This window comes from Salarias fasciatus, chromosome 16 (assembly GCF_902148845.1).
Source record: "Salarias fasciatus chromosome 16, fSalaFa1.1, whole genome shotgun sequence".
In the NCBI taxonomy this organism is placed as follows: Eukaryota; Metazoa; Chordata; class Actinopteri; order Blenniiformes; family Blenniidae; genus Salarias; species Salarias fasciatus.
This window is the reverse complement of record NC_043760.1, coordinates 27232849-27302727: the sequence shown is the minus strand read 5'-3', so window position 1 is coordinate 27302727 and position 69879 is coordinate 27232849. Positions and strand designations below refer to the sequence as shown.

The window sequence follows — 69879 nt, the reverse complement described above, 5'->3', positions numbered from 1 at the left end:
CACAGTTTGGAGTGTGCAGGCCCGACAAGGGTCGCATTAATAGCGCGCACGTGTGCGTTTTAATGGGGCGAGCCGCACAAACAGTGGCGCGTGTTGTTGTGGTAACGTGAGCCGTGCGCGGGGCCGCCTCGGCCTCGCCTCGCTCGCCCCGTCATTATGACCGGAGGTAGGAGTCGCAGGAGGATGAGGAGCGGCGCTGCTTTAATCGGGCGCGCCATTAAAATCTTTGACACGCCAACATGACATTTGGGAACACTTTATATGCTAACCGCCAACGCAGCACCTTCAGAAACGATCGCGCCCGGGTTCTGTGGTGGGGGCATTATGGGAAATGACATAAAAATATAGAAATGACTGATCAGTGGGCCTTTTTGTGGAGGTTTTTGGATCATTTTAGCGCAAACTCAGTGGTAAGAGAGCTGATTTCATGGAGTACAATTCAATTAAATTCAAATCAATTCATTTCAATTCTCAAGTAATCACTCCATCAAGTTGTTTTTTGTGACTGTGGCTATTTCAAATCTCTTTTTTGACTTTTTTTAAAGTAATTTGGTGTTTCTTTTATGGATGTTTTGCGTTTATCGTGCATTCTGGTTTGGTTTGTGTTCATTGTCTCTTTATAGCATCTCATGTTTCCAGGTGGCCGTTTTGAGTCCGTTTTGTTTTGTCTTGGTTTTCTTGTGGTTTTGTGTCTCTTTATTTTTATTTTGTGTCTCTTTCAGTAATTTCATTTCTTTCAGTCATTGTTTTGTGTTCATTTTGAACTATTTGTTTTTGCAGCTTGTTTATACATCTTTAATTTATTGAAATAGTTCTGTTTTTATGGCGGTGTTCTCGACTCTTGATGGATGTTTTCTGACTGGCTTTTTTGCATCTTTTTTTTTTTTTTTTACTTATCTGTTGTACTTTGAAACTCATTTGGATTGTTTTGCCTCTCTTGACTTTAGTCTGAGTGTCTCTGTGAGTCTTGCATTGATCAGTTTGTGTATTTTGCTCTGGGTCAATTTCAATTCTTCAAATAATGGATCAATTTTTTATTCTAAATTAATTATATTTTTTACGGTGCTTGAATTTGTCTCCTTTTAAGTCACTTTATTATTGTTTTTGACATTTTGAACCCTTTGTTGCTGTTGATGTGAGTCCTTTTGTGGAAGTTACACTCTATTTGTTTTAATTTTTCTTCCTCTTTCCAAGTGTTTCTGATCATAAATATCTTCCTTTGTCCTTCTGGTAGCTTTGTGTCTCTTCTCAGTCATTTTAAAGACTGTCGATGGCAGTTTGTGGTTCTTTCATGTCTCTTCTTGGCTGTTTTGTACGTCGTTCCCTGATTTACTTTGCAGTGAGAAATGTCAACAGAGGCTTCAGACTCATGAGAGCCTGCTTAGCGTCCCTCCATCAGCTGAACTCCTGGTGGGAGAATGTTTCCTAAACAAATTCGACTTGTGCAGTAGTAATCAGTCATGCATCGTGAAAACAATGGCTTCGTTGCTCACATACAGACGCGTGTGCTCAATTCTGAATCTTCTCACATCAGGTCACCAACGTCTAAATGATATAAACCATCTCACAATCAATCAAGCTGCAGGTCTGATCTGAGCAGATCTGTGGTCATGTGATGCCACCTCTCAGCGTGTTCCCTCTGACACCGGGGGGAGGGGGGGGGGGGGGGGGGTCATAGCTCGCCGTGCCCGTCGCCGACGTCGCCGCTCTCATCCGTCCGCCGTTTCATCCGCTTCCTCGCCCGGCGGCGCTGAAAGAACTCAGTGTTCGGCTTCCAGATGGAGCCGAGTCTCGCCGCGCACAGAGCGAGATCACCCAGAAACGTCGCCGTCAACCCCCCACCACCACCACCACCACCCACCCCCACCCCCCTCCTCCAGCATGAAATATGGAGGCTGACCTGAACATGTCAGATGGGAAACGGGTCATAAACCTCAGCGTTTATCTGATCCTCCTCCGGCGGGTCTTTAACGACACTGAAATCCTGCACAATTTCAACTGAGCTCCAATATTTCCTCAAGCAATAAAGGTACTAAAACCCGACTGAGGGACTGAAACATCATGTTAATGCCAGGAGGAAATGATGGAGCGTCTTTGAGTGGGATAATCAGCACACTATACATAAAACATATTATTAGCAATTATCATTCTCGCAGGGATTCACAATCTATCATTAAAACAACAAAACAACTAACAGACGAAAATTAGTTAATTGTCGGTGAAGTGAACCGATGTGTTATCAATGAAATGCAAAATGACCGTTCTCTCTATTTCTGCGCCGTTCTTTCAGTATCACAGCCGATAACAGCAAGAAACCGCCTCATACAAATTAAACGGAATGTCAGGTTTAGGAAGAAAATGAAACATATTTGAAGATGAAGCTGTTAATTTCTCCACAGTTGAAACATCAGAGAATGTTTAACCAGAAATCAGTGTTATAAGTAGTCGTTGATACAAAACTGCATTTTGACTTTGGTAAATAATAATCATGATGTTCTGAATGTAGTTGTTGGAGAGGCTCTTTAGAATCACTTTGTGGTGGTTTTGTGTCTCTTCATTGTCATTTTATGTGATTTTGTGGTTGTTTTAAGGTTGTTTCTTTCCCTTTTTGGCTGTTTTATGTCTGTTACTGTTCAGAGTTGAGAGATTTCACACATTTCCAACTTTAGACAGTTCTAGATATCGTTGCTTTTTCAAACTTGTTCCAGCCAACATCATTTTTTTTACCAGAATAGAACTTTTATATTCAAAGTTCACACCTCTGCCTTTCTTCATTCATCATGATCGTGGTATTAAGACTTGAAGTTTTTTTTCTTAAATCAGCTTCAAGTGTTTCAAGAAAAAAAAAATACAATACAAACAAACCTCCAAAGTATACATATCTACTGGCTTCTCAACAGTTTATTGGTTGATTAGAGATTTTCTTTTTCAGACAAATAGTCCCACATTGGTACATTTCTAAGGTTTGGCATTAAAGGAAAGACAGATCAGCTGATGTTCAGCATTGAAATAATATGTTCTGGCCTGGCTACATCGGATCAGGGTCTCTTTTTTTTTTTGCATTTACTTTCCTGGAATTGGTGATAATCAAAGATCAACTGACTATCCCTGCTTCCATAAGATGAGCAACATCAAGCTGAATCTCAGTCTAAGCAGATTTGCGTTGTGTGTGCGTAACTTTCACAGGTCTCAAATCCAGCAGATCGTGTGAAAGAGGCCGTAGAGGAGGTGATGAACGCTTTGGGAATAAACAACTAACGTGTGCATGGAATTCTGAAGACCGTCAAGCCATTTTACCGCTCAGCATGCCAACAAAATATAACAGATAGAAACATATTTTAGAAATTCTGTTTGGGATATTCCTCATTTGTTTGAACCCAAGTGCAAAACATGAAAGTTCTGCTCTGTGCTCAGAGCCACCGAAAATGTAGCATTTTAAAAACGGCTTTGAAAGCGGAATTTTAGGAAAAAGCTCTATCTCCGTGTAAACGGAGAAGACGTAACTTTCTAGAAACGCTGCTGCTGCACATGAGCAATCCAGTCGTATGAAACAGTTCTGCCAAAGTGCAAGATTTATTCATAACAGTGAAACTGCTGTTCATGTCTGAATTAACAGCACTTCTCCAGTTAAGTGTTCAACCACAACGCCTCATCTGGATCACATGTGGAGACACTTTTTATTTCTTAATAAACAATACTGAACGGGCCAAAACGACAAAGAAAGACATTTCTAAACTGTCTTCTGTGGGTAAATGAGGGGTTTTGCTACTTAAAAACAGCGACCTCTAGTGGAACAGCAGGAAAACAACATCGTTTCTGCCGTACTCATGTAAAGAGACGCTGTTTTCAAAATGTTCTGAAACTTTTCTGAAATGATGCACTTTTATTTATAAACTCATCATATGAACAGTGACTTTATCTTCATTTTAAATCAGGCCACTGATGCCATTTGGATGTGAATGTAACCGAAGACAAACTGTAGCCGCACTTGTGACGCATGCGGCGCGAGAAGCTCGGAGGCAGCAGATAATTAAAGGACGAGACTTAAGCTGCTCCCGGTTGACATTTCAGAGCAGGGCCTCTGCTCGCCGGATATGTTATACACGAAACGCAGCGACCCGTCAAACATGAGCCGCTCCCTCTGGACCGCTGACCTGCAACCTGAGCACAGGTGAGGCTGGAGAAATCTGACGTCCCGGCGGGGTCACGGGGTCAGAGGATCCACGGGAGGGTCAATCGTGGAGAGGACGTCCATTTCAGGGCAGATTAACCACAAACATACGGTCTTTAACTGTCAAGGCGCTTTTAAAACAGGTGTAAGTCACCTGCACTGTTTTCTTTTTCACTTTGCGCGATATCATCTGAGAAATGTGGTGTGACTGCTTTGAGGCTCGACTGGAGGGGCGTGCCATGAGATGCATGACAAAAAGTTAGATAATTTATCAAAAACTCTCCTGCAAATTTGATGGATTGACAGAGTAAAGCAGATCTCTCTGAACCCTTCATCGAACAGGAAGAAGACATATGATTGAACATCTGTGCTACATGTTGAGATGGGGCCTGTTTGTGCATGAATCTCAGCAGCTGCTGAAAATGTTGCAGTTTCTGACACGTGTGATTGACACCATTATGAAACCCCGAGCAGCATTCAGCCCCTCGGCGCACCTGAAGGATGCTCTTAACTTAATAATACAGAAAAGAGATGAAAAATGTGACATAATGATTGAGCAAATGCACGGTGCGCATAAAACACAGGTCAAGCTGCAGCACAACTGTTTTAGAAGAAGCTTTAATGCGTCCAGAAAGTCATATTTAAGACACTTGTCTGTAATTAACACTTTCTTACCTCTCTAATTTAACTCTTACTTCAGCATATTATTGTCTTTCACTCTTTAACTACAGCTGGAATGATGATATTTCAATGCATGATCCTTTTCTCTTAAAAATGCTTGAACTTGATGAAGCGTTTTACAATAAAACTGAAGCCGCTTCTACAACCCGCCGCAGCAAACGGGGACAGTGATCCAAGCCGTGCACGCTCGGCGCTCCTCACCTTGATGATGCTGCTCCGGCGCGGCGCTGCCTTCACGGTCTCCAGCAGGATGGTGTCGGAGTCCTGGCTGCCCCCGCCGGGCAGGATGACCCCGCTACGCCGGCCGCGGGACACCCTCGGCGGGATGAAGTCCGGCGCGCCGTCGTCTCCGCATCCATCGCGCTCCGACATGTCGCGAGGCGGAGAGGCTGTCCTCGATACTGAGCGAGCGCGAGCGGGGAGACGCGGAATTAATCAAGTCGTCGGATCTGACCCGAATAAAGTTTTGCGCCGCGGGTGTGCGCGGGTGCCATTTATAGGAGAAGCGACGCGCAGCTTCCCCGGAGCGTCAGCGGCAGATGTGGAAACTTGGAGCCGCGGTTCGGTTCTCAGAATCGGGGGGCAGAAGAGTGCAGAGTGCCGGCCTGAGCCTGGAGCTCGCAGCTGACCTCCACCGTCCAGCCGCGCCGCGTGAAATCAGAGCATCGCACGCAGGTACGTGGATGGAAACCGGGACCGGCGCGCAAAAAAGCCCGGAGACGCGCAACAAGTCCTGAGCGCGTGCGAGGCGGCGAGGGCGCCGACGCGCGTCCAGACGAGGAGCGAGGAGAGCCGCTGGTGGGAACAAAGTGTTTGGAAACAACCCGGCGCTGCTGAGAGACTCCTCAACGCCGCAGACGCGCGTCTTTCCCACATGAAAAAAAAAAAAAAAAAACAAAAAAACACCGATGTCAAAGTGCGCACGGGGGCGCGCCGCGTCTGCGGAGAGCGGGGATGCGCGCGGGAGGGGGGGGGAGCGCAGCCGCTGCGGCCGTCTCGGTTGTCCACTCAGGGGAACAACAGCCGACTTTTGACGAGAACAGGCAACACAATTGACAGTCGCGCCGCCTCCCGCCTCCCGCCCCGCCGCCCCCGCCCTCACCCTGTCCGCGTGCGGCTCCTCCCACACGACGCCCAGGCCGCGCGACTGACGCGCGGAGCGGCCAATGCGCGGCGCGGCGGGGGGGGGATCCGGAGGCAGCCGGGGTCCGATAGGCGGAGGGTGGGCGTCCAGGGGCCGAGGGGGGCCTCCAGGGGGGCGGGTTAGGTTAGAGGGGCGGAGACCGACTAATAGATCAGGAAATATGTTCAGTTCCATAAATGACTCAGAGTTCAGTCTCCTGAACGACTCCCTCCTCATGAAGGAAAACTCATCTTTTGTCTTCTTTCTTAAAATGTTTGCTGACCACCTTTTTAGTTTGGCTTTTTTAGGATGATATGCATATTTATCTTGTCATTTTAATATTTTTCTAATTTTTTTCTGTTAAAAACTTATATAAATTCTATTTATTTAGTTGTCTTATGCCTATTTAGAATTCTGTTTCAATCACATTTATCATTTGAATATATTTTCACTTTAATGTATCCTCAACATATGATTTCATTGAATTTCATTTCACTCCATTTTAATCACAACTATAAGGTATCAATATTATAGTATATTATATTATGGTTACCATATCCTACCATATTTAAGATGTCTTTAAAGTTTTTATTTTTACTGATTGCTATTGTTTCACACGAAAAAACAAATAAATTCCTTAAAGAATTGTGACAATTTTTAAAATGCTTCAGTCCATTTTGGAGATAAAGCCATGTTACAGATTACTGACTGATTTGCAACATTTTCAAAGGAACAAAAGGAAGCTCCAGTTGCACAAAACCACAACATTTCCTTCTCCTTACCCGTTATTATTTGATAATGTCCATGCAAAATAGTAATTCTGCACACTTTTCCTTCTTTCTTGTGGAGGTGGAGAGAAGTTTGAGAGAGTTATAGCTCTTTTTGTTAGGCTCTCCTGCTGCGTCTCCTGTGTGAGACTTGCTCATTGTGCTTTCTGTGTGTTTGATGGAGTTTTTGTGGAGGGTGGAGTTCAGTTTGCGAGGCTGCAGCCTGGCGAGCTTGGAGGCAGGTGGAGGCTTCGACCTGCTCAGGCTGACTCACAGACGATCCATCAGAGCAAATCCCTCTGTTAGATGTTCTGTAGAGGAGTGTGGTCATGCAGGAATGGACAGTTTCTCCAATAAAAATATAAATGCATGTTAATTGCAAAGACTCTATATCCTGCAAAAAAAAGAACAATAACTGTCCATGATGTTGGCAATCGGGAACACAGTCCAGTTTTTCTGCAATCTAGAACTTTTAAATTTGCTCACCTGGTAGAATTAAAAACTATTCAAATAATGTAGAAAAACAAAAACAAAACAAAAAAAAATAGGGTATTGCTGGGTAACATCCAGAAAACGTTTTATGTTAGAGAAGAAGGTTACGTTTTAAGGGAAATAGGTGAATTTCAAGTTCTCACCACTGTAAGAACATTCTGTGTCTCTATCTGGGGTTAAACTGGAACAACCTGTGTGAGGAAATTAAGAGATATCTAACAGAATGCACTTAAACAAAAAGAAATACAAAGACCCGATTAATTGGAGGTGCATTATTCAGAAATAATTATATGGGATGTTCAGTAAAAAATGTTGTGGACACAGTTGGGCTTCAATTGATTTCTGGATATGGGTGTAAATATATGCTGTAAGGATGCAGGGATGCTTGAGGGGTGGACGTAACATTTCTTTACTTCTTCCTACTTCTTTTCACTCATGTATAACCTAGATTTGTGCATTTTTGATATTTGTTTTATTCATTTAAATGTTTAACTTTTTAATTTGTAATTCCAGGTATGTTTGAAATAAATGAAGATCAATCAATAACACATAATAATGTCAAAAATAGAAGACATGTCACATCTGGAGCTGGAATTTTAATCTAAGCTCATCTTGACATGTATTGACCGCCGATGCTTGACTTTAAACAACTCCTGTGAAGAACAGCATTAAACATAGATAGATCTAAATTGAACAGAATCTGAAGGCAAACAGACTCCAGAGCAGGCCTCAGTGACCTCCTGCCTTCAGCCTGGCTTCATGTGAGTCCTGCGGCGCTGAGCGGGACGCTGCTGACCTCCCCTCATTGTCCGGTCGCCGTGCGCTGCAGCCGCCCGGCGCACCGCTGTAATAAAAGTGAGATCCATTATTCATCGGCTCAGAGGCAGAGCGGCCGCTGCTCTCCCGGGCCTCGTCCTGCGGGGTCAGGGGTCACGGTCGCGGAGGCAGCGAGAACCCCGGGGCTGGCCCGGGATTTAGTGCTCTGCTCAAGGACACATCAGCAGGTCAGGCTGATGGTTGAAAGCCTGTTCATGCCGATGATGAGACGCAGCCTCCAGTTTCACCCTGAAGGACACATGAACTGTCAAAGCATTAGAACTGAGTGTCTGTACTGATTTCTCCGATGACTGATCACAAATCTCTGTATTTTCACCTCAGAAAGAATGATTCAGAGCCTCAGTGAAAGGATGAAATGTAACATTTACCCACTCTAGAGCTGCACAATGATCAAATTATATCAATAACCATTGAATAACAAGAGTTACTCTATATATTTTTTTAAAAAACACTTCTTCCAGTATTGAATTTGATATACTTTTACAGAAATATCTGTCACTATTTCTGCTTAAATAAAGAATATGAGTATTTTGGGGTATGCTGGTGTAAAGTTTGACAAATACATTTCACAGAAACATATTTATTGGGTTTCTGAAAAAAGCCGTTAACTCCCAGCTGCTCAGACTGTGTCTCAAACTCGCAGATCACATGATCTGCAGCGGCGACCAGGGAAGGCAGCAGCTGAAGTGATCTCTGGCAATAAGAACCCACTGAAAGTCTGAGAACCATCTCAGTCACTGGGTTTTTAATCCTCTGAACATGAATCTATGAGCAAAATGTCTCCCATTAGCATCTATAAATGATGACTGTTTATTCCATAAACCACCCACAAACGTAAACTTTCTGGTTAATCTACAAAGCAGCACTACAGATCGTCAACTGCTGTTTATCCTTGAAGTCCAAACTAAATTCATGAGATTTAAGAGCAAAATCACAATCTCAAACCCTGCAGGATGATCAGATGGTGAAAGAACAGGTTTTCACATTTCTCTGTATAAAGCGAAGAGTTTGGGGGTTTGAAACCGCTTCTCCAACACCCTGCCATGCAAACTATATTGCAGAGAACATATATTTATTGAGTTCACTTGAAATAATATACTTTCATCCGTCTAAAGCCGGGATGAAAGTGTCCTAAATCCCAGCTGAACTCTTTTTCCATACAGTGGAAACACTTCGACGGGAGTCCAGATTTGGCTTAAACTCACTGAATCCCCTAAATTATTATTTTAAGGCGTTCCCGACTGCTCAGATATGACTCTCTGTGCGTGTGTGTGTGAGTGAGTGTGTGTGTGGGTGAGTATGTGTGTGTGTGTGTGTGTGGACCTTGAGCCACGCAGCTGTGGAATGTGGTCAGCCGGTGAAGCCTATTAGCACATGCAGCTCGCCAGTCACACCTCTCTGTTAGTACGAGTGGAGCCAGGGTTCATTTACAGAAAGAAGGAATTTACTCTCTTCATAGCTTCTCATGAGAGAAAAGCAAAGAAGAAAACTGTGGCTTTAGTAAGCTGAGAACCTAATTAAATAGATTAAATTATCTGTTCAATAAACTTCTCGGAGTAATAATTGATCACAAAATTTGCTGGAAACTTCACACAAAACAAGTTCAGAATGAAATATCCAGGAACATCTCAGTCCTGGTTAGACCAGAAGTCTCTTTAAATTATTTGCAACTATTTGTTATTTCGATTACTATGTAGAATTATGGAGAAATACTTCTGTAAATTCACTACAAACTTTGTTATTCTGCATAAAAAGGCAATAAGAAGGTTGGTTTCTATGAACAGAACAATCCAGTGGTCTAACATTTCAAAACTTTGACATTTATGGATCTAAGGGGAAAGTTTCAGTTTAAAACTCATTAAGTCTGCACCAGCTTGAAAGGTTTCTGTGTCACTGTATGAAATTATGGAACTAATTATGAGTGGAGATGAGACAAGTGCCAGATTTATTTCAGCTTCAAAAGAGATATAAAGAGTTGACACTGGTGAGGCTCGGGGTTTTGAGGATATATCAGGAAAATATAGCGTTTGAGTTAAAGAATGTAGATAATGACAAATATGCAAACAGGTAGGATTAAATAAGTGTTCGTTTCTTCCTACATAGTTTCGAACATTTAAAACCAGATTGGTACATATTGAGGATAAATTGTGTTTCTGTGTCTCTTCTATATTTGTTCACTCATTTGCATATTCTTTCCTTTTATTATCTGATTATTTTTGTGTTTTTACAAAAGGATTTATCAAAATGTTCTAAAATACTGTTTATAAAGTAAGAAAGTTCCTCCCAACACTGACTTTCTTTTTGTTTGCGCTCCGTCGAAATCCTTCCACCATTGCTGTTGTCATGTTTACTAGAACCACTAGAGGTCACCATAGAGACGACCTGGCTTCAGTACGAGCAGCTGGTCCCGAACACAACATTTTAATGGGACTGATCAAAAGGATCAACATAAGAAGTCAACACTCCAACACACACTGAATGATAACTTAATACCAATGGATTGCGAGACTCGTCAGATTTCTAAGTATATGAATATATGGCTTAAAACTAATATGTACAGCTTTTGAATGTAAACTCATGAACGTACCTTCGCATGTAAATCCAGACAGAAAAAAATTCCAACTGAAAAATAATGTAAAGAAGCAGATTTGTGGACATGGGTTCTAATCACCAACATGTTGATTTATGACCTGGACACGATAAAGACTGTGTGGCTTAACATTCACTCAGCTGTGCGGGCAACAAAGGGATTATGCCTGATCAGCCACCCAGGCAGTGGATTACTGCAGCTAAATGTTTTCATAGCTGTCTGTGTCAGCGACGGCGGGGTAAACAATGGTCAGACCGCCGCTCGTAATGTGTGTAACGAGCCCCATTAAGACATGAAAATAAAGTTGGGCGTCGGGGAAGCGAGTCTGAGGACGGTGTTTGGCTTGAGGAGTGGGATAAGCCGCTCATCCCGTCAGGAGTTTGTTTTTTCAAGGTCTGAAGCAGACGGCCCGAGAACGGCATGCACCCACCACCTGATATTTTACACCGGGTTTCTCACACAGTGGTGGCAGCGTAGCACGGAGGCACGAGTTTCAGCAGAGGAGTGATCGCAACTGAACTCAACTTCTGAACCAGGTCACCAATCCACCATCAGAAGACTGGAGGGTTTTTTTTTTTTTCGTTTGTTTTGTTTGTGTTTTTATCATCATGCAGCTGTCAACCCAACTTGAACTCTTTCATCATGTGGCAGCAGTGTTGAGTGAAGTGGCAATCAAATGTCAGAGATCAGTGCAGAAAACAAATCATGAAAAATTCACACAGCAGCAGAGTCAAACGCTGTAAAAACAACAGCAGTACAATCCACAGTCATTTGAAATAATAAAAAAAAATCTATTATTTATATTCCTACAGATTACTAAAAGAAAAACTGTAAAAGAACTTTTTTTTTGCAATCCATTCATCCAGACAGACAAGTTTGGCCAGAGTATGAGCGTCACAGTGACCTCTAGTGGCTGTAGTCGGTATGAAGACAGCAGCGTAGAGAAGCAAGAGGTATAGCACTTAATTCTGTTGCACACAATGTTTCTTTCACTGAAGTTTGATAAGTGTTTTGGTTAAGTAACTTAATTTTCTTTGTAAAAGAAGTTCACTGGGATGGTTTATCATCTGATGATGTCATTTCCTGTTGGCTTTCGCTTCCTTATTTGTTAGAAAGTAATGAAGTAATGTTAAATAGATGCTACTTCTATGACACAGGTGTCTCGGAGATGTTTCTGCTGTCCTCCATCATTCATATTCATCATTTAGTATCACATGTAAATGTAAACGTCTGAATTCTGCGCCCAGCTGGTTATTTACTGTTTCCCCAGCGTGCTTCGCCCTCTCAGAGTGCGTTTTCATGCGTGTGTTTGTGGGAGTGAATTAGCATTTAAAGCCCAGATGCCGCTGTGAGCTGAACTCCTGCATCTCCCTGAGAGTTTAGTGAATCTGTCTCCCGGGTCGACGAGACAGCGGCTTCACACACCTGCTCGATTTAAATTCAGCAGGGTCGCCACACACACAGCTCTCAGGAGAAAAATCCACCTGGCGTCCAGGAGAAGAGCTCAAAACGTTTTCACCAAAACTACAAGTGAACTCAGCAAAGTTGTACGAAAGTTATGTTTTAGTGAACTAAAACCACAAACAGAAATCAGACAAGGGACACAATCAGTTCCAGCCTTCCCTGAATATTCATCTAAAGCTTCATACACCTGTTTGACAGTAGCTTCTGAAACAACTGTGATGCCTTCAGGGTCCTTTAGATTTCCAGGTGTGTTTTCTGTGCAGCACATTTAATATAAGGTCAGGATGCACCGAGGAAGCTGACCAGTTTAAAACTGCACATCTTTCTCTTTTCAAAAGATGATTCGTCCTTTTCAGCTGCGTGAAAACCTTTAAAAATGTAAGCTCACTTTATCAATTCTTTTTGTGGACCAGTTTCTTGTTTTGTTTTTAGTATATACTGAAATGAAGTTATATGAAAATACATCCCGATTATACAGTGGGCTTTCTATCAACTCTGGGCATTTTCCTCAATGCTATAAAATATCAAATAAATTCATTTTTATTTGTTTGTTATGTACAAACACAACGTTTCTATTGATTTTCACCAGCACTGTGTTGATCCCACAGTTCATGAAGTCAAGTCTTCTTGTCGAAAAGATCAAACCAGCCTGCAGCATCATGAACCAGTGATGGAGAACAGCGCCCCCTGCTGGCCACAGCAGATCAGGATCAACCACTAATAGATGGGTTGACTCTTTATTAAACAAGTTAACTTATTAATTTCTTCCTTTTTCCTCTAAATTAAACAAAAGCTACACGTTACAAATGGCATCGCTGCTCTATTTTTTAAAATATTCTATGCAAATAACGCGAAAGCATGACACTTCTGCTTAACACGACTCTGTGTGTGTGTGTGTGTGTGTGTGTGTGAGTGCGTGCGTGTGTTGATATGAATGACTATAGTTTTTTGGTCTCTGTCTTTCCTTTACTATATTTCAAAAAACGCATCACTACTTCATGAAAGCGTCTCATTAATATGAAACAGAATTAAAAGCGCTCCTTTTAAAAAACACAAGATGGCGCCATCACCCCTCACAGACGCCTGAAACATGAGCCACAATAAGTTTTCATTACAAAATTAAATGTAAAATTTCCAGTTTACTTGATAATTCTAAAGTATCACACTATGTGACAACAGACTTTGTTCAGTCACTTTTGGGCCTTTAAAATGACCAAAACACAATCCTGGATTGTTTAAGAAGAGCTACTTTCACAAGGACTGTAAAATAAAATGATGAACTTTTCCTGGTAATGTTTCATCCGTCTAAATCATCTCGTTAAACACAAAAAGCTGAATTTAATATAATAAAGCAACTCATAAAGCAATCAGATCTGATATATGGGTCTAATAAAAGCCTTGTTTGTAATCTTTCAGAGGTTATAAATGTGAGTTGAGAGGCGGCTGCTGGTGGCTTCAGTGCTTTATGTACTTCTCTATAAACTCTGTTCTTCCTTCCAGCCTGTGTTTAGACCGGGAGCTGCTCGGTTTCCTTCCAGCTCCTCCAGTGGTTTCCTGATGGAAGAGACTGTTTGCTGTAGCTTTTATTCAGCAAGTCTTCAATAATAATAACTAATATACTGAAAGAGTGTCTTGTAAATATGAGAGAATTGTATAGATCTGTATATCAGGTTTCGATAAAGTTATCAAATTTGTCTATATGATAACAATATTAACTGTTGAATATCACTGATACATCATCAATGATGCAGCTTGGTTTTTCCCTCTCATCCTCTGGAAACACAGCCTCCTCCATCTCCTCCCATGGAAACTGACTTTTCAAAAAGTACCTGAAGTGTATTTTTAGAGGATAGGGACAGAGTACGGTCAAATTCAAGTTTAATCTATAATCGGATCAGAGCTGCAGGTGGAACTTCACGGGTTTTGGTCTGTATTTAGGATTTCCTGAGTGTTTTTTCCTCAGCTTTAATAATTCATCCAGCTGCTCCTTCCTCTGTGTCTTTCCTGTCATTCAATCAGACCGAACAATAGTCAACAGGACACCAAACGTCACGCAAAACAAAACTTTTATCAGCTGATTAATTCCTCCTGGAAATACACTGTACTATAATTCTCATATTCACTTCTGTCCAAAAGCTACATTTAAGTTTCAGGAGTGAATGATCTCATCGAGATATTCATATATATTTCATGGCAAAGTGAAGGTTAATATTGAGGAAATGAGCAGAACAGTGTGTAAATCAGCTGTTATTTTTGGAGAATGTGCAGCTGGTGTTTTTCACTCGGAGCCTCAGCTGCTCCGACTCTTCTGACCTAAACTCCGTGGCATCTCTTTCTGGACCCGGTTCAGATTTTTCACTATAGTTGGTGGGAATAAAACACCACACACCCCCTCACAAACAACATGACAATTTTCAATGTTTTTTTTGTTTTTGTGCATCATTTCTCTTCCACTTTACAATCAAGTGGTACGTTGTTTTTTTTCCTCTGTCACACAAAATCTCAATGAACGACAATTACTTTGTGGCTGTAATGTGATGAAATTGGAAATGTCCAAGGTGTATGAATATTTCCAAGCTCTTGCACAAACTTCCAATTAATTTGCAATGATTGGAGAGGATGTGCTGACAAAGAACATGAGAACTCCACACAGATGGGACCCAGAGTACAAACCGGACTGGAACCATCAACAATCAGCCACAAGAACAACCAGGACTGGAGTCAGCCAAAAGGTTACAGTTGTAAACACAGCAGCTGAAGAACCAACGAGGCTGCAGACGAGGTGCAGATTGTCAGGAGATGAAGATCAGTGCACAGCGTCTGTCAGTCAGCAGCTCACCTCTCTCTGTCCGGTAATACTGATGTGCCGCTGAGCCAGTCAAACTCTGCCTGCTGTTAAGTAACAGCATCCGGAGCAGAAAGGTGGAACTCCACGCCGACCTCTGACCTCTGGCTTCCACGGAGGAGAACGACGCAGCTCCAGCTCTGCAGGAAGGCTGGTTACAAATGACACATTAGACTGCTGTCTACTCGAAGCCTGATCACATTCCTGAAACACAATGGCTAATTTAAACAGAAACACAATAAAACATTCCTTAATAAATTTAAAAATACACTAAAGACTGAACATCACTCAAAATACATAAAAACTAACTTAAAAATCAATTCACATCGACAGAATGAGCACTTTAAAACAATAAACCTCTTAAACTAAGATTATCAGACACAAAGAGCATCAAATGACTCAAAACATTGTCAAGGAAAGCATAAAGAACTACAGCTTAAAAACAATCTAAATAGAAAAATAAATAAAATGCCCACATGCAACAAGACCCTTAAAATACTCACTGATAATGCTGTAATAAAGCTCAAAGATCAAACAATTAAACCATCAGTGAGACATACAATGACCAGGAAGAGCTTAAAATAGATTCCAATAGGATAAATATGAGCAAATGACTCAAAATAAGGACATGATATTCCACAAACTCAATTAAATGCCTGTTAGAAGACTTCAAGATAAAAAGAAAATAAATCATGACAGAACATTATTACAAAGTCGCTTAAAACTGTTGCAAAATAAACACAATAAGGCTCAAATCAATAACACTATACTCAAAAATGCACATAAATAAAATTTAAAGTCACACTGAAGATTGAAAAAAACACTTAAAATGAAAACAAAGAATTTAAAACCATCCCTAAAGAAGATGAGAATAGTCACTTGAAACAGCCTTAAAGCATTCATTACAACTGCCACATAGAGGCTAAATATAATGGCTAAATGTGAGCATCTAAAGGCTCAAGTCAAAACACTGAAAACACACAAATGGTCCTGAGGAGATTCAAAATACCTTTAAAAATGTTTTATGTTCTCTTAAATCAACTCAGAGGACTTGAAAACTGAAGACACAGACAAGAGGCCTAAAAACAACCACAAAAAAACTCAAATCAGAAATAAATAAAGGCAAAATAGCCACAAACACATTCATTCCATAGCCACTGATGATGTTCCCTTTTTTCAGTTTGGGTGTATTTTCCATGTAACATATTCTCTGATGAGATGTTTCCATCCATCCAGCATCACATGCATGGGGAGAACATGCAAACTCCACCCAGAAAGGCCCTGTAGTATTAAAGCCATGAGATTGTCTCTGTGAGGCGAGAGCACCAACCACTGCTCCACCAATCCAACAACCATCAAATAAAGTATTCAGTACAATTTTAGATTTGGAGCCTAAACTCTTGGGTTTGTGATCAGACAAACTGTGCTTCTACTGGGTAAAAGAACGACTGGCAGACTTTTCAGAGCTTTTGCCAGATTTTTGAAACAAAATATAAACAGCTTAAAAAAACAAATGCGGAAAATGACTCCATAAAAGGTGAAAACCAAACAGTGACGCTGTTTGAGTCAGAAACAGTCAAACACCTCCAGCAGGAGCTCTGCGGTCAGTCAACTCCAACTTCAACAGAAAGTCAGACACGTCAAGTCTGGAGATATTACCCGCCACCAGGCCGGATGTGGCAGGAATCAGACTTCAGAATAAAAGCATCAGTTTGGAAAAGGTGCAGGACTGGTGTCGTTGTGGATTTTTGTTGATTATTATGGAAAACAATGTATTGAAGTGCTGTCGTGCAAAATATATGTACCATGAAAAGTCATTTTGGCAAGGCACTGCATAATTATACAAATAGTAATCAGTGATCTCAGATTTTCTTTATATCAATAGATGCTCAAAACCTTTGTTTTAATGTTATTCCAGATCTTAACAACATGCAATTAAAATTCTTAATGGTCCTGTTTTAATGAATTTCCTTTATTTCCTTGTAAAGCACTTTGAATTGCCCTGCATTTGAATGATGCTTTAGGGAAAAATATCTTGCCTTGCTTTTGGATCAATGTGGAATTAACAAACCTGGTGACTCAGCAAAAAAGAGGGAATTATAATTTTCTGAAATTTGGATCACTAGAACTGTAAATATTTTTTGAAGACAACCCAGATGGATGGCATAACAGTGAGAATCAGCTTTTATAAGTTCTAGTGTTTTTCAAATCATTCTGATAAGACGGTTTGTGGGTGTTTAAAAGTCAGAAGGATCAAATATGAATTTTGGATTTGAAAAATTACAACTTTGAAAAGTTGTGAGTGATTTTTTGAGGAAAATAATAGTTATTGCTCAGAAGCGTCACTGCCGTAATGCAAGGCACGCAGTTGCATGGGGGGGCCCATGACGTCGAGGGGCACTCCCAGGTAGGGCCCCGAGCTGAAGGGGGCCTCGAGGGACGGCTGATATCAGTCAGTTTCAATGACAAATTAAAGGCGCTACACTAGACGCTGCAACGACAGTGTGTTGAAAATCCCCCGCATGGGGCCCTTTCCGAGTACTCCCCGGTCAGTTGCTGGTAGGGGGCCCCGATAGACGGCGGATATCAGCGACACAACTTGAAATCCCCCGTATAATTTACACTGACACGTCGGGAACCTACCTAATGGGGCCATAACTGCATTTGCACTTCATGCCACTAGGTGTGCTGTTTGCATGTTCAACCTTATTTTACACAGACACCACAGAAGAAGAAGGGCCCCTGAAGTACAGGCTGTCTCTGCATGTTGTGAGAAAAAGCAGGCAGGAAGTGGTGATAAGTTCAATAATGCGATGCAGCGTATTTTCAGTAAGAAAGAAGAACTGAACGATCGTTTCCGCACATTTTATTTACTTAGTAGCAGCTAAGCTGTATCACAAGTAGTTCCTCTACTCAGGAGACCTAGATTCTCACTGGCAGACTCTGGCTCAGCCTCATGCCGCCCGGACCCTGACAGACGAATTTGCAGAGAGAAAAGCCAGGAAGGTGCAGCTGTAAGGTCAGCAGAGCCAGGCAGAGCTGTTGTGTATTTAAATGATCAAGAGCTTTTAATCTGTTGTTATGGTGCGCCGTCACCACATTGTGTTAGGGAGCTGAGCTGGAAGGCTCATCCTCTTTCTTTTTTCTTCTCTTTTTTCCACACAAGAGCATTTCTAATGACTGACAGATATTTGACTTTTATGGGCGTTTTTTTTACCTTCATCTGAGAGTGTTTTTTTTTTTTTTTTTGTCTGAAAAATGTATAATTTCTGGCATTGGGGGCACATATAAGAATTCTGCATGAGGGCCCAATGCTAGGTAAACCCCCCCAAAACAAATAAACAAACAAAAAAAAAAAAACGTATAGGTTAATTGACTCCGGTAATTTGATCCCAGGAGAGATGTCTACTCTTTTCAGTCTTATTCTATTGTATTTCATTTTCACATTGATTTGATTTGTTTTTATTGTATTGCGATTTATCTTTGAATATCATTGTTACATTGTAAGTATACATTGTTTTTGAATGTGCTTAATCAATTAACTTGAACTTTTTTAGACTTTTTGATGAACAGTTTTATTTAGGTCAGTAGAATAACTGACAAGTTAAAAAAAAACGAGATTATGATCAAACCGTGATTGTTCTCAACCTAAATGTAAACTTTTGGGGATTATATTTTGAAGTTTGAAGCGGAAGTGGTGTGATATCCAGCTTGTCGGCGGAGGGAAACTTTCCTCCGGGGACCGCGCTCCTCCTCTCCTCTCTCCCCGGCAGCGGCTGTCTCTCTCTCGCACACTTTTGGAGCAGCGGCCGCTTCATGAGTCTCTCCCCCGCTTCTCTCATCTCCTCCTAAAGAGAGAAAAACCCCGCCGGACGTCGCCTCTCTCGGCTTCCCCAGAGCTCGGAGGAGTCCCCGGAGGCGGCATGGAGCGGTCCGGGTGAAGAAGTTGAGGAGAAAGCCTGATTGTTCCCGGAGCTCCGGAGCTCCAGAGCTCCCCCCCCCCCCCTCTCTGAGCCGCTGCCCCCCGCCTCAGAGGCCATGGGCTGCGGCTTGAGGAAGCTGGAGGACCCGGAGGACAGCAGCCCCGGGAAGATCTACTCCACCCTGAAGAGGCCGCAGGTGGAGACCAAGACCGACACCGTGTATGAGTACGTGCTGCTGGACTTCAGCCTGGAGGGTAGGCACGGTTCTTCTCCGTTAATCGATTAATCGATCAGATTAAGAATATCTTTTCTTTTTAAAAAGTCAGACGCTTGTTTAAAAATTTTCAGCCTTTTTACTCTACATCAAGACAGCATATATTGATGTATTTATCATTATTTCATCAATTATTAAGATTAATTAGATAATTAGTTTAGTGAGGAAAGATAGTTTGTTGACAAATCTGGCCAATAAAATCTTTCTGATTTCTGATTGTGATATTAATTAGTGACAACGTTCAGCTTGATTTAACCCCAATTTACATTTATGAAGGTTAAACCTTAAAATGAAGTAGATAAATTCATCCTATTCTTGTTTAATGGAGTGTTAAAGCTGTCTTTACTGAAATTTTGATAAAATATTTATGAGATAACCACACAAACATCTGAATAGTTTAAATTTAAAACAACATAATCAGGATTGAAGGAGTTCTGCTTTTAAATCAAGTAGTTAATCCTATGGAAACACTTTAAAACAAATTAATCTGGTAAAATAAAGGAGAATTAATAGGTGCAAAAAAAAATATTGACTTGTGTTTTTGTGGTTTCATGGTCAGTGGATTCAGTCACAGAGAACAGAAACTGCATTTTTAACAAAACCTGAGGATGAGCTGATTTGTTAATAGTTGTACCTTCATGGTTTATTGTACAAATTCGCACGTGCATGAATGAAAACTGTGACCTGAGTGGTTGGTGGATTGACAACAAACTGTCCATGTACTCCCATTGCTAATGTTTATAGTGTGTGTGTGCGTGTGCTTGTGTGTGTGGTATCATTACAAAAACAACCAACAGCTCCACCTGGTCTCTTTGCATGCCAGTTCCATCGTTTTTCAGCGTTTTGCAAAAAGTTCCCATGTAAACTTTTCTGAAACAAAAAATGCAAAAACACCTGGAACGTTGTCGTGTAAACGGAGTCCTGGGATGCCTCTCACACACAACCAGCAGCTGGAAACAGCATCGTTTTCGCATATGCTTTTAATAAAAAAACGTTTCAAGTTTAGATGGCAACATCTTGGTCTGATCCCCAGAAAACAAACTAACAACCGAGCACGCCTGCTGGTGGAAGCATTTAAGATGTTTTCGGTTGTCCTTTTTTGTCGTATAAGCCAGATGATGGTGTAGCGAATGAATGTTAAATTTATGAGTGAGCAGCACAAACACTGTGAAATCCTCCATGGTTGTTGTTGATCTACTCACACGTGCAGAACAACTATTGACTGTGCTGTTATTGTGCAGTCCTGTGGGTTTCAGGAATGTTATTTTCCCGCTTGATTAAAAAAAAGTGTATTTTTCAGTGAAAATATTAATTATAAGGGAACATACAGCTACATAATGTTATTGTTAACAAATAAATACCAAATCTGAAAAGTTACTGTTGATAGTGTGAAGTGTGGTTGTCAGCAGAGTAAATTATTGTTTAAACAAAATGAGACTTGAAAAGTGTCTTGGTTCCACCTTCTTTATGTCACATTCCTTTCTTTTAGAAGCTTTAAAATGCTCCTAAATTCCAGTCACCCTTGTAAAATGCTATAAAAGTCCTTGTGTGGCCAGTGTGGGCCTAAATCATAGTTTCAAAATAAAGGAGTCACTTGTTAAAATGGCGTTTAAAGCCGTTTTCTCCTGTCATATAATTTTGCTTCATGGACCTCCAGACTCTTCCTGGTGACGGAGCTCGCTTCATTCAAGAGAAATAGGTCATCCAAGGTTGTTTTTTTTCTTCTTCTTCTTCTTTCATCCTGCCATCGCTGGTAGATCGTTCCCTCGTCACACTCCGTCGCTCGCCTTACAGCGCCACACTTCCAGGAAAAAAAAAAAAATCAGAGAATGAAACACCTGCTGCGACACGGAGTCTAATTTGAACATGTGCGATTGTTTTTTTCGAGGATAATCGCTTCATCTGGTCCCACTGACCGGCTGCTTTCACTCTGACCTATTTGGAAGGAAACGCTGATTAAGTTCTGAATGGGAGCCGAGGATGTGAACAGCAGGCCGAGCCGGGGAGGAAGGAGCTGCTTTCCAGGCCTCACAGCGTACCGGCAAGGCTTCATGATACCAGACTGGAGGCAGTTAAAATAATCCACTCTGGAAGTACTACTCTGACTAATATGTTCAGATAAAGCTGGAGTGTTCTGTCCATCTTAGGTGTTTGTTATGTGTGTAATTGGTGCGTTTAGAGAACTTCTGGATGTGGAACAAGTGGAGTAATACCACTGTTGACCTGTGGGGGCAGTGTTTTGCAGTACAGTTCATGTTTGACCAGTCAAAAGAACAAAGAAGAGAACAGAAATTACCATTCTGAAGAGGAAGCTTAGATGACTTATATGAACCGATTATAATAAAAAAAAAAAAAACAGATTTTCTAGAAAAGTTAAGAACATTCCTGAATGAATTCTCCTCCGATCCAGATGTAAATACTGCTGTGGACTCATATTCTCATTGTAGCAGTTTGGAACCTGTTTGATATTTGGATTAGAAACATTGTCCCATTAAAGCCAGTCACTGAGAGTTAATTTTTCTGTGAGGAGATGTTTCATTTTTAAACACCAGATCAGTGGCTGTAGACATTTTCCCTGAAGTGCTCTGGATCTCTGACAGCAGAACCCATGACTCCCTGCTGAGGACAGGCTCACACACACTTAAATACAGAATATTAGAGTGTGTGTGTGTGTGTGTGAGTCATGTGTCTACTTCCACTTGGAGCTTCTCGTGCCTTCATGTCTCAGATGTGGTGGCAGTGCGCTTCTTAAAGGCAGTGCCTTTTGCAGCTTTTAACATTGTTGGTGTGCAAAAACTTCATGTCAGTCATTATTTTTCTTCATTCATGCATATTGGAGTAATCTCTATGAATATTTAGGAGCCACGATGCAGACATTAATGATCACAGCATGCATTAGTAGCTGAAATACATCGAACGTGTGAGTCTTGAATGGGGGGAGGGTTTGATCGCAGCATCACACTGGAAGTGCAGTTTTACACTCCGAGTGTGAAACTGGCTGTCAGGCTGCCTGTCGTCTTGGATTCATGTCTCTGTCGCTTCCCCGGAAATGTGCAAACATCTGACACAGTGTGAAGCTCCAGAATTGGCTCAGCTGAAGATGCCTGGGAGTGATTCCAGTCCATAGTAGCCTGATGGCTGGATCCTCTCTAATGGAGGGAGGAGTACAAAAAACTATCTTGGTTTCCTTCTGCCAAATGAAATTATGAGATATTTATTACAAGAGTTAAAGGTACAGGGCAGTATTAAATGAGTTGTTCCTAAAAAGCAGCTTCAAACGGTTATTCAGCCTTGTTTTAAAACAGGAGTTGGGTTCTAGAAGCTTCTTCCAAATCTTTTATCTGAAAACCTCAGTCATCTTCTGTAAATTTGCTTTGCTGCCAAATTTAAATCGAACACGAAACTCCTGAAGGTCTTCAAGAACGCTGGACTCAGGCTTTGTTTTCCAAACGTACAGACTGATTTACCTTCAACGCACAGCTGATGTCTGTCATAGAAAAAGACTCGAAAAGGTGTGAAGCATGGAGGATTTATGTCTTTGAACATTCCTGATCAGCACCTGGGCTGCAGATGTCCAACCGTCTGCACACGTCTGTTTATCTCCTGGATGCATATCTGAGGGCTGTTAATTTACTGTATCCTGCTCATCATCCACTAAGGTATTTACATCTGTTGTTGCACAGCGAGACACCCGGTTACAAAGTAGAAGTGAAATAATCTGAAAGAGCCGGGGTCTTCCCAGAGTGGACACCTGAACTCGTCTCTAACGGTCTGGTCTCAGGCTGTCTAGATTTGCTCAGAAAACCAGAATAGAGACAAGAGAAATAATTCCCTGTCATTTAAGTCCAACTGAGATCTGACGCTTCTGGTTCAGCTCTGCCGTCGCTCCTTTGACTTGATCCGATCTGATTTATTATCGATTAGATTGGAGGGGAGAAAAGAAAACAGGCCAAGAAGTGGTGCCACATCTAATAGATGAAATGTGGTTCCTGGTTGAAGGACTGCCTCTCCTTGAAACGACGGAGCGTTTCTGGGACACTCGCTCACGTCGATCTCCCAGCGCTCAGCCAGTCGGCCTGGCCTCGTTTCAGTCCTACTGAGGGGAGGTTGGACCTGGAGCCCGAGGCTCCACACCAGAATGTCTAATGGCCGAGACAGTTCCTGAGCTGAGCGCTATACATACATATATACACACAGTGTGCTCCTGAGCGTTGGGATGGACCGATTAAACTGCTGCCCAGTCGCTCGCGAGGTGCTCTGACCCGTCCCAGTTGTGAAAGAGGAGAATCCGCCTGCCACTGGTGCTTATTATCTCCAGAGCCTGGAAGCTTTGTCGCTAATCTCTGATGGTTCTGCAGGATTATTTCAGATTAAACTGAGTGTTTTAGGCATTAGCTTTAAAGGAGATTTCAAGGGCAGTGAAAGTCAGAGAAAGCCTGATGATTTAAGAATCGATTACCTGGCTTCAGAAGGCATCTCGTCTCCAGACGAGGGTGGAACGGCGTGCGCCTCTGCAGTACGGTGGTTGAGTGGGCAGTATCCCAATCCCACTTCTGGCTCTTCGATTGGTCGTCTCGCCCTGTCCATGTGTCAATGTTTCCCTTCAGCTGAACACCAAACTCCAAATTACTCCCGATGAAGATTAAAGGAATATTTCACCGAAACAACGATTTAGCCTCATTTTCTACTCGCCCTCATGCTGAGCAACACTCTGGAGCACTTTTTTGATGTCTCAAATGCAGCCGCAGATCCAGGGGGATTTTTGTCGTCAACAAACTTCCATATAACAGGGACTGACAGAGCCCGAAAGAAAAAGGTCCATAAAGTCCACAAAACGTGCCTATTTTCCTTCATACTGCTCGTTCGCTGTAATCCAAGTGTCCTGTGCGGGTAACGTCCATAATTAATTCGAAACGAGGTCATTTAGTACATTTTTGGAGCCTAAACAGTGCTCTCTCGTACTTCCGCTGCGCACGTCTGCGTGCGCTCCCTGAACTACGGAAGACGCGGCAGACCAAGCCAGACGCTTGCGCGCTTTCAGCAGGACACCGAAGTCAAAGCTTTAAAACAGTAGCCAATCACTTTTGTGATTGTCCACAGCTCGGTCACTCACAGCAGAATATAAACAGCGGAACTTCTTATTCTACGCTTGCAATTTATCAGAGTAGTCGCTGAAAGCGCGCAAGCGTCTGGCTTGGTGTGCCGCGGCTTCCGTAGTGCAGGGAGTGCGCGTTGATGTGCACTGGTGAAGTACAATATAGCACTGTTTAGGCTCCAAAAATGTACTAAATGACCTCGTTCCGAATTAATTGTGGACGTTACCCGCTCAGGACACTTGGATTACAGCGGACGAGCAGTATGAAGGAAAATAGGCTCGTTTATGTGGACTTTTATGGACCTTTTCCTTCCGGGCGCCATTACCCCCTGTTAGATGGAAGTTTGTTGACAACGAAAATCCCCCTGGATCTCCGACTGCATTTGAGACATCAAAAAAGTGCTCCAGAGTGTTGCTCATTATGAGGGTGAGTAGAAAATGAGGCCAAATCGTTGTTTGGGTGAAATATTCTTTTAAGCACCTTGCTTGGCTTCCATTGGTGTGAGAATCAGGGAATCCAACTAATATTAATAAAGTTTGATGTTGAAACTGAGAAAATGTCAAACCTGCCTGACAGATGGCGTGATCCATCATGAAGCCACAGGGACAGCTTATTGGAAGTTATTAATACCACTGTTTAGGCTGATACAGCAGATAAAGCAATGTGTGTAGGTGGACAGAGCAGTTTGTCTTATTGTGATTTGTCTCGGGATTTGGCTTCAGGTGCAGTTGTCTCTAGATCAGCCATGTAGATCACTTTATTTTGTTTTGGCTTGGCGCTGTTGGCTGGTTCTAGGAATGAAACCACACACACACACACACACACACACACATACGCAAGCAGAGAACAGTGTGCTATAAACATTCACAATGACAAGCACACAGATTATTACGGTTGATACTCAACTCTAAAGCTACCAAGTCCCAGGAGAATATGGACTGTGAGTCGAGACACTCTGCAGGAAAACATTGTAATTGTCCATCTACTTGGAGCAGAACAGCTATTTTCATTGGCTCTGTACACTGTCGTGTAAACAGACACCCAAAAGTTTTCCGTGTTCTCTTGAAAACGGCGTCTTACATTTGAACCTGTGTCTACTTGCGAGGTAGAGGTGAAAAATTAATGCTTCTTTTATTGCTAGAGTCCCAGATGTCCATGCGACTTAGATCAGAGTATGTCCATTGAAATGTCAGGACTGTTTCTCCTCCTCCTTGTTGCCGGGCAGTTTTCTCCTTTTCACACCTTCACACATGGGCTCATAAAATCCATCTTGTTGGGCTGTTCCGTCCTTTTCACCCCCCCCCGTTCTCAGCTCTGTCACCCCTCGGGTCCCTCCTGTGCCAGTCCTTCCTCCTCCTCCTCCTCCTCCTCCTCTCTTTGGTTTTTCTCCCACAGGCCTGAACAGAGGCCTCAGTGTGGGTCGGTGGGGTGATGTCGGGGGCGCCGCTGCTACAGAAGCTTGTTTTAGAGGTGTGTTTGTCCTCGTGCCAGCGTTTAGCCTCGGACTCAGATTCATGTTGGACTGGATTGACTCCAACCTGTTCCCTGACGGTTTGATTGTACTCAAACAATGCCTGTTCCTGACATTAGAAGGCTTTTAAACGCTCTTACTGCGTCTCCATGTAAACGCAGGAAAATGAAGCTTTTACTTTGAGAGTCACTCATAATAGCAACGCAAGTTTGTCATCTATCCATAAAGTTTTATTTATATTAGAAAACTCAGTTCTGTTAACTCATAATAAGCAAACATCCTGTGTGGAAACTGCCGACCGTACGTCCCGTCTCGTCTCTAAGCTGCTCAGATCAGTCCGAGATGTTTGACACGCCCTGCGCTACTGTTTGCGGCGGTCTGCGACCGCCACTCATCATCTCGGACTCTAAATCCAAAGCGGCGGTTCCGTGTTCCTCTTGGCCGCGGTGTCTGTGCAGCTGCAGCGTGTGTTAAATTTAAATTCACCTCCAACGTTTTGGTGTTTAAGCCCGCAGGAATGCTGCTGAGCGGCGCCACTGTTGGCTTCATTCAGGCTCCTCGCTCTCAGCCGGTCCATTCAGAGGCTGCAGGGACCCTCAGCTGAGTGCGTCCCCGCCCCCCAGTGATCTCTGGGGTGTTTGTTCGTGAGAATGTGGGGGGTTGTAACTGAGGAATGCTCTTTAACACACACACTCTCACAGGGAATGTGTGTGGCTCAGAGGACCCTCTATTGACTCAGTGTTTTAGTCTGGTCTGCTCCAACTGTCTCACATCAGATGTTATTAATGTAATGTTTACATTTTGAAAAACACATGTAAGTGCCTCATGTATGAACAGGGAAATCACAACAAACTCCATGCTGACTGCCGGCATGCATGAGGGACAGTGTGTAGAAGCAGAACAAGAAGGGGCCCAGCACCGAACCCTGAGGAACCCCACAGGAGGAAAAAACTCACAGGTGGACTGTAGATGGAAACATGTTCTGCTCTGTTCACAGGTGGTAATTCAACCAATTAGTGTGTGAATGATGGGTGAAAGTTGTCATGTAACCTGTAGAGGAGGATCTTGAGTTTTGTTAGTCGTGATGGGAATCGTGGGTCGGTTCCTCTGTCTCGGCACACTGAAAAACAAACTTACGTTTCTTCAGATGTTTCTGTTGTTTAAAGGGATACTTCAATATTTTGGCAAATTGGCCCATTTAGCACAATTCCTTAGTCATTTCGAACAGCATACTTATTTTTTTGTGAGGACGAGCTGTTGTTTATCCAGAGAGGTGAGTCGGGGAAGGTTTTCGGGACGGGCACAATGGAAGTGAATGGTATTTTTGGTTCCCCTCGTCAAACTCATCAAATACACAATCCAACAACCCCAAAACACTTTGGTGGACACGTTATAATCCGCACATTCACTACGCTGTGAAATATTAATGCAAAATTACGAGATCGAGTTGTTTATGCAAAGATTGCTAAGACGGAACTACTTACTAAACATGGCGTCTGGGCGTAGTGATTTCAAAAGAAAAAGTAGTTCCCAGTATTTGCTTCAGTGTCGTAACGCTACAATATTATTTGTTGGTGTTTCACAGTGTAGTGAATGTGTGGATTATAACGTGTCCACCAAAGTGTTTTGGGGTTGTTGGATTTTGTATTTGATGAGTTTGACAAGGGAAGCAAAAATACCATCCACTTCCATTGTGTCCGTCCCGAAAACCTTCCCCGACTCGCCTCTGAATAAACAACAGCTCGTCCTCACAAAAAAAGTAAGTATGCTGTTTGAAATGACTAAGGAATTGCGCTAAATGGGCCAATTTGCCAAAATGTTGAAGTATCCCTTTATGTAGTGATGTATATACAAAACATGCATTTGTTACATGGCTGTATGTATTCACCATGGAGCAGAATGCTACTGTGAAAGTGCATTTTCAGCTTTAAAGCTCGTGTCCGGAGTTTCCGTTCGTTTCCAACGTATGTATCATTTTTCAACAGAGCTTAAATGTGTCAGTCTGGTTCGATACTACAGTATAATATTAGCAGAAAGCAATATAAACATTTATTTATGAGCCCCGCCTTCGTCTCATAGACCCCCATGTTATCCGAAAAAGCGCCGGTCAGCTTCAGCCAATAGATTTCGAGTTTCCGCATTCTCGTGTTGTCAAAGTGTGCACGCAGCCAGAGAGCACGGCCGCTCGCCCAGGCAGAGGAGAATTAGCAACACAGCAGCCGCCCCGCTTACCTCGGATATATCCACTGTCTGCTGAACATCCACCGTAAACAGCTAAACATGGAGGATGCTGTAGGACTCGGAGGCTCTCATTTTCACCCGACAAATAATTCGCGTGCACAATTAAAGGGGCGTGGCTTGGTCGCTCATGAAAGCAGAGTGAGGGCGGAACCTCGAGACATTGGATTAAAAAAAAACCTCTCTCTTTCAAAACTCCGGACACGAGCTTTAACTTCCCTATTTTTTTGTTTTTTTCAATGATAAACTTTCATGATCTCAATTTTAATTATCTAATAATTTTTAATGTGAAGAAACTGCAAATAACTGGATTAGTTTTGAGTTTTACTCCAAAGAAAACCAAAAAATTCAAAAAACTGGATTAGAGCTGTTTGGTATTGAGTAAAGATTTGAACAGCAGTCGTGTTACTTCTAGTTTTATTCATATCTGGATTTTTGTTCATCAGTGTTCTTTCATATTGATAAAACTGTTCAATTTGCAGAACTTAAGTGTACAGAGCTTGGAGACCTTTATCACCCTTCATTCAGTCTTCTGCTATGTGTGTATGTGTGTGGTGTGTGTGTATTGTGATGAAGTGTGCAGCCAGAGTGAGTGTAAACACATGAATGTCCTCAGTACAAGAGCAACACACTGCTGCACACACTCTCCTCTGCTTCATGCCCAGTTTTTTTTATTAAATTGTAATCTTGCTTCATCCAAACTGTTCCGTTTGGCACGCTGCCGTCTTAAAATGCGTGACAGCGATTAGTGTGTGTGTGTGTGTGTGTGTGTGTGTGTGTGTGTGTGTGTGTGTGTGTGTGTGTGTGTGTGTGTGTGTGTGTGTGTGTGTGTGTGTGTGTGTGTGTGTGTGTGTGTGTGTGTGTGTGTGTGTGTGTGTGTGTGTGTGTGTGTGTGTGTGTGTGTGTGTGTGTGTGTGTGTGTGTGTGTGGTCAGCCTCTAACAGCGGCTCTTTGTGGATACAGGAAGTCCGCTGACGGTGGCGGCGTTTTCCAGCCAGCAGCCCACAGACACACTGCTCCGCTCGGCCTCCCGACTCACAGCTCATCAAATTTATAACATTGAACAAAGAATTTAAACACAGAAAGACCAGACGGCAGAATTTAACAAGCGCCAGAGCCGTTTTCACGATGCTTTACGACCTGCACGTTGTTTTCTGGAAAGGAAATCTGTTTGTGGTCTGAAACAGGTTGAACAATTTAACCGACAGAAGATACTCGGGAGTGTTTGTAAAGTGTGTGTGTGTGTGTGTGTGTGTGTGTGTGTGTGTGTGTGTGTGTGTGTGTGTGTGTGTGTGTGTGTGTGTGTCCGTCCGTGCAGGAAGCCGTCCCACCGTCCAGTTCGTGTCCTCCCTGTCCGAGCTGCCCCAGGCCCTGCAGCCGTACTACACCCAGGGCTACGTCCTGGCCGCCCTGCACCCCATCATCCTGTCGGTGGGCCGCAGCCGCTCGCTGCCCTTCAGCCTGCTGTACCGCGCCGTCCTGGCCCGGCCCAGACCCAGGTACGACCCCGGACCGCCGCCGCCGGCGCGCGCGGGAGGGGAAACCCCCCTTCTGCTGTCGAGGAGCGTGACGATGAAAGATACATGAAGCCAGCTGCATATTTAATACTGACTGGAGGTCAGAGTGTGGAGCGTCTGCGGCAGACGCCGCGCCGCATTTCGGTTCCTGCGCCGTGATTTCTATTGGCTGGAAATCCACCCGACAACAAGGGTCCCTCGGCAGCCAATAGGGACGCAGAGTGTGGGGTCTCATACACGTGAAGGGCTGCGTTCTGGACCACCACTGTGGAATATCTGAGCAGAAGTGTGTGTGTGTGTGTGTGTGTGTGTGTGTGTTTGCAGCAAGCAGACGGCCTCCATGTGTCACAGCGTTCCTCTGCTGAGGGTGGAGGAGTGGCCGCTACCCGGAGACTCGCTGACCGGCGACACCGTCAGGGCGCTCATCGACAGGGTGGGACATCTTTTCAACACGAAGTCCGTCACAGACAGTCAGGGCTGTTTCAGGTTCTGGAAAAGTGGAAGTGATTTTTATATCTTATTGAAACAGTGAAAGCTGCGGCCCGTGCGTTCTCGGTTCGTCCTGAATGTCCCGACTTTGAGTGAGTCGTGTGTAATAAAGATGTGTCTGGTTCTCGCTCCTCTCACCGCTCTGTTCATGTGCTGCAGGTGAACAGCAGCGCTCGAGGGGGCGTTCGATTCGTCGGCTCCGTCCTCCAGCAGGTGGGCGGGGTCACTAACGGCAGGGTGCACAGTCCGAAGAGGGGCTGCCGGTCCCCTCCGAGGACGCCGCCCCGCACGCCGCCCGGCGACCGGGAGCCGGACGACAACACGTACAGTCCAGGTGAGTCGCCGCTCGCCGCTCGGCTCTCCCGTGAACGTTCAGGATCAGACGGACAGTCTCTGCTCCTCCTCCAGACCTCCGCCTGCTGGTCTTCTTCCACTGCTGGGCTCCGGGCTGCGCCCCGCTGGACTCCCTGGCCTGCCAGTACCACCAGGGGGCGCTGTCCATGCGCGTCTCCAGGAAGGGCCAGGTGGTCAGCGCCCTGGAGGCCGACTGGCTGGAGCTGACCGCCGCCTACTACCGCAGAGGCTGGTCCCTGGTGGACTCCTTCGTCTACTGGGACACGCCTAAAGGTGAGAGAGGAGGCGGGTCAGCACGCCGGCGTCTCCCCACCGCGTCTTTATTTGACCAGCGCCATAAACCGGCCGCTCAGGTGAAGCTCTGAACCAGAACACGAGCGCTCCGTTTCTCCAGAGTGAGACGTTGTGCAGAGAAACAGGACGCCAGGCCGCCGGGGTCGAGCCGCCCGCGCTAAATTTAGGCACGGCGATAGACCGAAGCCCAAACAGGATGTGACAGATTTTTATGTGAATCCTCACGAAGAGAGGAAGAAATCAGCAGCGGGATCTTCCACAGCCTCAGTTTGATAAAAATACACATTGTTCCTGTTTTAGTTCAGTATTCTGGATTTTCAGATGGAGACTCTTTAATCAATAAATCCTGACGAGACTGAAACTCGGACTCTGGCTTCATGTTCAGGTTCAGGCCCCGAAAAAAAAGATGATCAGATGTTTGGGACGACCTGACAGTCTGAGAAAATAACTTTTTTTCTTTAGTTTTTAAGTTTTTCCTGTTGTTTCTACTGATCAGGAGACTGACGGAGTAGAAAAGTTACTTCACACTTTCAGTTTTTCACAGGTTGCTTCTGCAACTTCTAATGTAAACTTAGTTTTTTTTTTTTAGTTAAATAGTTATTTAAAGATTATGGAATAATTATAGAAATTGAATTTAAGTGCAGAAAGTGTTTCACCTGTTCAAAATAATGCTAAAACCATAGAAACTGACAATCTATTGATTAATGGATATTTATTCTGGAACTCAAAATGTTTTCATGAATCTTTAATGAATATCTCGAATATAGCAAAGAGACTTCCTTCAATCAGACTGAAAATCAGACTCTGCCCTAAAATGGACTGTAGATCTCATACTATTGGTTTTTGAATGTGCTGATGATGGCAATTAAGAAAATTCAAATATAAAAAAGTTAAAAATTCTCAGTTTGATCAGTTACTCAGCAACATTTTGAACATCTTTTAAATAAAATTGCGCTAAAATCATCATAATGTATCCTAACGTCATAATGTGGATTTTCAGTAAAGAGGATGTTGAACGTTTGCATCAGTTTGTGACTTGAGCTCTCTGAGGCCGGCACATCAGAGGGAACAGTGTTCGAGCCCGGCAGCGTGTTGATGCAGTTTCCACCTGGAGTGACCGGAGCCCGTGTGAAGCGTCGGTTTCTTGTGTTGAAGGCGAGCCGGTGCCTCGATCGCTGGAGGGCCTGTTCGTGTACGAGGAGCGGAGCACCTCGCCGCCCGCCAACGACACCATCGTGGTGGAGCAGTGGACCGTCATCGAGGTCAGTCCGAGCCGAGGCGGCGTCGCTTCGACCGGCGACGGCGTCCGGTGAGCAGGAGTAAACCCGGTTCTCCCCGCAGGGCTCCAGCGTGAAGACGGACTACGGGCCGCTGCTCCACACTCTGGCCGAGTTCGGCTGGCTGCTCACCTGCGTGCTGCCCACGCCCATCATCAGACACGACAGGTGCGCACGGCGGCGCCGGTTCTCCATCGCTTCGCTTTACCGCTCTGTGTCTGACTGACTGCTGCTGCTTCTCCTCCAGTGACGGGAACCTGGCCACCAAGCAGGTGGTGTTTCTGCAGAGGCCGGTCCGAGGGGCCAGGAGCCAGGTGACACACAAACAGGCCTTTAACTCACTTATATCACTTTTTTATTATTATTCTGTAAGTTCAGACATTTATATAGATGCTAATTATAACCACATTACAGTAATAGTTGACATGTCGCTGCTCCTAGACATAACTTATGCTCCCAAAATATTAAATGTTTTTTTACAAAAGTAGAAAAAGTCTTTTTTTTAACTGAGTTACAATGAAATCATTTATAATTGAACATATAATCAGTAAGTTGGTATCTAATGTATAACAAGTGAATTTCATCAGTAATAACATGTTGTTTATGAGGCGATGCTGCTCCCTGGTGGACAAAGTCAGAACTGCACCTTTGCTGTAAAACTCAAAATTAACTTGAAATGAGTTTAATCTTTAAACTGAGAATCAATGAAGCAACTAAAGGGGAAAAAACAATAATACACTCCAATTTTAAATATCTAATATAATGTAATTTATGGTTTTTGCTCTGATTTTTATTTCAGAATTTTGTTAAAATATTCAAGCTTTTGTATCCAGGAAACAAACAAACAAACAAAAAAACTAAACCCAGCATGCAGTTGTTGCTTTGAGTTTATGTATTGAAAGATAAAGTATCATTTTCAGGATTATTTTCTCAATTGTAACTGTTAAATAATGGAAACTATTTACCAACAGTTCCCAGGTATTCTCCAGCTGCCTTAAAAACCAAGAAAAGTTTTTTTGAAAAATGTTCCACAGGTTTTTTAACAATGTTATCACTTTCTTATAGGCTTTCATTCAATTTTTTTGAAAATCATTCTGAAAAGCATTGATCAAGTTCTCTTAACATCCATTTGTAGTATTTATATGAGCTGTCTCGGTCTCCAGACGCCCTCCGTGCACGCCGACATGTCCTCGCGCTCCGTCAGTCGCTCCGTCAGCAGCCCCGCCCCCCCGGAGGACCTGTCGCCGGCCGCCGGGGGCATCGGGGGCTTCCCGGTGTTCGGGGGCGGCTACCCCGGCGCCCTGTCGCACCTGGAGGAGGGCGGCTTCGAGCAGGAGGAGGGGAAAGCCGAGGTCACCTGCATGTAGGCCGGACGGAGCCACACTTCCTCATATCTGCTTTTTTTCTCTCTTTTTTTTTTTTTTTTTTATCTAAACATAGAAGAACTCAGCACTTTTTGAAGGAAACATGTTTTTACTGAAGCCATAATGAGGTTTTAATGTTCTTTACACACTAAAATCCACTTTCAGTTCACTTCAGGAGCTTTGACACTTAAAAACGTGTTTGTTTTTTTTACTTGATATTTTCATACTTCTCTGACGGTTTAGCAGATTTCTGAAGCTAATATTGATATTTGTATGTTTTTTTTCCCCCCACCTGAATTAAAAAAAAAAACCTTACAGTTGTCCTTTGTGACACGTTTGGCCCTTTTTGTCAAACTTTGAGGATTCAGACTTAAATTAAAGCTTTAAATTTATCTGCTGAAGCTGAATTTCAGCCTTAATATTTAATTTTACTTTTAATGTTTTTTTTTTTTGTTAAATCAGAATGAAGCTAAGAACTTGTTTACACACAGTGAAATCCACCTCAGTTTAAACACTAAAAACAATTGTAATTGTTAAATACAAGAAAAACTCTGAGATAATTCCCTTCTGTTGCAACGTGGCTTTTAAAGGGAAAAATATTTTTTTCTCTTCTCTTACTTCAGAAGCATGTAGGTTGAAAAGTATGTTTTATTAGATCTTATCTGAGCAAGAAGGATTTCAGTTTAAGTTAAAGCTTCATTTTATCATCAATCTGACAACTTTGTGCATTCCTCGTTTTCTTTTTAAAAGATTTTCTGCGGTCTGTAATTATGTTTTAACAATTCTTGGACCACTTTTAGTTCACTTCACAGCTATGATGAAATCTTTACATTTACACCATTTATTTTCACTTTTTTGTTTTCACAGCTCTCTAAAACTTCATGCTTCTATTTTATTTAATTGGCGATCAGCTCCTTTTGTTTTCAGTGTCGACGTAAAAAGCTCCATCGCTGATATTATGTTTAATCTTTGCAGAAATTGTTCTTTTCGTCCACTTCTGGATCGTTTCAGGGAATTTATAACGCAGTTTGTACACTTTGAAGCAACTTTGTCTTTTATTTTTTGCGATGATTTTTTGTTGAGCACCAACACAGAGAAGCTCCTCGGCATGAAGAGAACCGAGCAAAACATTAAAACTTCATTAAAATTCAGTTTTACTTTCTGTTTACACTTTTCCTTTTTGTACATATTACATTTAGAAGATGTTGATTTGCTTGAAGAAATTCATATAACTTTTTTTTTAAGAATTTGTAAAATTAGACAAATTGTAAAGCCAAAGGGGGAAAAAAGGAGACTTTTCTAAAATATTGGCAAATAAAAAACAATTGAATTTATGTCAGTATTTATACTGCAGATTGTTGAAAAGGTGCAAATACTTCAGCTCTCTTCTTCTTAAATTTCATTTCTTATCCTTTTAAACGCGTCCTTCAGTGTTATTAGTGAGGTTTTCGGTGACGTTGCGGAAAATGAAGCGTTTCTTCCATTATTTCAGTGCCGAGTTTGTTTTTCCTTCATATTTGTGTTGATGATGAGGATTATTTCTGGTTGGACTTCATATCTTACTCTGATCATGAACATCAGTCACACTGGTACTGAAACGTTTTTCCAGCTCCTTTATTGTTTTCTCTCTCACATGGTACTCAAACAATAGCCGTAACCATGACAGCCCTTCCCTGACTGTCAGGGTGCACTGTGGGTAATGCAGGCGTTCAGAGGAAACAGTGTTATTGTAAATAGATGTTACTGTATCTGCTGTTTGTCATTTTCCTGGTGAATTTGCACCGTCCAGGTCTCCAGTGGCAGTTTACTAAATGTCAGTATTAATATTCCGGCTTCTTCTCCTTTTTTGGGGGAAAGTTGTACATTTTCTTTTTTTACTGTTATTCTATTAAACCCTCACAGTATTTCCCAGCTTTCTGACTCGTGTCTCATTTCATTCTGTTGAACTCAGAAGTCAGTTTGTATATGTATATATTTAAATATATATTTGCAGCACTAAACGAACAAATGTGTAGGTAATATAAATATTTAAACTTGTCTTAGCTGTAGTTTAACCATTTAAGAAGCATTTTAACACAATTTTCCTCAAATTAATTGCAAACAATCATTGAAATAATGAGATAACAATGGCATTCGTCAGTGTTTCTTTTGCGTGTAATTCAAACATCTGGTCAAGGTTATATCAAGTTGTACAAATGTGTTTTTGCTCATGTCAAAACAGCAGCCCTGAGTGCATAGCCATAGAAATCCAGCAAGAGGATAATCCAAGTTACATTTTTATGGTAAAAATGGTTAATTGCGCCACTTTCATGCTTCATTTCCTCTCACATCTGTTTATTTTTCTCATTTCTTCTGATGCAATGAGAGAAACATTATCCTGGGAACGCCAGATTCAACATAAATCCACCATGAAGGTGAAATAAAACCGTCATCAGGAGAAAGGAAATCCTTCTGCAGAGTTTATTAAATAAAGGTTTGGTGCTCCAGTCATAAATAGGGACTGTTATTGAGCACCGTTCATGACAGTTAGCTGTGGCACTTAAGCAAAGAAAATACTGTGTTTAGCAGCAGAATTTGTGCCATTAAGAGCTTTCCACTCATAAACACATAAACAGTGAAATCCCTCAGTGGTGAGGATCTCAAACGCCGAAGATGATTCTGAGGTCAGCCAGGGACAGCTTGGAGACGGTCTTTCCCGTTCCTGACAGCACGTTCTGAGCCAGCTGCTTCTTCCTGTTCTGCAGGGAGGAGATCTTCTCCTCCACCGTGCCTTCACACACAAACCTGCAAACACAAACACACACAGATCAACATGGCTGCCTTCAGTCTGTCACTCCGAATTCATCCTCTCCCGTTACCTGTGGATGGTCACGTCTTTGCTCTGTCCCACTCGATAGATGCGGTCACAGGCCTGATCCTCCAGCGCCGGATTCCTGAGGAATCGATCAGAGACGTCAGGGAGAGGACATTTTGATGATTCACTCCGTGAGAACGGGCAGGGCGTCTCACCAGTGCATGTCGATGAGGAAGAGGTGATTCCCGCCGATCAGGTTGAGTCCAACTCCTCCAGCGCAAAGAGAAACCAGCATCACCTGCAGCGCCAAGCAGAGCGTCAACAAAACAAGGCTGCTGGCGCCGTGAGGAGGAAGTCGATCCACCCGAGACACACAACGGACCTGCGGGCCTCTGGGGTTGGTGTTGAAGTCCTCCACCAGGTCCATGCGGCGTTTGGGGTTGATAGTCCCGTCAATGACGCCATACTTCAGGCCCATCTGGCCGAGGTGAACCGCGACGATCTTCAGCATGCTGGTCCACTGGGACACGATCACACTGCGCAGTGGGGGGGGGGGGGGGGGGGGGGGGGGGGGGGGGGGGGTTGTGGAGATTAAACAGACTGGAGTGAAGAAACGTTACATTTCAGTCTCCATTAACAGACACACTCGGGTGATGGTTACAGACCGACTCCAGGTCACTAAACCTGAACCTGATCTACTGACAGAATTCCTCAAAAAGCCATCCGGAAGTTTCCAGTCAAGATTCACCTTTTCTGATCGTCGCTCTTCTCTCTGATCGCCTTCAGTTCAGAGATTATAGCTGCAATCTGGAAATAAGAGAAGAAACGATCGATACTTTTTCAACTGATGGCATAATTTATGAGAAATAAAAAGTTAATGTTGGAAACTTGAGGGATGTTCTTCCCACCTTGGTGCTTTCACCGGTCTCCTCGAACAGCTTGGAGGGGAAGCGAGCGCCGTTCAGGGCCACGGTGTCTGTGGGGGCGGGGCCGGACGGCGAGGGGCTGGAGGAGAGCGACAGAGCGTTGAGCTGCTCCTCCAGAGACAAGACGATCCCGTCGGCCTGCAGCTCCGACGAGTCCAGCGTCTGAGCAGAGCGGAGACACAGAAAGCTGGAGCCGGTTTCTGAATTCACGCCTTTGCGGATGTTGTTGAAAACCCGCTGTGGACGCAGCACCTTCTTCAGCAGCGACAGGTGGCAGCAGCACTGCCGCAGGCGCAGCAGCAGCGACAGGATGTGCACGGTGCTGGACGCCTGCTGGGGCTGCTGGGAGCCGGGCGCCGCCGGGTCGGCCTGGGACATCCCGAACTCCTGCGCCACTGGACACACCGGGACGGGATCACAGTCACATGACCGGAGATCGAAAACAATCCCACGGTGCACCGGGTCGCACTGACGTCTCACCTCTCTCAAAGGGATTGCTGTCGGGTGCCTTTCCTTTACTCACATCGGTCCCTTCGTGCTTCTTCAGGTAGTTCTGCAGCGTAGATCTAAAGGAAGACATCAACAGATCTGTCCTTGACGTGTTTTGATTTTATTCTAAGCACTCAGTGTTTGAAAAGAGGCCGTTCTTATACCTGGACTGGGTGAAAACCACATCGTAAACAGCCTGTTCATCCGCAGACAGTTTGATCCGGTGCACCTCGCAGGTCCGCTCAGGAAGAGACACCTGGGATAATCAAAAACAGAAGCACAGAGTTATTTTACAAAGAACCTGCCTCCGGTTCATTTTTAAAAACCTGAAGTGGGTGTGTTTCTCTACCAGCGGTTTCCCCGTTGAGTCCTGCTGGTCTTTGGTTCTGCGGAGCAGCAGCGTCCTGGTCAGGATGTTCAGCCTCTCCCTGCCTCTGGCGGAGCCGTTGTCCACCTGAGCTTTCCACAGTTTGTACTCATCAAACGGAGCGCAACGCAGAAACCTGGGGGTCGAAGGGGGAAACACGATGAAAGATCTGCAGGCATCAAGGAAATTCCACATGAAGACGAATAATCTGGCTTACTTGAGCAGGGAGTACATGTCCAGCAGGTTGTTCTGGATGGGCGTGCCCGTCACGGCCCAGCGGGCGCCGGCCCTCAGCCGGCAGACGGCCATGGACGTCTGCACTTTGGGGTTTTTGATGTTGTGGGCTTCGTCCAGGACCAGGCGGGCCCAGGACACCCGCAGGAGGGGAGCGGAGTGGGAAGGCTGAAGGTCACGACGCCAAGAGAAGCAGGAGTTTACTTCTAAATATGTCGCAGTTTGATAAAGACGATCAGGTCAGCATGAACAGAGTATTCACCACATCATCAGGATCCTTGCTGGGTTTTTCAGCCTCCTCCTTCTCGATGGGAATCTCTTTTGAGACCAGACTGTATGTCGTCACCACCACGTCGTAATCCGCCAGCCTGAGGTTTCAGACACAAAACAGAGAGAACGAATGAAGACGTGTCTAAAGCTGAAGAATTCCTGAAGAGAGAGGTTCACTGAACTGTTGTCAGGGCTCAGGAGGAACGATAACCGCAGTCAGGCTTCCAATATCTGAATTTACTCATGTCTGCCTCTCCTGAGGATGCAGTGACATTTCAGAACATCTTTATTTTTCCATTTATTCTGTTAGAAATGTTTCATCAGTGAAAAGACCTTTAGAAAAACTGCTATTTATGCTGTTTTTTGTTGTTGTTTTTTTCTTTTAAAAACAGTCCAGCCTTTTGAAAAGAAAAATACAGAGTTCAAAGTTCATAAAACTGACTCAGATGTGCTGTTGGGGAAATGCAGACAACATAATTCAACTTTTTCACATGGTCTGCAAACTACAAATCACAAAAAACTGCAGCATTGAAGAGTCACAGAATAAATCTAAATGACACCCAAAAAAAAATCTAATCAGAATAGAAGCATATCGTCCGAACTCCCTTGTTCTATATTCGCTTCACAGATGAGCAGAGCATGGCTCCACAGACTGTAAGAGTCCTAAACTGCAGAAGCTTTATAATAAACCCATTTCTTATTCACTTCACTGGATCTCTACTAAACAATCATGTTTCAGGCACTTCATTATGTGAGCTTATTAAAAGCTTCGGGTAAAAACTCAGTAATGATCTGTTTAGTTCCAAACTGTTTTATTTCTGGGCCAAACTTCTCACCTGACACGACAAGTAAGTCATGTGGAAGCAAGTTTTGTTAGTTGTGTGTGTGTGTGTGTCCCCTCACACTCTGGCGCTTCTCTCTCGGTTGGGGCCGTGGTAGAGGTACACGGTCAGCTTCCCTCTCTTCACGTGTCGTTCAATCTCCCTCTTCCAGTGGTGAATCAGCGACGCCGGGCAGATGATCAGGGTCCCTTTAGAAACCACGACGGTGGAGTCTGGACGATAAAAACATTAAAGAATGAAAGAACATCAGTATTGATCGACTAACTATCTCTTCTTCAGAGCAGATAGATGAAGTTACCCGTTTTGGATATCCAGCCTTCTGGCTTCTTCCCCTCCTTCTTTTCATCTTCCTCTTTTGCCTTGATCTTCTGGTCCAGGATAAGAGCAATCATAGTCAGAGTTTTCCCCAGACCCATGTCATCCGCTGAAGACCAAAAGAAAGAAAGTTCAGATGTTTTATCAGCAGAGGAAAACCACATCCTGCAGGAAAACAGCACTTTGCTTTCACCAGAGGGTTGTTTTTGTAGTAATTCAGACAGTTTTATTTTGCTTCAACGATTTCTTCTGTGAAGTCAGGAGGATGAGGGGAGTGGACTGCCCTCTCCCAAACTTCACTCCAAAATACTTCACAGACATTATGGATTTACCCAGAATTCCTCCACAAGGTTTCTGTGTTTCTCTCCAGAGCAGCCAGGCCAGAGCTCTCCTCTGATGGGCCAGCAGCGACACCTGATCGACCAATCACACCAGGACAGCGTTAACACCGCAACTTCAACAACCAATTTATCGCTCAGAAGCCGATAACGCCACAAAGTCAGTCAGAGTATAAAAACACGGCCTATGTTGTTCTCTGAAGTGATTCAGACAAACCAAGCGCGTCACCTTGATGCCTCTGGGGTCGGCGGCCTCGGCCTCGGCGTCGGGACAGGACTCCAGAGACTTGTGGAGATGGTCAATGGCCTCACATGTGGCGTTTTTCACTGCCAGCAGACGGTCTTCTGTCATCCTGCCACCATAAAAGGCGTGTGCCTGTGGGTTGACTGGAAATGGGAAGGAGCAAGGATTATAATCTACAAAATGATCCGCTGAAAAACTTTTGAATGATTCTTTGAATGGTAATACATTGTTACTATAAATCACAATATGGAACTGAGTAAAACTTAAAACGGAGCTTCCTTGTCCACAAGACACGAAATTAGTCAATATAAAAAAGGTATGATGTCTTCAAACTCCCAGGTCATCCTACCTCCGTAGGTCTGGGAGTATCCCTGGCTCAGGTGGAGCCCCAGAGAGCCTCCAGAGGCCTGGTGCTGGGACGGAGCTGGACCAGGAGCTGGAGGAGCCGGGAGGAGGACGGTGCCGCCCGGCCGGCTGAACGGGTTCATCTGAGCGCCGCTGCTACGAAAATCACTGCCTTCGCATTCGCCGGGAGACTCTGGAAAAGATTGATACATGACAGAGAACGGGCACGATAACGAAAAGCCTCAGAGCGGAAGAAGTGTAAAAACACTCGCGTTCATCTTTTACCTGGCTGAGAGGCAGCGGCGAGGCTCAGAGCCTCCAGGGCGTCCTCCAGCTCTTTGACCTGCGTCTTCAGCCTCTCTCCTTTATCCGGCAAAGCCTCCACGTTCACTGAAGACAGAGTGGCCTGATCAAGAGAAGAGGAAATGTGAGACAGATGGAAAAACTGCTGATGTTCAAGTCAAAGCAATAAGGGTGAAAACTGGATGTTTTAAATGTTTTCAATATAATCCAAGCCAAAAATCAGCTTTATAGGCGTGTCTAGAGGACATACTGTACGTAGGGCTGAAAAGGCAGCATTTAAAAATGAATAAAACAGACAAAACTAAAAGGGGACTGAGGACGATCAGGCCAATCCCTCCCAGCTAGAAGGCGACTCACCTTCTTCTGTTTCAGCTGAGACGTCAGCAGGACATGCATCCCTTTGGGATCCCCCAATTGACCTTTGACCTTGGCAGCGGGCTGGAACCCGGGGAAGGTGGTCAGGGTTTTCTGGACGGCAGAAACTGGTGGAGTTTTCTGGGGGGCGGGTTTCACCGACACCAGCACCACGTCGTCGTCGTCGTCTTCATCGCTGCTGAGGTCTGCTGCTGTCTGACTAGACTCCGACGTCGGCGCGTCAGATTTGGCTTTGGAGGGAACATCAGCGTGTCGGTTTGCGTGGTTACTGCTGCCTGGCTCCAAGTTACAGGAATTCCTCTTAACAGTGTCTTCAGTTTGTTTAGTCTTACTTGGCTGCTGGGGAGATTTTTTCAGAGGATCTGGTGAAGTTTGATTTTTCTTCTTGGACTGAATCGATGTGACGGCAGCAGGAACCATCTTTTCTTCTGTTTCTGACTGTGTTACGGGATCCTCCTTCGGTTTACTTTCCATTTTACCAGCATCATTTTCCAACCTGTGGTCTTTGGAAGCGTTGCTCTCCTCATCTGAAAGTCTCTTCTTGACCTTCATCCCCGGTGGAAGCTGTTTACCTCGGTAAGTATCCGATGGCTTCGCGTCTCTCTCCACATTTTCCTTCTGATAATTTCCGACTCCTTCGGCCTTGTAGCACACGTCACCGTTCTTCTCATCGCTTCCGTTGCTCTGTATCTTCTGCCACTGGGAGGTTCTGTCCGTCTTGCTCGGAGCTTTAAAGGGGTTTCTGACCGGTGGGAGGCTGGAGGGTTGCAGCAGTGTGTCACATAAAGGGCCCTTCTTTTCTTTTACTGGCTGCAAAGATGAAACACGAATAGTTTTCATGTAACATTCATGTAGATATAACTGACAACGCATGCACACATTTCTTTAATAAATAACCAATATCGACTGTTTCCTATTGTGTACATACGAAGATGCACATATGGATAAAATGGAAAACTAGAATACATTTCATCCTTTATTACACTTTATAGTAAAGTGTTCCACTGCACTTCAATCAAGGATTCTTGTGATTATTTAATCAGTGATTTAAATCCCAAATGCTTCAACTCAACATTTCTCAAAGCAAAGTAAGACCAGACTGTCCCACAGCTCTCACATCATGAGGAGCTGAAAAAGTTATATGAGGGGAAATCTGTGACAGGTCTTACTGCACTCCACGGCACGCTTCCGCACCACCGCTGGCCTGCTTTTTTACCCACAATGCACCGGTAGAATACCCTGGAAAACAGAAAAGACTTTATGTCAGAGATGAATCTGCTCTGGGTCTAGCAACAGACTTAAACACTTACTTCAAGTAAATGTAAAGCAGTAGAGTTTTATGTAGGGGAAGGAAAACGTTCCTGTTCTGGATTGTACAAACCTGTCTGTCTGTTGTTGTTGGTTGTCGCTGATGGCTTGGAGCTCCACCACCGAATCAGCATGATGGAGGCAGTGGGAAGGCGAGATGCTAGAAGAAGATAAAAATGAACAAATGTCCTATAAACTCATTTTACTGATCATTTCGAATCGTGTCATCCCGTCTTATGCCAGGTGAATGAGCGGCTGCTCATATGAACACCACAGAAGATGAGAAATGTAAAGTAAATACAAATCAGTGAAAGGATCATCTGGAGATACTGATCCAGGATCAGCAGTTTGATGAATTTGAATTGTTTTAAAAAGCCTATGTTCACAGGACTAAAACAGAGACAAACTGTTGAAATCCCGTTTCTGACATTAACAATGCTGAAAAGTATGCCGAGATTTGAGAGCAACAGATGCTCGTAAATGTATACAATTCAGAAATCTTACTTCATGACATTGTTTGTATCACACTGTACATAAAATATGGGTGAATGAAATTTGCCAGTTAAATCATCTTTGAGTCATCACTTCAAAATGAGATTTCAATTTAGTGTCAGTCCAAGCTGATGGGTTGGCTCTTTTTAATAAATCAAAGTGGTGTTAAACTGAGATTTTTCAGATGTAAATTGCAGACGAAGAGCTACTGTGATGGGTGTGATAGTGGTTTATGAACTCGCTCTTCACTGTGCGGGAATACCTGGTGTTTTGAGAGAATGTACAGCCTTGCTTGTCAACGCAGACGTAGAAGCTCTTGCCTTTATTCGGGCCCTCGTTCACGCCGGTTTTCAGCATGCACAGGCTGCCTGTTAGAGAGCATAAACACAGAGATTTCACACATCTCACACACACATGAATACATGGAAAATGAGCCTGTGGGTAAGTCAAGTCATTCAACAGATTCAAGTTTGACACGCAAATGCACAAAAAAGTGCGTTTCTCAACGTCATCGTCCGGAGACTGTACATAACTAACACTTTACCTTATAAACAACACCGATTTAACATGATTTGATAAGAATTTACCGTGAACGTGACATGAAACTTTCTCCATGACGGTAACACACAGCTAACGTTAGTGAAGCTGGCCGGTGATGTCATATATTTGTATGAACCAATCACAGCATTCAGAAGGAACTTCCGGTTTAAAGAAGTCAGTATAAAATATGAAATTCGAGTAAGGCGATAACATTTTCCTATATTTACCACAATTTTATACTTAAAACGTATACTTTTTAAAAAAATCAAAACAAAAATTTTATGAACAGTGGCTTTATACAAATATTGGCTTTATACCAATGACTATTTATGAACTTTGAACCTTTAATTTGAATTTTCTTTTCACAGGAAACACGTTATATTATTGTTATATTAACATAAAATACATTTTTATATTACCATTGGCGTATTGATTAATAGTGTGTGCAAAATATAATATATATGTATACATTTAAATAAACTAAATATTGACGCGGTAAGTTTAAAACAAGAGTTAGCCTACATTTCCCACAATGCTTCAGTGTCGTCTCCGTTCTCTCGCGGGCTTTGTTTTGCTATGGCGGCAGGCTTCGAAACTTCTGCTTGTTATGTGTTTGTAACTCAGGTTTTCGTCACCTTAAGACTCTATTCCTCATCTGTTACAGGTAAATCCAATGTGTTTGGCACATACATTAACGTAGCTGTCGTTCCTGCCATAACATTTAAAATGTAACAACGGAAATACAACTTCATTTCTTCGCCATGTATCAACAAGAGGAGTCGGACCTTTTAAATGCAACATTAGATCAATATGCTCTATACAGATTGCTCATGTTATCATCATTTTAACAAGTTAGTTGCTTTTTAAATGTTTACATATAGTTAGAACCTGTAGTATATAGATTCCCCGCCTTCAGCTGATTACTATGTTTAGTTTACTTGCATGCCAGCGTGTTGGACTGTGAGATTAACCTGTAAACTGTCACGATAATCTGTTGTCTAAATCCTGGATTAGCGAACTCAACCTGAATGAGTGAGACACCTCGGTCAGCATGTCATCTCCAGCCGAGCTCCACCACCTTCCAGCAGACTTCTTGGCTCGCTGGATGCCCAGCAGCACCAGGGCAGGGGTGATCCTCGACCCGTCCTCGGATCTGGCCGGTACCTTGCGGCATGTTCCAGCTGTCGGATCTCCTAATCTGCAGCCAGACGACTCCTTCACGTCCGACTTCGCCCCATTGCCCCCGTCTGTGGACAGCAGCTGCCTTGGTGGGGTGCAGACTGGAACTGACAGGTCGGTGAACGGCCTGTTCGCTACCCCAACGGGATCAAATGGAGAATATGACTCGCTGGGTGTTATGGAAGATGAACAGGATCTACCTCTCATGATGAAGCTCGAACAGGTAAAGATTTCATCATCTTCGTGATCAAGACTTTTTCAATAAATGATTCTTCTTTTGACAGACGGTAGACAAAATCAAGCCCCTGTGTGTTACATCAGTTCAAAAAAATGAATCAGGCTCTGTCTAAAAAGACTTTGAAAACTGTTTTCTGTGTAGAAAAATATCTGAGAGATCACCACATCTGTTGACACTGACAGTTCTTCAACAATATAGAATCTGCTGAAATGACCACTGGTCTAACATTTTAACTGCTATATTGCAGAAGTGGGAAAGGACCCTTCAGAAATGAAGTCTCAGTTTCTTTCTATCAGTTATAGAGACAGAAGCATCCATATAAACAAATTGTTGAGGTTAAATTTATAAAATGAACTATTAATGTTCCTGTTTCACCAACCTGGAGCTGATGCTGGATCGTTTTTAGAAAAATGCTGCGATGTGCCGTTTTGGGCATTTGGTGTTGACTTCAGTGTTACATCATCACTCCTGCTCATTCACTTAATACGCCAGCAACCTCATCACACGCGCTCCTTTGACTCTCCCCGCTATTATTAGTGTTTTCCACGAAGTCTATTTGTGTTTGGAACACTTCCAATAGTCGCAGAACTGTACAGATTGCAAGTAGGAAAATACCCTAACAGAATGAGGCTATAGATACAGTGTGAGCCAGCATTGTAGCTGAGAGGTGTTTGAAGGTGTATGAAGAAAATCTTGTTGCTGCTTGTGTAGTTCTGATATCATGGTTTTTGTGTAGTTGAGGAAATGGCAGCAGCACATGCAAGAGCAGCTGAAAGCCCATCAACTGGAGGAGCTGCTCCGCCTGCAGGAAGAGCAACAGCGACTGCTTATAAATGGAAATGGGTCCCAGCATCGCAAAGAAGGTCCGACAAACATTCGATCACCACAACTGCATGTTTGATGATGTATTTCACTTTGAACAGGATGTGAAGGTGTTAATGTATTTCATAGACGCAGCAGAGAGTTCAGAGACGTCAGAACCAGAGTGGGTCGAGGACACACTCCATGGGACCCAGCAGGCAGAGGAGCTGTCATCAGCAGAGAGACAAAGGCAGCTTTCAACTGTTCAAGGTGCAGCTGAGGAAGAGGGTGAGAAAGATTTTTAATGCTTCCTTTGTATTTTTTTAAACTGCAGCTAGCACATCTCCACAATGACTTTGATATTTTTCACCTGGTTTCTTTTTAAACTTCAACCCGCCCTTTCTGTCTAGACCTGTGGAACTCCGGAGATGATCCAGAGACTGTTAAAGCCGTCTTCCATCCACTAACACAACATGACAAGAGTGTTGAAACACTGAATGAGGTCCTCCATGACAGGTACACACAGATCAAACACGTCAGTGTTTCCACAATATTTACTCTTTTTAATGAGTGTTTTTCCTCTCAGATTTGATGAGCATGTTTGATACTTCTCTGCAGGCCTATAAAGCCAGGTATTGGGGTACAGAAGCGGACATTTGAGGAACTGTTAGAGGAGCAGCTGAGACTGGAGGAGCAGAGGCTGCAGGTTTCCAAACAGCAGGTCAGATCAGTGTGCGACTGTTAGAAACAGTAGTGCTCAAACACATGGAGGACTGGTTATGCGTCATCCAATGCATTTCATTTATTTCAGTCTTCATCCAGACTGTTGTCATCCTTATATTAGAAGGTCAGAAACCAAACCTTTCTGTATTCTGTGTTTCATCCCTAACAGACCCGAGAAGGTGCCGAGGCCGTTCAAGCTGCTCCCAAGAGGACTTTCCTGAAACGAGGCGAAGGGCTGGCTCGATTCACTAAAAATACCAAGGGTTCATCACAAACAACTGAGAAAGGCCCAAAACCCCAACCTCAAGCCCGAGTGATTTCTCGCAGTAACTCTGAGCCGACATCCATCCTCACAGTTAATGCACAGAATGTCCCACGGCTTCCTGTCCAACGTAAAACTGCCATCCTGAACAAGGAGAACCGACCGAGGGGACTCAGTGTTCCACCTGCGGACAGCAGGACGGCACGGACAAAGGTCCTGGGAGGCCGTCAGCAACAGAACACATGTGGACCAGAAAGCAGCCGCACTGACTCAGAGGGGAAAACCAGAAAACCTCTTCCTGGACAGAACAGGAAGACGGTGGGTCCGGTGAGGAGCCTCGCTCAGATCACACAGCCGAACCCTGTAACCAAACAGGTGGGCGTGTTGGAGTCCCAAGGAAAGGCTGCTGGGAGCGATGCAGCCAGAAACAGAAGTTTGGGCTCGAAAGTGACAAAGAACAGAGAAAACCCAGTGGAAGAAGAGAACATGCCGTCGGATTGCTTTGAGCTTTCATTCCAGGAGCGAATCCAGCGGTGGGAGTGCGACCGGCAGCAGGAAAGCATGGACCTGGGAGAGTTTGAGCTTCTGGAGCAAGCGGCTGAGGAGCTGTCCTTCTCATCAAACTCCTCTTTTGTCGTGAAGGTGCTTTATTCTCTTTGCTAGTCAAGTCATAATGCTGAATACAAACCGTGCTTTTGTTGCTTTATAACATGTAATGCAGTGATTTCCTGTTTAAGGGTCGATCATTCATGTGTAGCAACAGATACTGACGGGTTAAAAAAGCTGCTAAAATCCTAATCCGGGACACTTTTCTGTCCCCGCAGGTCCTTCAGATGGACCAGCAGCGCTGGCTTGCTGCCAAGGGCCTCCATCAGCGCCGCCTCTCCTCCACACCTGTGAAGTTCCCCCCCAGAGCTGCACTGGAGAGGTGCAGCAGTGCAGGAGACAGTGGTGCGTCGGCATGTCTGAGCAGTTCTGCGACCCCAGAAGCCTCAGCCGAGCAGACGAGACCCGATGAACTGAAGAGGGGAATCAGCTGTGACGATAAGGACGAGCAGAACCGCGAGAAAGACGACCGACAGCAACTCTCTGACATATCGTCCTGCTGTGGCTCCGAATCCGGAGATGAGGAGGCTGCAGTCGGCTTCCCCGCTCAGGCTAATCCCCCGTATGACAAGCGGTCGTATCAAGACGAGGACGTTTTCAGGGATCCGGCACCAGACGAGGAAGAGGAGGAGAGTAACGACTCCACTCTGATGGAGGATGAAGACGGCGGGTCGGGCAGAGTCGTGTTCGACGACGACGACACTTGGAACGACCTGGAGGACACGGCCATCGGTCCAGACCAAGACGTCAGGGAAGATCCTCCGGTTTCGCCTCCAGAGAAGCTTCTGGTGAGGAAGGTGGCAGCGAGCAGGGGAGCGGAGCTCCACCAGGAGGCAGGCGGTCTGGAGCCCGATCTTCCTCCTGCCTCACAGCTCATGAGCAGGTTGTTCCCCGCGCTGAAGCCCAAACCACAGAAAGCTCCTCCTCCTCCTCCGCCTGCTGTCACTTCTGCGGACAAAACTCGAGCAGAGGACCCAGGTGAGACGAACACCTGCTGTGCTTATGTCTCTAGAAGTTATTGACAATTTTTGAATGAGTGAATTCATTTTGGAAAGTAAAAGAAAAACTTTTCTCTCATAAAAATCTTGGAAAATAAATTTGCTTTAACTGTTTGATGTGTGAACATTAAACTGATGGTAGATAAATAACATTGAGCTTTTAATGTGACTTTGATCACAGAGACAGTAAAAACTGGTAGATTTATTTTAATTTCTCGTCTCTTCTTTGAACAGGCCAGCAAGCCCAGTCTCTGCAGCTCCGGGAGAGACTGGCTGAGCTGGAAATAGAGATTGAGAGATTTAAAAAGGAAAATTCAGCCCTCACCAAACTCCGGCAGGAGAACGAGAAAATCCAAGAAAACCTCAGGTGACTTTTTTTTTTTTTTTCCTTTCTGTGCCGAAATGGTCCAGCGAGTTCAGCTCACCAGGACCGTGAGGTGGATCAAGTTTGTGTTGTTTCTTTTCTTCCATGTGTGACTTAGGAGAGAGCGTGCAGAGTTTGAGCAGACAAAAGCAGAGGAGGCGGCAAAGTTTGAAGAGTACAAAAAAGAGGAGAACAAGAAGTTGCAGAAGGAGCGTAAACTCTTTGAGACGCACGTGTTGGCCACCAGAGCTCTGCCAGACAGGAAGGAGCGAGAGGAGATGCAGGTGAGGCTCTGCGTTCAAATCAACTGGACATGAGACCGAGTTCCCCTCTGACCTGCCGTTGGCCTTCGCTCCAGGCGTTGAAGCAGCAGCTGAACTCGGCGCAGGAGGAGCTGAAGAGACGGGAGGCTCGCTGGACGTCCACACACAGCCGCCTGCGGCAGCAGATCGACTCCCTGAGCCAGGAGAACAGCGCTCTCCGGGACGAGGTGCCTGAACACAGCGTCCTGTCATTTACTGTCAAGAGCACTGTGGCTAATGTGTTGTTTTCTTCTTTGAAGGTTCGCATGTTGGAAAAGCTCCGCCTCAGCGCTTGGAAGAAAACTCCTGCGGCCACAGAGAGAGAGAGTCCCAGAGTCTTTGAGAATACTGTGTCAGCTGTGACCAAAGGAGTTACCTTTGCTGTGAGTGTTTCCTGTGTGCATCTTTACAGGATTTGTGTTCATTTAAAGGGCTTCAGAATGGCTGTTTATTTCACTATAATGATGTGTTTTCAGAGTCCTCTCGACTCCAGAGGAAGCAGCAGCAGCAGCCCTCCTCAGCCCGGCGGGGCTGCAGGGACGAGGAGACCCTCCAGGGAGACCAGTCAGGCTACTGCAGGTAGTTACACGTTCCTGTCGCTCCCATTGCAGGTCCTTCATCAAGAAATTACATTTTTTCCAGGCACACTGTTGTGGCTTTCAGAGGTTTAATGTATTTCTTTTATTTAACACTGTTAACATTTACTCTTTTTTGACGACAGGCAGGAAGAGCAGCCTGAGGAAGCCAGCAGGGCCAGGCTCCTCTTCCTCGTCTCTACCCAGCAGGAGGACAGAGGAGAAGTCAGCACAGCCCAACAAGAGCCTGGAGAAACAACCGGAGCAAGAACAGCCGCTCCAGGCTACAGTAAGAAGCACCTGCACTGCTGACTGACGCCAGAATGATTCAGCAGAGGATTCAAACTGCACAATCACAACATTACATACAGATTCGCTCCTGATAGTTTAGCTGCTGCTCACACATTGAAAACATGATCGGAACCTTTTCTCTGTGACTGAAGTTTTATTTGGTGTCTTCATATTGTAGAACAGAGACCCTCCCCCAAATGAACCAGGATGTAGAGACGTCAAAGAGCTGGAAGCAGCCAAGGAGGTGATCACACATCCCGATGGCAAGGTGAGGAAGGGAGGGGACGTACAGCAAAACAAAAGAAATCTTAGCATGTATTAAAAGTCATTTGCTTGTTGGAAAAAATTACTCAGCTCTGCAAATCCAGAGGAAACTGGCAGGGGGGTGTGCCTTGAAAGATTTACAGTTATCAACCAATTGAAACACTGAGTGTTGCATCTCTGAGATCAAGAATTGATAAATCCTCTAAAATGTCAAAATCCATTGATTTAATTTTGTAATTTAAAAAAACATGAAAATGGTGACGTGAAACGTTAAAGTCAAAGTCCAGCATGTGGCGCTGAGCGTAAAGAGACAACGTGTTGGCAATTTATTGTTTAAGGAAAAGTTTCGCTGCACATGAATCCTGAGTTGTGGTTCTTCTCCTGGCAGGTGGAGAAGGTTCTGGCCAGCGGCGATCGCGTCATCGTCTTTCCAAACGGAACCCGGAAGGAGGTGTCGGCAGACGGAGAGTCGGTGAAGGTCACCTTCTTCAACGGAGACACCAAACAGATCACGGCTGATCAGAGAGTGGTGAGACGCCTCTCCTCGTCTCACTTCCATGTCAAACCTGCACTAAACGCTGCTCGGTCCATTCGTGTTAATACCGAACCTATCGACAGTCCGAGCTGGATTAAAGACAGAGCTTTGAAGAAACAAAAGAGCTGACGTGTTCCACATTCCCCTCTGCTCAGACCTACTACTACGCTGAGGCTCAGACCACACACATCACCTACCCTGACGGCCTGGAGGTTCTTCACTTCCCCAACAACCAGACAGGTGAGGAGGCGCACTCTGCCATTAAACACTTATCACTGTTAAATTTGAAGGTGCAATGGAGATGAATTAAACCTCATATTTCAAAAGGAGTGAAAAAGAAGCATCATTGAATTGTTGTTTATTCTCCCAGCTGACTTCAAGGTTACGCAGAAAGAATACTGAGGAAAAAGTCTTTTATTTGTTCTGCCAATTCAGAGAAGCATTTTCCCGACGGCCGGAAAGAAATCACCTTCCCAGACCAGACGGTGAAGAACCTGTTTCCAGACGGCAGAGAGGAGAGCGTTCTGACGGACGGCACCATCATACAGGTCAACCCGTGAGTATCGACTGGGCGGGGGAGAACCCGAGGCTGCGGGTTGAGTCTGGTTCACATCACTGATCGATGTCCGTTGTTCTGCCAGCGACGGCACCAAAGAAATCCACTTCAACACGGGCCAGAAGGAGATCCACACAGCCGACTACAAGCGGCGCCAATACCCCGACGGCACGGTGAAGACGGTCTACACCGACGGCCGGCAGGAGACCCGCTACCCGACCGGACGGGTCCGGATCAAGGACCAGGACGGGAACGTGGTGCTGGACCAGATGGCGTAGAAACACGGCGAACGCACCGCTGGAGAGTTTTTAAACTGTGAAACATTAGCAGGAAAAAAGGACTGAAGTGTGTTTGTGTGTTTTAAGGAGGGAACGTTAAAAACATCTGATTACTGCAGTTTAACATGAACTCAGATGTGAAAAGACTCATTTTCAGCTCCTGTGTTTTTTGCAACAATTTTAATTGTGAAAATGTTTAATACGTATTTATTTTCTTGATTGGTTGTACATATTTTGTAAAATAAATGTTTTTTTAATGTAACACCAATGAACACATTCTCTGCTCTTTTCTTTTTAAATAAACCCACACACACTCGCCAGAACTAAAAGGCTTTTATTGAAAGCGACACACACTCCAGTACTGAATATGAAACAGAACAAAGTCAAACATGAATTAAACTGCTGCTCTCAATGAAGATTAAACTCAGGTCAAACGCAGCAAGTGAAAACTAAGATCAGCAAAACGCCTGAAGAAAACCAAAACATCGGCGAGTGAACCTGCAGAGACCAGAGGGCAGAATTACTGACAGCAGCAGTCAGTGGCAGATTGAATCCAGCAGAATGGACACATGAAGGGAAACGGATGAGACTGTATCATCTAATTATGTCGAGATGTAACAGACTCAACTAAAGGCGCAGTTTTCCAGAAAAACTACCTGTGGCTTTGAAACGAAGAAATCCACTTTCTGCCTCACTCCAGCTCTGCCAGGCCGCTGTGGACCAGAGGAAGGTGGATCGGCTCTCCGTCCTTATTGAACAGCAGGACTGTGAGCCGAGGCTCTCGTGCCTCAAACAGACAGAAGAAAAGAAGTTTCACTGTAAATACGTGACGATAAACGGTTCACAAGCATCTGTAGCGATGCCTCACCGTTAAATAAAAATAAGGACGCTTCTCTTACCACGACGGTGGCGGTGATGTTGTCGTGCAGCAGCTCGATCATGTCCATGGCCGCCTTCACGCTCCACTCGGGGCTGTAAGGCAGCACCTCGTCCTCCACGTTGACGTGTGGAGCCTTGAAGCCGCCGACTCTCACCTTCAGCGCCCGGGAGGGAAACCGCATCAGGTCGGCGGGCATCTGCCGCAGCCTGGAGGACCACAACCACAGCGCCGTGCTCAGCTGGGAGCGTCACACCGTTTGATACATGCTCTCACACACACACCAACATCCACATGAGAGATGATGATAAAAACCATTCATTCAAAATTCAAGATCCTCCAAAAAAAACAAACAAACTTGGGTTTCTTAAACCTGCGGTGTTCATACTTGCTGACGGGTAAATCGTCGTAAGAGCCGAAGTCCACGTGCTGGACCAGGACGGAGACCGGCTCCACGCTGGTGATCTTCATCAACCGGGCCCGGTAATACTTCCCATCGCTGTACTCTGCCAGACACGGACCTCCTGAGAGTCACACACACACACACACACACAAACACACACACACCGGTCAGCTGGGAGTTCCCATGATTCCTCCACAGCTTCGACTGAGTTTCCTCCTGTTACCAAACGGGAAGTTGGTGAGACAGGGCAGGCTGTCGATCCCTGCATTAACTCGAGTCAGAGCTTCATCCAGAGTCTCTCCATCGACGTCCACGTCCGTCGTTTCCTCCACCGGCCAAACAAACACCTGCATGATAAACACCGATATGACTTCCTGTCCTTTCAAACAGGAGCTGAGATTAAAAAGCTAATCAACAGTGCAAAATACATTTCTTCCAAAAAAAACAAAAAACTCGATCAATCCTCATCAATAATCTCTGGAGATCCGATACCTCGTTTGGAGTCTGAAGATGTTTGACTCGGATTTTGAAGAGTTCTTTCTCTGGCAGCTTTGGCTCAATAAAGGGTCCCAGCATCGGCTCCTCTGCTTCCAGCAGCCCCTGGAGACACGGCGGCGCAGTCAGTGTGTGAGCCGGCATGCAGGGAAATATCCATTTAGACGTTTCTCCAACAGGCCCCAGTCCGTGACAGTCCAGGAAGTCACCGATCGACTCCTCCGACCAAACTGGAACTAATCCTGAGATGAGCGATCGTTATCCTCATTCGAGCTGCAGTACCTCAGTGCTGAGATCCCAGTCTTGCAGGATGGGAGACGACGGCACTGCTGAGAGTCCCTGGAAGAAAAACACACACATCATGGAGTGAATGAGGGGAAAACTGCCTTCCTATGGAGGAGACAACCCCACTCGGGCCGATGCAGACCTTCTGTGCGGACACGGTGTTGTCTATGCGAGCGTATTCGTGGTGACAGAGAATCTTGCTGACGCTCATGCTGCCGAGGAAGATCTCAACCGTGAGCGGTCCGTCCGGATCAGCTGGAAGCTCCTGGCAAAACAAAGAAACTCCCATGAGGAAGCAGATCTACCAGTCAGTCGACGCGACGCCGTCATGAGGTACCGAGTATGAATTTACCACAACGTGCACGAGAACAGTGCGGTTGAGCAACACTTCCTTCAGCAAGGCCAAAGCATCCTGCTGCCATTTACCGCCGACCTGAGCAGAACCACCAGGGAAGAGATGAAAGACGACCAGAATACAGAGACTCATCCAGTTTGGTGGCACTTCAACCTCACAGATTTCACTTTCTCATAAAAATACATTCAAACTGAATGTTTCAGCCCCAAAATGTATGAATACATGCGTTTATACAAGATGAGAGTTCTGATGAATGAATGACCATCTAAAAAACTTCATATTCTCACAGGGTTGACGCCAAGCAGCTGGCAGGGCAGGCAGAGCTGAGGGACGTCTTCACACAGCAGCACAGGGTAAACATGGACGACTGGGATGTTCTCCACCAGGCCGTAGTCCACATACTGCACCTGGAAACACGAACACGTCACCGAAGGAGCACCGCCAAGCTTTTCATTTACTTCACTCCTGTCAGGTTTACATTTAAAGTGCCTCCATCTTTTTATTTAAAGCAAAAAGAAAAAAAAATGCAAACATGTAGGGTTTATTACTGAGGCTCATTAGCAGCATTCATTTTTTCCCCACTTTTGCTGCTTCTTTGGTTTTATCTGTGTTGCTGACCGTCACGTGTCCTCCCAGCACCTCCAGCAGCTTCCCGCGATACCACAGCATGTCTGGTCCAATCACAGCGCAGCCCAGCACCGACTTCCAGGTGTAATGCTTCTGCCTGGGCAAAGTCTTCATGCTCTGCTGAATCCTCTCCTTCAGCTGCTCCAGCTCAAACTCTGACACAAAACGCACAACTGGTCGGATCTTTATCGTCTCACGTTGATGGAAGAAAGTCAAATATCAATAACTAGTGAAGGACTATAAAGATTTAGGAGAAACTTCAGCTTGCCCGGTCCGTTGTTTACACACCTGCACACCGAGTTCTGGCATAAATCAGACCGTCGTCTCCAATGGCGGACACGCTCATCTGGAGGACACTGAGACGTGGCAGCGCCGGGGGATCGTACGACGAGGTCTCGATCTGTACACAAACACAAAACGTGGGCCTCGACACCTCAGACAAGACGCTCACTTCTGCACCGAGCGACGCTTTCATTTTGTTCTTCTGTGTGTGTGTGTGTGTGTGTATATCACCTTTTGAGCAGACATCATGAATCTGCGATGTGGCGTTATACAGCTGGGTGAGGCAGGAGTAGAACAACCCTTCTCCTTGTCGACATGGATCTCGTTCCCTGACGGAGCAGCATCGGGTTTTGGGAGGTTTTCAACGACGGCGTCTCTGCAGAGGGACAGAAACACACGTCTGACACACTCCTGCTGACTATTTGAATACCAGCAGCGAAACACGCACACACACTCGTGCCGACCTTGGTGTTCTTTTCCTGAGAGCGAGGCCTTCCTTGGTCAGGAAGTCAGAAATGTTTATTAACTGTCCAACTTTGTTTGAGCCGAACAGCGTGACGGACATCGGACGCTCATCTGTCACCTCCTGACCAATCGGAGAGAGACGGGAGAGAAGACGTTCAGAACAAACGTCATGACAGCACCACAGACACGACGGGCGTCAGTGAAAGCAGCAATGAGAGTATGGATAATAGAACACGGCTGGGAAAAGAAGAGCAACCTTGATGGTCAAGAGGACAAAAACCGTGGTTGCGTAGCAGGAGAATAAATCGCAGGCTGTATCCGTCCAGGTGCTGCGACCTCCTGCTGGTCTGGAAGACAGAAAGCACAGCGAGGAACCAGTCAACGTGAGCTGGAAAAAAAAAACAAAAAAACAAGAAGAGTATTCTGAAGCACTGATGTGGCGTTCACGTCACCGTATGTCATCCAGGGAGCACTCCAGTGCCAGAGAGCCCGTCAGGGAGGGGGGTAGCGGCCGCAGCTCGCTGAGGGCGACTTTCACTGTGTTTCCATAGTCACACAGTCTCACCTATTAACAGCCGGAAGAAAGACAGTCAAGAACCATGGAGAACAAAAAAATATATATCATTATGAAGAAGCTCTTCAGTCTCTTATTGACGTAAATACATGATGAAATCCTGCAAAGCGAGCGAGTGCTTTCTAAACCACCGGAGTTTAACACCAACAAACAAACCTCTGCAGTGTCGCTTGACGTCACGTCTTTGACGATCTGCCCTCTCTCCCAAACCCCGTTGATGAGCGCGGCACAATACATGTCCGTCTTCCACGCCACGTCCTGAGGCTCGGACAGCTCACACTCCTGCTTCACCTTCTCGTTCACACTGAGGAGCAGAGGAAAGGCACATTTATGTTGAAGTGATCTTCAGCTATAAAAACCAGTGTAGCTCAAAAAAAAAAAAAAAAAAAAAAAACCTGCAAGAATTCAAATCGCATGCAGAGAACTCATTCAGAGTCTAAAGTGACGCCTTGCTTTGTTCCAGCTTCAACCCTCCACTGCTCACCTCTGGAGCTGAGAGTCGTTCTGCACGAACTGGACGTAGAAGCTGCTCGGCGAGTTGATGTGAGTCACCCGGACTTCCAGGTCCTTCAGCTGTGCGGGAATCTTCAGCTGAGGACTGAACTCTTGCGGTTCCTCCTCCTGATGCCCCGGGGTTTTCGGGTTCGGGGCGTCGATCTCTCCCCCAGGGAAACACAATTCAAGTGGAGGGTCCCAGACGGCCAGATCGTCAGGCGGGGGCTTCACACTGTTAGAGTTTAATCCATAGGCCAGGAAGAGAAATTATATAGAGACTTAGTGGTTTTAACAATAAGCAATTATAACTTTTTTTTTTTTTTTTTTAAACTTTCAGATATGCCAAACCGTTCTTTGAAGCAGGCCAGCCCCTCATCGACCAGATGCTCAGAGATGTTGGTCAGTGGTTCATCCTGGCCGCCCACAAACAGCATGACAGGCAGAGGTTTTCCTTCTTGAGCTTTCGCTGCAGTAGACGACACAGAAAGTCTGACTTTGTTGCCCGTTCTCTGGATTAAAACGAGGGCCTGAAGACTGCTTCCCATCACACCTGTTGCTACAACAGTGACCGGTTTCTGGTGGGCCAGAAGGATGAAGCGGTTGTTGCTGGCGTCGCTCCAGGTGGCTCCCTGAGCAGGGACCACATCTGACAGGCTGCAGTGGACGGCCTGGCGGAGAGGAGGAGCGTTACGTTGACAAAATCACCATTATTTACAATCTGAGGCACAACAGCAAGATGAACATCGGCTTATTGCTGCTCATGGAAACAAGATTTCTCCTTTTCCATAAATCAGACGCCTTCAGTCACCTTACAGTGTACAGATCTGGATATGAAGCCACACTTCTTTAGCCAAGACACAAAAATACGGTTCTCACCATCGAAGGAAGAGCAAAAAATTCGTCTTTGATCTTCCTCAAGTCACTGACAGACACGATTTTCGTATTGCCATAATCCACAAAGAACACCTCCACTTTTATTCCATCAAGGTGACCTAAACACACACAGGCACACACACACACACACATTGTTTTCATATTATTGGCATTGACATTTTTCAGTGTTTTTTTTCTCCCGAAGATGTAAGCTTGAAATCATTCGACTGCAGTCCGAAGAAACTAACAACTTCATGAGTTAACCTTTATTAAAAGTTTCCTTTCAGGTCATCTGTCATAAACATAATATCGACTCATCTTCACTCAAACTTGTTCAGGACACATCAAACAAACGTCTTTCAGAGTTAGAGCCATCAAAGATCAGTCACCTCTTCCTTAAAAGAAAAATGTGAGCATTCAACTCTATCCATACTTGGTCTCACACCGAGTGGGAAGGTTTGATTTCATGACATAAATTCGATTTCCTGAAACTGATGTACAGGTGACTGATGGTCTTTGTTGGCAGGCGCCCGGTTGAGACGTGATCACCTAGAATCTGGGCTCTGCACCACGTCTCGTCGTCGAAGCGAGCCACGCAGGCCTGTCCGATCACAGGACAGTGGATGCTGAACTCGTCGTCCCCTGGAGGGATGGCGGCACTGTAACAGCCCTGAAGCTTGGCCGAGAGCAGCGACGACTCCGTGCTGTCAACCTGCCGGGTCGAGTACAGGCACACAAAGGGGGAAAAAAAATATAATTAAAGATAAAGAAGAAATGTCATGTCGTGCTCCATTTTGACTGATGAAAATGTAGCATTAAACACTGAAGGATTGCTTTATCATGTGTATATTTGTGAAGCACTACCTGGATGTAGAAGTCGGAGGGGCTGTTCACGTGGGACACGACAGTTCGGAGCACCGTGTTTGTTTTGGGACAGACGGGTGAGTAGAACTTCAGAGGCGTCATTTCAGGCGTCACTGGACAAAAGAACCTACGAGACATTTGGGATAGATATGTAAAGTTTAGAGCTCTTCAAAAAAAAAAAAAAAAAAATCCAAATTGATCTCCTCTGAACTCATTGAATGATGATATTCTCATTCAGTTCAACCGCAGCGCTCTCACCTGGCCACTTCGATGAAAACAAGGTGTACTTTGACAGAGAGGGGGGCGCTGCTGCACTGATGAACTGGAGTTTTCAGCAGGTCCACCAGCAGAGAGTCGCTGTCTTGACCCAGAGGACACATCTGGACTGCCGAGGTTCCAACGAACTCGCTGAACTTAACCGTCGCCTCCACGCTCCAACCCTTTGCCTGTGCGCGCACACATATACACACACACTCTTCTGAGTCAGCTAAATACAGCAAAATCACCCCTATGTGTTCTACAAATCTGGAAGTTGCAGAATTACTACATGCATTGGCAGCAGTACCCTTTATTTCTTTTTTTAGCCTCTACAAGCAGACAGGATCAAATGAGATGGATAAATGTTCTTCAGTTCGGAGACGTGAATGTTACACTAAGTCATGGTATGCACACAAACGTACAAACACTTTTTTTTTTTTTTTTTACTTTGAAAAACTCACTGAACCTCTTTACACTTTCCCTTTAGTATCAAATGAAAACTAAATATAACATTAATGAAAGCGAAGTACTGTCTGCAGCTCTGAGATAGAGGAGCTCCTCAAAACCATAGTTTTGATAGTATCTATTGTTGGTTGCTTTCTTAAATTGTGCCAATAACTCACTTCATTATCAAAAGGAAGAGGAAAAACAGAACTCATGTTCCCAGAGTGACCTTACCTGGTCGAACGGGACCAGATCCTTCAGGGAACATCTGACAGCCTGACAGGGGAAGCTTGCCAGCTCCATTGCCGCCAAGCGTCTAACCTTCCTCAGGTGTCTGTTCACAGCCATCAGTGCCGACTCGGTGGTGTCATCCTCACTGGAAACAGGGTCAAATATATAAATAAATATAAAAGTACATTAAAAAAAAAGCCTCCATGACAGGTAACCTGTCTGTTCTACATACTGCACATTTGGTTTATTTTCCCACAAAGCTGAAGTCAACGACAATGAGGAGCCGGGATGCTCCAACACTGCTGACGCTCTGGGAGAGAACAGTCACATCCAAGACCTCATTTTCCAAACCCGAGGATTGGCTCTGTGTTTGTCCTTTCATGCGAGTACCTCTGTATGGGGATGCTCTTGGTGAGTCCACAGTCGAGGAAAAAGACTCGTACAGCCGCGAGCCGGGTGACCACACAGGACTCCACGGAGTCGGCGCAGCCGCTCCTCTGCAGATCAACCACACGGGCCCGGCTCCAGCGTCCATCCTTCCACTTTGCAAAGACCAAAAAGCCTGGAGAGGACAAGAGAAGAATTCCTCTGCCAACTGAACATGCCAAGTAGGTGCCACTGCACACGATCACTGTGCAACGTGTTGTTTCTATTAAAAATGGGAATCAATTAAAACTTTGAAATAACTCATACCTCCTCAACAGAGTGGAAAAATGTAATCTCTTATAAGTCCCCCTCCCCCGAAGAAAAAGTGTTTTAATACTCAAGAAACATGAACAATTACTTTTGTTTATTCTGCTTATTCTGGTGATGAAGGTAAGACAGAATCAAAATTATTACAACTATGGCAGAAAAAAGTAAGTTAATCCACCTTGGATCCAAACAATAAATTAAACGATACACATACCGGTCTCCAGCGTATGAGTTGAAGTGAAGAAGGAAGAATCTGACTGGGCGATGCGGCCGATCTTCTCCGAAAGCGCCTCATGTTCCTTCTTCTCGGCAACATATTGGACATAGAAGTGATTTGGGTTGACAATGTGGGTCACCACAACCCACTGGGAGACTGGAAGAGAGAAGAGGGTGGATCACAGAAGGTCATCTCTCAAACTGGGCGTTCCAGTCCGCACTGCGCTATCACATAAAACCCCAACAAAATTCGCATTTCGTGATGCAAAACACTGTGGACCCTGACACCTGTGTTCCAGCAGCTTCTGATTCTTGGAAGATCTACTTTTAGGTGGTTCTCTGTTGACTTTTCACCCTCCTGACCAATTTTCTCTCAGCAAAAGGTGTTAACTTTCATTTTCTTCCTGATCGCAGCAAAACAGTGCCATGCACTTTGTACTTACTGTTTGCACTGTTGGTCTTGGGACCGGCAGAAGCTCTGAGCAGCTTTTTGTTTATCAGTTCCAATCATTCTGTCAGAGTTGTAGAAATAATTAGAAACCCAAGAAAGCCGTGACATTATGTTCTTTACAAATATATGTGAACTTTTGACCACATCTGCCCAGTCCGGTTTTCAGCCTCTTCACAGCTCTGAAACAGCTCCTGTCAGTTTTTAATGATCTTTTAAACCTCATTTCTGGTAGTGGTGCCATTTTAATTCTTCTCGACCTTACTGCAGCACTTTGACACTGTGGATCACACTATTCTCCTGCCAGGCTGGTGGTCGTCAACTGGCGGCCCATGTGGCCAGTTTTCACTATTTCTTTTTACTATCTGACCCGCTAGGTGATTTTGAACATCTGAGGATGTTGAGGATGGTGGAGGTAGCAACATCCTCCACTGACTTGTCAGTACCCAGCTCCTCCTCCAAAATTGCAACCAATTTGAAAACCTCTGAGTCATTGAATGTCTCGTGTCATACGAGCTTCTCTGCTGCTTTGGGACATTTTCAGCAAAAGCAGGGTGCTGTTAGCTTAGCCGTTAGCAACCAGCAAACCAACTCGTTCTTCAAGATTCCTTCAGACTCTCAACATCACTGAGCGGGACACGATCTCAACTGAGATGGCGAAAAAGATTAAAACGCTGATCAAGAAAAAGGCACCCATGCTTTTTCCCATTGGGCTTGGACTACTCCAACTCCCTGCATGTCGGCATTAAGACGCCAGAAATCAACAAGTCTGCAGCTTGTCCAGAATGCAGCGGCTCGTCTCCTGACCAGGACAAATGAACATGGGCTCAAAACGCCGGTGCTTTCTTCACTTCACAGGCTTACAGATAGGCACAGGACAGATTTTAAGAATATTTTGAATAAAAGTCCCAGAGCGCAGTAAAGCACTCTGGCTAACTATAGGCCTTTTTTTTTTTTTCCTTTTTAAATGCTATGCCGTCATTGTCCCCAAACACATTTTGATATACAAAAATGGACACACAGCTGCCATTTTGCTAATCGCTTATCAGTCGTATCCTGTGAAGAGCGTTGTTACTCTCAGCCACTACAAACCTATAACAATAAGACTTACAGAACCGTCTCATCGTACCCTTTTTCGTACAGCAGGACTGTTTCTTTCTCATCTTGTGAATTCTCCGTTTGTCGTTGGCCAGCTCAGGGCCAGTTGGAGGCAGAGCTGAAAGGGGAAAAAGTACAATTGAAATGCTTGCTTTTATTTTCATCGTGAGAGAAGTGGCTTGATTTAGTGAAAAACATCTAAAAGAGGAAGCTGGACAGAGAAAAAAAAACATACCGCCCTCTGGTTCATCAATTAGAACTTCCTCTATGATCACGTCTGGTTTTTCAGTGTCTGAGGCGGCGCTGTGGGGAATGACGCTGTGCTTTCGCCGAGGTTGCCAGTTTGGAAAAGACCGGCGCGGTAAGACACTGGTCTCTCTGAGGTTCTGCTGGCTTTGCGGACTGGGAAGCTCTTTTTCACTGGGTCTGATGCTGTCGCCATCTTTGCAGTGCGCAGGCTCCTCGGGAGACTTGCTGTCGAAGCGGTCTTGTTGGGAGCTTAGCGATGGTGAGACAGGCACGCTAAACCATCAAACCAAAACAGGAATTGATTAAAAAATTGCTGATTTTTTGATCCTACTTGCAAAAAAGCTATTCAAACACAGACACTGGATAATTAAGAGCCACTGTTTAAAGGTTCAGCCAAGGACCTACCGCTTTGATTGGTCAAACTGAATCTTCAGAGAAAATGTCAGATTCCCTTCTAACTCCTCCGACTGGAAAATACAGCTGGAACACAAAATGTTTGTTATACAAACTGCAGTGCATCAAAACGTGCAATTACAAGTTGTTGTGGCGGCGTCTTGGAAATGCGTCCAAGGATTCATGACATAAATCACTCAAATATTGCAGACTATAACAGATTCCTTCTAAACCTACTATCACCGCGACAGTGGCTTCCTGTGTTATACTGTACGGATAAGTCGGACTCCTGTATACGGAATATAATATATAAACTGGTTTCAATCATAATTAGACAATTTCCACTTTGTTCGCAAAAAGACTCCGGGTCTTAACCATGGAGTTCCACAGGGTATGTGTTGGGAATCACACACACGAGCCCCGCATGGAATGCTATTCGGAGACACTCCCTTAATTTCCCCATTGCTGCGACAGACATGTGACATTGAGCAGTTTGACTGTCAAATCAGAAGCTTGTCTTATAGACATAAAAGCCTGGATGGGTTATAATTTAAGTTCCTGAAGTCGGAAAACACAGATTACATTTGGCCCAACACATCTCAGAGAGAAATTTACACATTTATTAACATTAGACCTGGAAGTTCCTGGAATTTTTCCTTCCAACGTACTCAAGCTTCCTTTCACTACAGAATGACTCTCAAAATCAGAACGTGTTGGCTCAAAGCGATGCTGAGGAATTATTCCATGCATTTGCTACGTGGAAGCTAGACTGCTGTGATTCCCTTTTCCCACAGTGTCCATTTAACAAGTCTTTAAAACCTCTCCAACTGATTGAAAAAGCTGCCAACAGGAACTCTCCATAAGCCTACGGAGGTAAGAGCTTCTCCTGAAGTACCCTACAACGCTGCCTATGCGTATTCGCATGTGCAGCGTGTTCTCTTACACTCTCCGTACAGTGGCGTTTCACCACTGCATGTCACAGACGCTGTCTTCCTCTCCCCAAGTCTGAGCTTTCTGACTTCTTTCTCTGTATCTTCCCACAGAATTTCAGACAAACCTGATTCCAGGGTCCGGGGTGATGCATTTCAGTTCCATGGATTGTTCATCCACAGGAGCGAGTAGGGTCTCCAGAACCTGACATTAATGAAAACAAGCAAATAAAAAAAGAAAAATCAATATTTACCCTGCTGATGCATCAAGGGAGGCCGCATCTCAAAAGATAAGATCATGTAAAAGCTGTTATTTCCATTACTTTTATCAGGCAGTTTTAGTATATTCCTTATTATAACAAAAATACAACAGCCCCAAAATATTTTAATTTTCCCAAGTTTTGTGCCCCCCCCCACACACACACACACACACACACACACACACACACACACACAATCAACCAGCCAACTTTAAACTATTGCAGGAAGACACCAGAATTCCCAGAAAAATCAAATGCGCACACAGGGAGAACATAGAAACTCCACAAAGAAAAGCCCCTACGTGTAGCCTGAAAGCAGATTCACCCTCCAGGATCGACTCTGGACACCCCTGATCGAGACTGTTCACATGCATCGGGTATCAGGCAGAGTGTGTTTACTCAGAATTTCTTACCTTATCCAGGGTGTAGTACTGTCCCAGAGAAGGAGTGCTTCGCACTTCTCCGGCCATCCGCAGTGCTATTTTCAGGGTCTGAATCCTCTCCTGAACTTTGCTGCGGGCTTCGTCAGCATTGAAGTGAATCTCCAGTTTTGTCAGCCGACGCAACTGGGAATCCTTCCTGTTGACGAACACTTGTTAACACGCAGCAGCACGGAAATTATGCTTTAAAGTCAAGGGACTGGGCTTTAAAATCGAATTTCAAAATGTAGAAACCTCATTTATTGCAGTCACTCATTTAAAGCCTTTAAATCAATCACTCTCTTTTCCTTTTTTAAGAAAACATAACTTTTTTTACACCCCGATGAACAAAACATGATTTGAGTGAGAATCTTCATACCACTTCTGGACAGCGCTGATAGCTTTGTCTGAGGCTTGATAGATCTCCATCTCCAGTTGCGCCATCTTCCTCTTCACCTGCTCCGACACACTAGTGGCAAGACTCTGCCCCACAACAACAAAGACAGGTACAGGGAACTGAACTGTCTTTCTGACACGTTTCCCACTGAACATATTCAAATCAAGTCCACATTTCTTCCATACGGTGCAGTTCTTACCTTGCTGATGTTTTGCAGCTGGACGATGTTTTCTGCAGCTTTAATCACAGCCACATCCAACGCCTTTTCAATATTCTTCATATCAGACAGGAACACACCAGAAATACCAGCATTACTCGTTATTATTGCTTTTACACAATGAAACACTCTGGTCACCACAACCTGCAATCTGAATGAGCGATCTCACATCCAGACACTTTGAAATCAGCACTGATTGTGGAAATTGCTTTAATCATCGCTGCTGGGAAAATGAAGGATCACTTTGCAAAAGGTCCTCTCAGACTCTTCAATGTGTTGCAAATATTCTCGAGATGGAATATTTTATCGAAGTGTAATGTTGTCAGAACTGTGGTGGTCTTTTATTACCGAGGCCAAGTTGGAGAATCAATCATTGAAAAAGGGATCTAACTTGAAAGAGTGAAATACGAGCCAATCCTTTAATATGAAAACCAGTCCCACTGCTGCTGTACACTGATGACCAACTGATTTCACACGTTATGCATTGCATGTGTATCGGTGATGTGAACCAGTTTATAACAACCTACTTGTGGTGCAAAAGCGACATCCTTCTGTTACACGGCAACTAAGAAATACTTCACAGGATTTTTAGATATACTGTCCAGGACATTTCACATAGAAAAAAAGTACATTTACAATGAGGTAAGGCTTCTCCTCATTCTTCAAATACAAGAACAGTTGCCCAACAGTAAAACCATGCTGTATTCCTGCTGTACTAACCTGAGGCATCGAGTTATGGGGAAAAGACTTTATAACACAGTGCTGTGTATGAGATGAAGCATTCCCCACTCATAGCCTCTCCAATTATCCAGACGTACCTGCTCACCAATCCCAGCCCTGGTGCTGCTGCCCTCAGACGTCGCCAGTTTGTTTCGTCTGCGGTGCCTCGGCTTGTCGTGACGCGAGCTGTCGGAGATGAAAACACCAAAGCGAGCATCAAAATAGATTTCATCAAAGTAAAGCATCTTATATATCAAGAGGATTTATTTTATTTTATCTTTTTAAACAGAATAGTTAAACCACTCTTGTTTTTATGTGATTTTGTATTTTACCTCTTCATCTTGTTTATTTTTGTGGTGTAGATGAGGCCTGTTATTCTGGCATCTTGTTGCAGACTGAGCACTCCTCCTTCATCAAGGGTGGAGTTCACCTGTTGGCACAAAAGTTTGCACTTGAAATTTGCATTAAAACTTTGAATTTTACCTTAACCTTATTTTTAACTTCACTTTTAAGCTCTTTTTTTCCACCAATTTCCAATTAATTGTTATGAAGCTGTTCAGATCTGCCTGATGTGTGTGTGTTTTTTTTCTCTCCCTCTCTCCAGAGGAATAGGTCTTGAACAGAGAGGTTGTCTAAATGTCAGGGTCTTGGAGGGAAAGAGAAATGTTTTTGTCTTCTTAATGTCAAACATAAATAAGAGAAATTAATCAGCTGTTGGAGGAGTTACGAAGGTCATTTCATTCAGACTTGCATTAACTGTCAATCTATAAAAATCACGGTGCCACTGGATGAAGAATAAGGAGACGGAGAGCAGAAAGGTTATAAAAGAAAAGACCCCCACAAACAGAAGAGACTGTGTGTTGTCAAAGTGGCTTAAAGACAGAGGAGAGGGAGCGATTACAGGCCGAGAAACCAAAAGACAGAATGAACACAACCGAGCTGTTTTCCAGCTGAGGACACAGAAAGTCTCCACAGAGCTCAACAGTCAGCCTGGGAGGGTGGAGGAGATTCACGTGGTGCAGCGGGTTGATGTTAAGGAGAAGAATGACTGTGGTCCAGCCTGAACTCAGACGACACTGAGAAGCTGCAGGATTCAGACCAACACAGTCAATTCACTCAAGCACTGGAAATCACAATAACAGCAAAACTTAACAATGAGTTGAAACAATGTCTTTTTGACATTGTACGACTTCATTATATTACTTATTCATTTTCTTTTATTAACACTGTTTCAATGAATTATTGTTTCATGCTATAATTGTTTTCATTACGTTGTGATTATTATTGCGGTAACACTTTACTTGAAGCACCAAGTATAACACATTATAAGTAGTAGGGCTGAACGATTTGGGCAAAATTTCATATCTCGATATCCATGCCAGATATCTCGATATCGATATGATATATTACAATGGATTTAGTGAAAGTTAAGGCATTTTTCAGAAAAATAAAAACATAATACAAAAGGATGTAAAAAAATGCAGTTTTATTTATGAGAGCTCACTGCCACCACCACCAAACTCGTTTGTGCAGATTCTGCAGCCACCCTCTGCCATCAGCTGTCAACCAGTGAAGGTGGTTTGTGATTGGCTGGCCTTACCTGTGCATGGGCGAGCTGACATGCAGGGCAAGCAGGGGAAATCTTGATATCGTTAATTTTGAGAAACTAATGTCCTGAATGTTCATATCGCGATATCGATATGATAACGATATATCGTTCAGCCCTAATAAGTAGTTATAAACACTCAAATTATAACAATGCTTTATAACTCACTATACAGCATAGGTTTAGGGTTAGGTCCTGGCATTGTGATCAATTATGAATGTTTATAACTATAGCTACACGTGCTATAATGGAATTACAATGCTTTATAAATGTACTTATGTGTTATACAGGGGGGCTTCAAGTAAAGCATTACCATTATTGCTATTATCATTACAATTATTTGGAAGCAGGTTTTTTCGAGGTCCTCCCACTCCATTTTTGAACATGAAAAAAAAAGTTTGATTCTCTGTGATGTTTTATGTTTAGTGTTTATGTGTTTAGTTTATAATGGAGTACTGTTTAAATGTTGTTCGTGTTCAAAATAAAAATCATAAACAAAACACACACACACACACACACACACACATTATATATATATATATATATATATATATATATATATATATATATATATATATATAAAATGACAAGGTAAATGGTATAAATGACTTGGTAATTTTTGTTGATGGCAACAAAGCTCAAAACAGATGTAGTCTCAGAAAAGAAAAGCTGAGATATATCAGCAAGTTATGTAGAAAATGTGCAGATGAGACCAGTTTATGTTGCAACTGTAAAGAACAAGAGCGACTTTATCATTTAAATTGATCTATCACAATAACAAAGAAATGTATTTCACTCATTTCTTTTATTTATGATCACTTTCCAGAGATTATAAAGTTTGCGACCTTTACCTTACACTCTGGACATTGTATGACGTTGTCACGTTTTATCGCCTGCAGGCAGACAGTGCAGTAGATGTGGGCACAGAAAAGCACCCGGGGAAGATTTCCACCGACTCCCTCCTCTGAAAGAGAAAACATTGATAAGGATATCATACACAACAGCGGTTTCTAAACTTTTTACAGTGCATGCCACCTGACACATGCTGCACGGTCCACAAACCACCACTATGAACCTGAATTAAGAGAGGCCGGAGCTTCCTTGATTAGCTGTGGACCATCCACAAAGGAGACACCTGCTCTGCTCATATGAGAATTACTGACAGATCATTTTTGCTCTGTGCAAAGCAGCAACTTTCTGCACCTCATTATCACTCATAATTACAGCAAGTGAGAATGTTATGAGTTCTAGCTGGATCTGCTTCAAGTTTTAGAAGATATTACTATTTGACAGAATAAAAGACAGGCCTGAAAGCTCAGGATTTACACTGCATGAGTGGTTGTGTTAGAAGATTTAACGTCACATACTGTCATGTCTTTACACTGTAACCCAGTTTCAATTTTCATAAAAGCTCTAAATGAAACTATTTTTAAGTTTTCCAACATATGTTTGAAAGATACATCCATTATGATACAATATGAAAGCACAAGAGTCACACGAAAAACCTGAGGACTTGGTGCTTCAAAACTTGATGGAACTCTCATGAATCCGTCTAAAATTCATTGAGACGGATATGCGTAAATTTTTACTTGGATCAGTGTTAATGTAATTCCAAAATGTTTTAATTTTATGTTCATTTTTGGGTATCTTTTATCAGTTAATCCGTATTGAAATTTTCGCAACAAAAAGAAACAAAGGCATTTCTGTCTTTATGAACCTATACACTACATTTTAGATTTTAAATTATGTAAGGTTGCCTTGGAAAAATTACATACGAATTAGTGGTACCTCTAAAACACATGATATTCCCCTTCAAAAATGTTACTTTTCAAACTGAAAACTTTTGCAGTTTGTGGTTTGGAAAAACTTTATTCTTGACGAAATCAAAAATATGTAAGACGGTCTATTTTACTATGAACTTGTGACCTAAGGTAAAATTGGTGGATTTATTTGAGATATTTAGGGGCAGCATGCCTTTTGTTACGACCCATCTCGGTTGTGACCCAGCATCGGCTGTTTAAAATACTCCAGCCAGGCTGCTGATGCCTTCAGGCGCCATCGAACATGTGCGCCTCATGGTGTGTGCACATGCATAGACATTCGTATTTATTGTAATCAGTATTGACTACAGTTTTCTGGTCATTTCTGTCCAAATACGTACATTTGCAACATGCTCATCTTTTTCCTGTATTATTATTTAAAACGACAACTTAGCTCAACACAAGATGCCCGAATCACTTTCCAACCATTTTAGTATTAGCTAAGCTTACAACCCGAAACAGACTTAAATAAAAGTGTAATGCTAACGAAAATAAATGATTGAAGTTTATTTGGGACGACAGGTACAGATTTATTATCTTTTTCTGAATAATCTAGCCATCTGGAGACATGTACGTGTCTTCACGTACTTCACCTGCACGTGCTTCGCTAGTTCAGCTAGCTGCTAGCTTCACCACGGATCCTTGAACTCCTTAAAATGTAAAAAGTAAGTCATGAATATCTTACCGGGAAGCTCATAGGCTTTTCCACAAGACTTGCAAATAGCAGCGTCGGGTAAGTCGACTTCTTCCATCATTGGAGAGACTCTTCTCTTTTTACTTTCCTCTCTGATTTTTTAAGTTCTTCAATACCGTAATTAAATACGCTCACGAGGCGGCGCACGCGGGAATCACGTGACCTTCACTGACTGTAACGATAAATAAATATGTAAATCAAATAACGTTTTTTTTAAAACTTGAAATGCATCAAAATGTTGTTTGCAAGCACCCATCTATACTGAACAAAATAAACACTGAATTTAAAAAAGTTCAAAAACTACCGGTACATTTCATAAACAAATGCTAGCCAAATACAAAACTACGAATAAATGATATGAAATCAACACATATGAATAAAAAATACTAAAAAAAAAAAAAAAAAAACGGATCAAGAAACCTCAGTCATCTCCACGAAAACATGACACAGGGTTTGCTGTATGTAAAGCTCTTTGTGTTATTATTCTTGTTTGAAAAACGCTATATAAGACAGACAGGCAGATAGATAGGTATATTTTCTGTCAATATATAAAGAACTTGTAAAATTTCAAAATGTCCAAATGGAGCTCAAACAAACAAACAAACAATAGTGTAGATTTATCACATGAACAGAGAGCACGGACCATGAATGTTCCTCTTTGTAGACACTAGGGGGCACCAAAGACTCGTGCAAATACAGGTTACCTGAGAGGGACTGACACGTCTTGTTACCCTGACTGCTTTTAAACCTTAAAATTAACAGCGTCTAGCA

General features: G+C 43.9%; 5 protein-coding genes across 5 annotated transcripts in view; 2 read left to right on the top strand and 3 right to left on the bottom strand.

Annotated features, from left to right (window-relative positions):
- Positions 1 to 5426, bottom strand: part of plcl1 (phospholipase C like 1) — an 82304-nt gene extending 76878 nt beyond the window's left edge. The window contains exon 1 of the mRNA XM_030111415.1: positions 5054 to 5426. Coding sequence (XP_029967275.1) covers positions 5054 to 5224 — 171 coding nt within the window. The 5' untranslated portion in view covers positions 5225 to 5426. The remainder of the gene's footprint in view (positions 1 to 5053) is intronic.
- A 13357-nt stretch (positions 5427 to 18783) lies between these two features.
- Positions 18784 to 33281, top strand: rftn2 (raftlin family member 2). Its single transcript, XM_030111964.1, has 9 exons — positions 18784 to 19147; positions 29291 to 29471; positions 29814 to 29922; positions 30138 to 30312; positions 30387 to 30605; positions 31782 to 31888; positions 31968 to 32071; positions 32151 to 32217; positions 33067 to 33281. The coding sequence occupies exons 1-9, from the start codon at positions 19009 to 19011 to the stop codon at positions 33268 to 33270; spliced, it is 1305 nt and encodes a 434-aa protein (XP_029967824.1). The 5' UTR covers positions 18784 to 19008; the 3' UTR covers positions 33271 to 33281.
- A 1604-nt stretch (positions 33282 to 34885) lies between these two features.
- Positions 34886 to 43556, bottom strand: ttf2 (transcription termination factor, RNA polymerase II). Its single transcript, XM_030112690.1, has 23 exons — positions 43497 to 43556; positions 43172 to 43277; positions 42491 to 42577; positions 42279 to 42348; positions 41092 to 41919; positions 40717 to 40837; positions 40436 to 40624; positions 40072 to 40229; positions 39837 to 39918; positions 39488 to 39613; positions 39251 to 39401; positions 38340 to 38445; positions 38061 to 38245; positions 37826 to 37979; positions 37641 to 37732; positions 37468 to 37553; positions 37240 to 37382; positions 36970 to 37149; positions 36810 to 36868; positions 36444 to 36597; positions 36277 to 36359; positions 36126 to 36200; positions 34886 to 36051 (listed from the first exon to the last, which is right to left on the bottom strand). Exons 1-23 carry the CDS (start codon positions 43522 to 43524, stop codon positions 35907 to 35909), a joined length of 3408 nt encoding a protein of 1135 aa, XP_029968550.1. The 5' UTR covers positions 43525 to 43556; the 3' UTR covers positions 34886 to 35906.
- A 440-nt stretch (positions 43557 to 43996) lies between these two features.
- On the top strand, positions 43997 to 51677 carry cpap (centrosome assembly and centriole elongation protein). The gene is made up of 19 exons (XM_030111919.1): positions 43997 to 44113; positions 44464 to 44851; positions 45603 to 45729; positions 45818 to 45955; positions 46078 to 46183; positions 46286 to 46388; positions 46560 to 47294; positions 47477 to 48236; positions 48491 to 48623; positions 48739 to 48904; positions 48979 to 49110; positions 49183 to 49305; positions 49399 to 49501; positions 49644 to 49786; positions 49967 to 50056; positions 50441 to 50581; positions 50743 to 50827; positions 51023 to 51143; positions 51229 to 51677. The coding sequence occupies exons 2-19, from the start codon at positions 44501 to 44503 to the stop codon at positions 51419 to 51421; spliced, it is 3750 nt and encodes a 1249-aa protein (XP_029967779.1). The 5' UTR covers positions 43997 to 44113; positions 44464 to 44500; the 3' UTR covers positions 51422 to 51677.
- A 435-nt stretch (positions 51678 to 52112) lies between these two features.
- rnf17 (ring finger protein 17) lies at positions 52113 to 69169 on the bottom strand. Its single transcript, XM_030111239.1, has 36 exons — positions 69100 to 69169; positions 67446 to 67558; positions 65321 to 65418; positions 65095 to 65174; positions 64237 to 64378; positions 64034 to 64123; positions 63649 to 63814; positions 63104 to 63180; positions 61799 to 61902; positions 61436 to 61522; positions 59857 to 60015; positions 59340 to 59511; positions 58953 to 59094; positions 58275 to 58462; positions 58014 to 58143; positions 57702 to 57864; positions 57156 to 57271; positions 56830 to 56947; positions 56628 to 56745; positions 56269 to 56511; positions 55941 to 56088; positions 55663 to 55775; positions 55467 to 55557; positions 55210 to 55331; positions 55061 to 55121; positions 54752 to 54863; positions 54455 to 54618; positions 54124 to 54243; positions 53834 to 53914; positions 53624 to 53746; positions 53479 to 53535; positions 53194 to 53301; positions 52925 to 53048; positions 52687 to 52822; positions 52321 to 52507; positions 52113 to 52208 (listed from the first exon to the last, which is right to left on the bottom strand). The coding sequence occupies exons 1-36, from the start codon at positions 69167 to 69169 to the stop codon at positions 52113 to 52115; spliced, it is 4419 nt and encodes a 1472-aa protein (XP_029967099.1).
- Positions 69170 to 69879: the final 710 nt, after the last annotated feature.

Bases quoted from the DNA above. Each gene is read 5' to 3' on its own strand.
- rnf17 (XM_030111239.1), bottom strand. From the start codon at position 69,169: ATGATGGAAGAAGTCGACTTACCCGACGCTGCTATTTGCAAGTCTTGT. The intron at 53,049-53,193 runs GTATCGGATCTC...TTTATCATGCAG, and splicing joins ATCTTCAGACTCCAAACGAG to GTGTTTGTTTGGCCGGTGGA. The intron at 52,209-52,320 runs GTAAGAGAAGCG...TGTCTGTTTGAG, and splicing joins ACATCACCGCCACCGTCGTG to GCACGAGAGCCTCGGCTCAC.
- cpap (XM_030111919.1), top strand. From the start codon at position 44,501: ATGTCATCTCCAGCCGAGCTCCACCACCTTCCAGCAGACTTCTTGGCT. The intron at 46,184-46,285 runs GTACACACAGAT...ACTTCTCTGCAG, and splicing joins AATGAGGTCCTCCATGACAG to GCCTATAAAGCCAGGTATTG. The intron at 50,582-50,742 runs GTGAGACGCCTC...CCCTCTGCTCAG, and splicing joins TCACGGCTGATCAGAGAGTG to ACCTACTACTACGCTGAGGC.
- ttf2 (XM_030112690.1), bottom strand. From the start codon at position 43,524: ATGGAGAAAGTTTCATGTCACGTTCACG. The intron at 39,919-40,071 runs GTGACGCGCTTG...TTGGTCGATCAG, and splicing joins CCGACCCCAGAGGCATCAAG to GTGTCGCTGCTGGCCCATCA. The intron at 37,150-37,239 runs GTGCTGCGTCCA...CGCTCTGCTCAG, and splicing joins ACCTGTCGCTGCTGAAGAAG to ACGCTGGACTCGTCGGAGCT.
- rftn2 (XM_030111964.1), top strand. From the start codon at position 19,009: ATGGGCTGCGGCTTGAGGAAGCTGGAGGACCCGGAGGACAGCAGCCCC. The intron at 29,923-30,137 runs GTGGGACATCTT...CATGTGCTGCAG, and splicing joins TCAGGGCGCTCATCGACAGG to GTGAACAGCAGCGCTCGAGG. The intron at 32,072-32,150 runs GTGCGCACGGCG...CTTCTCCTCCAG, and splicing joins CCCATCATCAGACACGACAG to TGACGGGAACCTGGCCACCA.